General features: G+C 39.3%; 1 protein-coding gene across 1 annotated transcript; it reads left to right on the top strand.

Annotated features, from left to right (window-relative positions):
* The first annotated feature begins 19,080 nt into the window (after positions 1 to 19,080).
* MAP7D2 (MAP7 domain containing 2) lies at positions 19,081 to 54,075 on the top strand. Its single transcript, XM_019471419.1, has 16 exons — positions 19,081 to 19,114; positions 19,312 to 19,389; positions 23,189 to 23,352; positions 29,489 to 29,603; positions 32,632 to 32,742; positions 34,050 to 34,172; positions 37,174 to 37,322; positions 38,394 to 38,521; positions 46,355 to 46,587; positions 46,976 to 47,102; positions 48,717 to 48,921; positions 49,068 to 49,172; positions 50,416 to 50,469; positions 51,144 to 51,222; positions 51,970 to 52,156; positions 53,826 to 54,075. Exons 1-16 carry the CDS (start codon positions 19,081 to 19,083, stop codon positions 54,073 to 54,075), a joined length of 2,142 nt encoding a protein of 713 aa, XP_019326964.1.
* Positions 54,076 to 58,152: the final 4,077 nt, after the last annotated feature.

Genomic DNA, 58,152 nt, shown 5'->3' with positions numbered 1-58,152 from the left:
TTGGACTCGATGATCTTAGAGGTCTTTTCCAACCTTAATGATTCTATGAGAGCTCCTCTTCAACATGGAGAAGGAAACGGTTGTGGCTTCAGTCTGCTGCAGTGGCTGTTATGAGCAAGACTTCTTCGGAAGCTGTACTTTACTTTTTATTTCAAAAAAACCCTGCAGAATGTTTTCTGAAAATAACTTTTAGCACTAGCTTTGGTATTACAGTTGAAAAGAAGAATGATTTTCTTTCCCTGCTGTTGTTTTTCTCAGCTGCACTATGCAGGATATTGTCTCCCATCTGGCTAGATCTACATGGTATTAATAATTAGTTGTTTGCAAAGCAGGCTGATTTTATTTTCATCTTGAATACTTCCTATTTTCAAACTGAAACTTTTGAAACTTCCTCCTGGGTCTACCTTTATCAATTTCAGAACTTGCTGTAGTTGTGTTGCCTGTATGTATGGGGTCTTCTTGTTTTGGTTGGTGTTTTTTTTTTTTTTAAATATGTGAACCTTCTTTAACTGGGCTTTGATAGACACATCACCTCGGACTTTTTGAGCTGCAGGTTTTAGTAGGCAAGTAGCCCTGCTCTTTTAGCTGAACTGCCCTGATGGATTACATAGGGTAGGAGTCTGCCCTTCAGCAAATGTGTGAGACACCCTTCCTCCTAAGACTTGCTTTTTAAGGTGGCAAAATAAAAATACTTTGATTTCAGCACTCAAAACCTGGTGACTCTCCTTGACACTCCAACCTTTAGTCTGGGGAAATGTTCAGGAGCAGTACGTCCTAAAACTTAAGAAGAAGAGAGGTTAATATGGGGGGAGGGGGAACCCAAAACACTGCTGTGTAGGTATCTAACGTTTTCTTTCCCCTGAAGTCGTCTTTATCTGATCACTTCTCACTCGTTGTGGAGGAGCGGCTGCTGGTGTCTTGGGGTGTGCATTATAGAGCAGAACAGCTTTTCCTTCCCTTGTGTTAGCAGTTGGTGGCCCCTGTGCAGTGAGCAAATGGATGGTTTGCTGGCTTCTGGTTACTTGTGCACCAGCAGCCATTTCTGCGGCTTAACCGAATTGTTTATTTATGAACATCTTTTATGTATAAAGTATTTGGCCCATCACAGTCATAGACTTGGGTAGTGGGCATGTGTGGCTTATTATGATTGAAATAGAAGAACAACATAATACCAGTTTTGAACACTTTAATTTTTGTCAAAAGTACTTCATGCTTTATAAGCCTCTATTTAAAAAAAAAAAAAGGAAAAGTAAACATCACTACAAAGTGTGTTTTGTTGTAATCTGATTCACATAAAAGTTGGGCTTGAGGAGACATCTGTGTTTAAAAATGTCTGAAACCTGGTATGCTATTTGCTATTGACATAGCTATTATTTTACTCAGTTGTCATCTAGTGGATGGACTAGTGGGATAACACCCTATTACTGTGGCTTTTTGTTGTTGTTTTGTGTGGTGAAAAATCATCATCTTTGATGTCAGTTAGTGATTCCTGGAAGCCAGAAGTGGAAAAGAGCGTGCAGGTTTTTGTTGCAGTAAAAGCGATGAGAAATAAAAAGGAGCCTGGGAGAAAGACTGTGCTTACTCATCCTCTGCCTTTACAGGGCCATTCAGCTATCGTGTGCAGCCTGTGCCCTCCATATACAATGAAGTAGCTCCTGTGCTGCAGGTAACAGAGATGTGGAGTTAAGGACTTTGATGGTTCTCCCACGTGAAACAACAGAGTAATTCAGAGTTTTCTGTGTTGGAAATAGTGCGGTACATTGCCATGCCCTCAGCGCTGTCCTGCAGGGCTCGGGCAGGGTGGGCACAGCAGGGTGCTGGTAGTGGGGTCCATTGACGGTCCCACGCTGGCAGGGTGATCAGTTGGGTCCGGGGGTCCCAGCTGGGAAGAGCAGGAGTTGCGCTGGAGATGGGACTACCTGAGACATAGCCCAGAGCCCAGCCTGGAGCTGGGCTGCAGCCGGCCTGCAACCTCAGTTGGGATCCATTCGTATGGCATTGGTCCCTTCTCTGCCAGAGGTGTCTTCAAGGGGGCAGTGTCCTGCGTAAAACCTCTCTTAATAAATGAGTTGACTGGTGAAACAGAAAGGACAGATGGGTGCAAGGTAATTTCAGTGTTTACCCAAAACTCTCATGCTGTCCAGTAGACCTGTCACTATGTGGGCAATAAGGGTGCTTGGACCTTGGCTTCTGGGGGGAACTACCAAGGTCTTCAAGTAGTGTGTTTTGGTTTTTGTTTTGCTTGCAAATTCCTTTGGATTAACCCTTTCTGTTGTCCTGTGTCTGTGCAGTTTGTAAACAGGATACATTCTTATTAAGGGTTTTCCAAGTAATGTTTAATACCTTTAGCAGTGTTGTGGTTTAACCCCAGCCAGTAACTGAGCACCACACAGCTGCTCACTCACTTCCCCCTCATGGGAAGGAGGAGAGAATTGGAAGAGTAAAAGTGGGAAAACTCATGGGTTGAGATAAAGACAGTTTAATAGGGAAAGCAAAAGCCGCACACGCAAGCAAAGCAAAACAAGGAATTCATTCACTACTTCCCATGGGCAGGCAGATGTTCAGCCATCCCCAGGAAAGCAGGGCTCCATCACGTGGAACCGTTACTTAGGAAGACAAAATGCCATAACTCCGAACGTCCCCCCCTTCCTTCTTCTTCCCCCAGCTTTATATGCTCAGCATGATGTCATACGGTGTGGAATATCCCTTTGGTCAGTTGGGGTCAGCTGTCCCGGCTGTGTCCCCTCCCAACTCCTTGTGCACCCCCAGCCTGCTCGTTGGTGGGGTGGTGTGAGAAGCAGAAAAGGCCTTGACTCTGTGTCAGCAGTGCTCAGCAGTAATGAAAACATCCCTGTATTATCAACACAAATCCAAAACATAGCCCCATACTAGCTTCTATGAAGAAAATGAACTCTATCCCAGCCAAAACCAGCACAAGCAATTACTTATCGCTTATAATTTAGTTTATATTGCATAATTCATGGGAGAATATTTCAATCAGTCATAAGAAACTCATCCTCTGCTACAGCCCAGTCACTTTTGTGGTAGAACATAGCTTCTTCTCTTTTTCTGGTCATAGCAATAGGACATGTTTATATATATATGGTAGATCCTAAGTAACTATATTGCAAACCAAAAGAAAGGTGATGAAAAGACTAACTTGAATCTACCAATTTTATTAAAATTTATTAAAATTTTATTAAATTGGTAGATTGCTGGAAGAAAAAATTAATTCATTAATAATTTTATGGTATTTCTATAATTGTGTTGTGCAATTGTGTCAGTTTACACCTGCAGCATAGCTGAGAAGATTTTTTTTTTTAATAAAAACTTCTTTAGTTTTGTAGGATCCAGAATAGGAATTATTTAAATAATTGAAGATGCTCTTAGAATGAGGGAAGTTTTGTATCTCTCTCTACTCTGTAGCTGTAATGTAAGTTCTGGCAGCCTGTGCGAGGTGGACAGTCTGGTTGTCTCAGTAGAGACCCCAGTGAAATATTAAGGGCAAAGATAAGGAATGAATTGTAAATAGATACTCAGCTATGGAATGACTGTACAGCAAGTTTCCTTGGTACAAATGTCATAATAACTGAAGTACTATGTAAAATTAGATCTTTCTGTCTTGCTGGTTTTGTGGCACGAAAAGAAAAATAATCAAGCAGGAAAGAACATAGTTTGGGATTTAGTGTTGACATTGGGGTGGGGAAGGACAATGACACAAATGTTGTTTATAAGAATTAAAACAGAATTATTTTGCTGTCTTTTTTTGGTGCAAAGTGGATGCTAAGTTATAAGCTCTTGACTGTAAACACATTCTGATGCCAAATAAAGCTACGTTTGTTTTATTTGCAGGATCAGTCAGGTTAAATTTCCTGCCAATAAATTGTTTTATTAAAACCACAATTGTGACACATCAGAAAAGGGGGAGAGGGAGGAACAATGAACAAGAGAAAATGAAAAAGTAAACTTTAAATAGAAAATACCGCCTAACCCGTGTACAGGCTAATTGTAGACTTAAAGTGTAAGCACACATTAGAAGAAATTAAGCTAACTGGCCTTCATCTTCCAAAATGTACAATTATATTGTATTATAAGCAGATCATTTAATTGTGAAATCATCATTCAAGTGTTTTCAAAATCAAGTAGAACGAAGTATTGCATGCCAAGCATGTGGCCTTCAACTTCTTGCATTCACCATGCATTTATCTCTATTGAAGAGCTTTATTTTTATCCCAATGTACACATCCACACCACATGTTACTAGACTATGTCATAGCATTAAATCTGTATGCCAAAAAAAGTCTGGCTGCATGATTAGATTTGGTGTATTCAGTGTGGCGTCTCCCACAGAAGATTGAGAGTGTGAATTCAGCAGTCATAGTCAACCTTACTACATTTATGCCACTGTTCACGTGTGCAAATAATTATCTTTGTTTCCTTTTAGAGCTTGTTATGTTCCGTGCAAATAATTTCTTCAAGCTCGTCTGTTATCATCCATTTTTTAGCTGAACAGTGCTGTTTTGATAAACTGCTAGCACTCACAGTTTCTCATTCTGCTTTTTATAAATAACCCAAAAGAAATAACCACTGAAAATTATCCTTCCATTATCGTTGGTCAGTTTATCTTGACAGTTTAATGTGATGACAGTGGATTAAGCTTCTTTTAAAGTGCTCATTTTATATGTTGTCTCTGCCTTTCTTTAAGCCTGTCAGTTTAAATGTCAGGCAATTAATTAGATGCTCTGAAAATCAGTACAGCGTAACATCATATGGTTGTTTCCTAAAACATTTAAACTGTGTGTTTACATGTGTGTGTTTTGGCTAATCTACGTCCTCTCACTTTTTTTTAGTTGCCTTTATTCTATATGAGTTATTCAGAAAATAATGTGTAGAAGAGGTATTGATTTTTCTCTGAAATATTAGGTTATTTTTTAAAAAAAAAGACATGCAGATTTCTGTATTTGTTGTTTTTAGCAACTTCCATAATTTTTGATAGATTTTCTTAAGTTGTCATGAGGTTGTTTTTTTTCCCAAGGCCATCCTGTTGTGAGTAGCTGGGGCCTTGAAGATATAAAACCCTTAATGATATAAGGTCATCATACACTGAATATGCTGTATTTCTCAAGGCATGCAAATGAATCAGGGCTTTGATACAGGTTTTAAGTGTCTGGCTACAACTTCAAGAATTCAGTTGTCTGTATTTCTTCAAAAAGAAATGAAGCATAGAGGATCACACCTATCTGTCTGTCCATCCTTCCTTCTTCTCACCAATAATTAGCTGTTGAAGCCATCAGTCAACTATAACCAAATTTGACAGAAGTTACAGTCTAAAGGGTGCTATATTTCTGCAAAAATGGTAAAAGCAGGTGATGCCACAGAATGCAGTAAAAGCTCACCCCATATTACATGCCATAAAATTCACCACTCTCAGGACGGAGTTGATTATGAATGCCCCAACCTCCAAGAACACTTCAATAGAAACTTGCATCTTGATAGACACAAGAGAATCTGGTGTCTAGGCACAGCCGCGTAGGAAATGAGGCTTTTTAGTGCCCCATAGAGGTTTTTTTCCAAGTCACTTGTTTGAAGAATTTGAGTTACCAGAAAAATAAGATTCTGTGGGCCAGATTTCCAGCTCTGCCCTTACATATGAATGAGACCAGAAATTTGCTGTCTAAAGCGCTACAAATTCAGGTGCAAGAACTAACAGCATGTGTTGCATTCCTAGAGTTGTATACAGAGGCATAAGGTCTAAAATAATAAACAAATTTTGCCTTTGAACCAAACAAATAGCTTTTCTTATACTGTGATGGAAGACCCATACAAGCCTTTTAATAGAGGCTTGTAATTTTGGACAAATATAAACCATATTTTTTTGTTAAAACATCTAAATTCATTTCTGCTGGTTTTGTATAGTGTTTTAGAAGTGTCTGGATACTGATGTTGAATCACTAACTCTAGCACTTAACTTATGTACCAGTGTTGGACTTTGTTCTGAATCAAGTCAGTCTTCTCCAGATGGTTGAAGGATCAACAGAAATACTCCAAGAAATGTCATTCTTTAAGTATTTCTATTTTCTTAAAAAATAATGTTTTGGGCCAGTGTCTCTGGTCTCTGAAATGAATTCAGGTAACAGTCAAAAGAAAACACTGTGCCTGTAGGGTGCAAGTATATGTGCAAGTGCCTGTGTGTGTCTGAAGACTGTAAGATGATTGTGCCAAGGGGAATGCCCGCCGAGTCCCTGTAGTTCTCCCCTGGCGCCTGCAGTGCCTACCGCACACGCTCCTGCACTGGACTTCCCCTGAGCTAGGGCAGAGGCAATCTTGCCATGGCAGTGAAAACTGCACATTATTGACTTAAGTACATCTCTCAACTCCGTTCTTTTTGGGCCATGAAGGTCACAAAAGAGGGTGGGAGATACCTGTGCAAACTGGAGCCTCCCTTCATCCTGTGTAGCTTTGCTACACATCACTGCCAAAGTTTAGAGAAACTTTGACAGAAAATACTGAATACAGGACCTGATCTCTGTGCTAAGCAATACTTACCGCAAGTAAGTCACTTAGTGACCCACTATGTTTTAATTGGCTTTTTTCTGCTGGCATAGGTGTGCCGTGAATCCTGGATTCAGTGTATGTGTTCATCTTCGCATGTCATTTAAGCACTTTGCATACAAACTTAGTCACTTTGTACAGGTAGCTTTCACTTCTGTTTTATTCTTCAGTTTTATAGATTTTTGTAAATCTTCATAAAAGCTCCAAATTCTTACCCTGGAAAAACCCCAAACTTCCTCTTTTTTGAAACTTGAAAAATCAGTGGATGCACAATCCACTCATCTCTCTTGTGTAGGAAAGTGTTAGTTTGGTAAAGTATCTTACTTATTCTGCAGGTTAAGAGCTCCACATATAATGTGATTTATGTTCTGAATTTGCATAAACAAGACAACTTATAGCAGGAACTCAGTGAATAATCCTCTGAGAAATTACAGATTAAGCAAAGATTTATCTTTTGCAGTGGTAAAAAGGCAGACTTAATATTTTTAACACTTTTTTAAGTACTGAAAATCCACCTAAATACTACTTAAGAACATAGGTTCACATAACTCTTTCAAGGGATGCAGAAATGATCAGCCTTATTTGTGTATCAGTCCATCTGCATACTGTCCCTTGCCCTTGAAAAATACTTTTCCAAGTAGTAACGTAATAGATGTAATGCGTTCTGTCTGTTTCCACAGAATGCAAACGTTGTCTTTCCATCAGAACGGAGCAGGATTTAGGCAAGGTGGGCGAGACCCAACGTATCTCAATGTTACAGCTGTGACTATGTCTCATTGTCCCCTCACAGTCTTGGACTCCAACAGGCTGCACCAGCTCCATGCATAAATTAGGTTGCCTGTGTCAGTGTGAAGACAATCTCCACTTTGGAATATTTCCTAGACATCTAGAAGCTCTAAGTAATTCAGACCCTTTAACGTAGTTCAAGGGTAAGAGTTGAATGAGGTTCTTGTTTTTGGAGCCTTGTCCTGTGGGGGGGACACAACATTTTTTATGCATAGTGGCTAATGTTAAATAGTTGGATTAAGAAAAATCATTATAAATTATCATACAAAGATGCATTAATTACATACAAAAGCATGTATGCGAATATAATATTTTTGTTCTTTTTGTCTGGTGTAGAGAGGTTGCCAGCCCTTGGTCAAGTCTCAGCAGTGTCTTGAAGGTAGAATTGCATGCACTGAAAGCTTCATGCTTGGTGTTTCTTGAGAGTCAGACGCTCACAGCTGAAGGACAGGTAGAAAACTAGGCAGAAGTTGCAACAAGGACCTGTTAGGCTCTTGATGGAAGACCTAGAAGGATTAGATTCTCAGACGAGATCAAATAACTGCGTAAGCGCCAGAGGGGAAAGTTCGTGTTCTAGAATTAATATGGACAAATATTTGGATCCCACCACTAAATTATATCATTTATAAAGAATTATATCTAGGGGCCAAGACTGGGGCATCCAGAAGCAGGAGCTGTATGGAATACACTTTGATAAACTGACCAGAAACAATTAAAACTATACATAAAGCCATTAATATGAAGTACATTGGCGTAGTACACCTGCTAAAATGCAAGAAAAAAGGTGAGACAGACATCTAATTGTAAAAGCTTTTCCTCCCTATGAGGGTTTACTGTGCATGTTCCTAGAATAAATTGTTTTCAACGGATGTTCTTCCTCTCCCTTAAATAAATCCATGGGCAATAATAGTGTGAAGCACAGTAAGAGCAACACTTTAACTCTTGCTCCTAATCATAGTCAAGTCCACAGAGGATGAAGTTCACTTGATCGTGTCCACTCTGGATTTAATCAGCTTTGCTTCTTTTTTGAAGCTTTTGCCAAATCACAGGGGAAATGTGCTTTCTACATCTGGTAGCTGCTTCTATGTGGAATAATACACTTTCAGTGATGCACCAGGTAAGGGCGGGGCAGAGCAAAGTGGAGGTCATTTAGGTTAGTCCTTGATGGGGGCGTGCCATGTTAGTAAGTCATCAACACTTTTTTTTTTTAATTGAAAGATATATAAATGGAAAATTGCAAATGGATTCTTCCTTTGTTAAATGCCCTATATTCACTTTGCTCACCACAGAAAACAGAAAAGAAACACCCTAAAGCCTTCTCCAAATCTTGAGTCATCACTGACTTAATGATGGAGGACAGGGTATAGTGAGAAATGAAGGTAATGTTAAAAAGTTAATTGTACTGTCTAGGAAAAAAAAGTAGGCATATTCTGGAAATAAAGGGCAGCTGACAACACTTTTGCATCTCTGTAAGTGTTGTTAGAAGCCAAATATGTTTTCTTGATTTTCTAAAAATACCTTTTTTTACAGCTCGGAGCAAATCCCAAAGCACAGATATCTCTCTTGCAGTTTCTATTAAATTAGACTTGAAACGAAAAAATGTTAGTAAAAGGACTCTGCAGAGCCATCCCTGTACATACACCTGCAGTGGATTGTTTAAGGTCAATGCTACACTATACAAATTGTCACCTCTGGAATGCTCATTCACCAAGCCTCTGTCTCCCCGGTGTGAGCCCTTTATTTGTAGACAGTAACCTTGTTTTATCATTTTTTCAGTGATTATCCTTAAATTTTTTTTAATGACAGTTAATGAGAATATACTGACAGATCTGTGTCATCATTTTTACTCAAGGCTCCAGAATAACGCTTTCTGGCTGAAATTGGTTTAGAAGCAAGCTGTAGTTTTGCCATGTCACGCTTTTATACGGGTACTTTGACATAGAGGTTAATTAAGAGTTTGATTATAGAACTTCTTTTTATCTCTACCAATTGGCCCATCTGCAAGCAGTCGCTTTCCTGTGGAGGCCCATGGCCGTCTGCTTTGCCGTCCAGCCCTGCAGGCAGAGACCACGCAGGAAGGCAGGGTGTACAGAGACTGCTGGGGCTTCCCCCCGAAACGCTGTCCTGTGACCCCCAAGTTACCTGAAATTGGAGACTTGCAGCTGCTCTGTACCAGTATGCTTCTTTTTGGATAAAAGGAGCTCTGGCAGCAGAGTAATGGACTTCAGCAGCGCGCTTCAGTGCCTTGGATCGGGCAGCTTGAGACATGCTCCAGGCTGCTGCCACGGTGGGGAAAATCATCCCAGCTTTCCTCTTCGCCACAAAGCAGAATTTTCACAAGGGGTCCTGGCTGCTGGCGCGGTGGGCTGCAGGGATGTCTGGCCTGCGGGTGGAGGCAGTGTGACTGCCGGCTGCTGGGAGGAGTATTACTCTGTCGCAGGGCCGGTGACACTGAAGAGCCTGAGCATGAAGACAGGAGCTCTGCCCGGTATGCTCTAACTTTTCTGAGTGCTCAGGTAGGGTAAGCTGTCTGTTTTCTCCGGATAACCATCTTTGCAAATACTGGCTCCTGCACCCCTTGGTTTTAAATTACAGCATCGGAAGTTGCTGCGAAGGTTTGAGTAAGTGTTCATTGTTGTCAGCAGAGGAAAAAAATCACAGTAAAATGAGAGGGCTGGTGCACCGCGGCTGCAGGTCATCTCCTTCCCCACGTGGGGGCTGTGCAAGACTGCAGTGGCTGTAGAGACTTCCACGAAAGCTCTTGCTACCTGGATCTGGGAAAACAGTTCTGTGCTCTCCCTTCGCTTTTGCTGTCTTCATGCACTGCAGCCACCGTTTGAGAGTGCAACACAGCAGTGAAAATTGTAAAACCACCAAAGTGTAAGATGACTGTTCAGTGCCATACACCAGCAAAGCCAATTAACTTGAATAGGAAGTGGGTTTTAATGTGCATTTGGGGATTACAAGCTAGCTAGAGGTGGCAGAAATGGATACTTAGTTTCCATCTCATTTGCTGATGCTAAAAATATCAGAACCTCTCAGTGAAATGCTAGTTTTCACTGAGCTCTGGTTATCTAATACCTAATAATAAATATGTAACATCAGCAGATGTTGATACATAAATGTGTTTTGCAAGTCCAGAAACACTTTTAATGAGGAATTAAAGTGTGCTAGACTACACTCTAGACGCAAAGCTTTTGTTTCTAGTTCATTTTGGTGACAAAAGTTGTTGGAAAGAAATTGAATTTCTTTCATTTTGATGTGTATGTTCCTAAAATGAGGTTGTTCAGGTTGAATTCACTGAGATGGAGACACAAATGTGTATGATCCTAAAACATTTCCCTTAGATAATTTGGGCAAAATAACTGAGACTCGAGGCTTACTGTCTTACAGTGAGGCTTTTTCTTGCAAAGGTCATAAGGTCAAGTAAACTGGGCAAGCAGTATTTACAGTATTTATATAAATACTCTCCTTCCAACAAATGGGTTTTCCACTTATTATGATAGTACGTGAGTGATAGGATGTCTCTTCAGACTCAGGTGGGGCATGCAAAGGCTTCCTGTTCTAACAAGATATTTCCATCTTTTCTGTTTTAACAAAGTAGTTCTGCTGAAGTCAGTGAAACTAGTCTGTGCAAGTTATAAATGCATAAATCCTAAATACATGTTGGGACAATTGCTAATTCAGGAGAGATGCAGTGAGTGAACAAAAGAAGAAAAAGTTTCTGTACTGGAAAAAAAAATTGTTTCATTTGTAATGTTTATGGTTTGGGGGTTTGCTTGTTGTTTCAGTATATAATTTCCAAATTGTGCCAGCAATTATTCTTTGGTGAACCCTACTTCCATTTAGTTTCAAAGTGTTAATTGTGAGTTAGAAGCAGTATTTTTTTTGTTTATTCCTTTTTTTTATCCATTCCAGAATGCATAGTTTTTCCTTCCAGAAAGTTGCTGATTTGATTCCCACCCCCACATTCATCAGGTGTGCTGAAAGTAGCTTGTGATTGTGCACAGAATTTTAAGATTATTTACTTGCTCAGGGAGCAGGTTTGAAAAGGATGGCTTTCCTTGCACACTGTGTGTAGGATGAATCTGTTATCGAGGTAGTGTCATGAATGCATGAATTCCTTTTGTATGACACTCTTCTCCTGTTCTACTCCTCATTATAAACCTTGTGTAGTTAGGTATCTGAAGTGGGAAAGGGCTATGTTGGTTTTTTTGGTTAATATTCTTGAGGGCTTTTTCTGATAATATAATTAAAGTTGTGGCCAGATCAAATTTAAAAACAGTAATTTTCCTACATGTTAATAAGTGCATCTTCAAATTTGATTATCTCTTACACTGAGAATGTCTACGTTTACTAGAAAAAGTATTTTTTTTAAAGCAAGCTGGGGGGGGGCGACAAACCAACCAAACAAAAAAAAAGACAAACCCCAACTCCCAAAATCTCCTCAACCCCTGCAAAAAACCCAAGCCCCCCAAAAAGCCCTGCTTAGACTATTTTAAAGGATAAGTCTTAAAAATCATTCATAGTTGTGATTCTGAGGTTGTACAATATCCTTTTTTTAATAAAACATCTCTGAAATTGTCTATAAACTTAGCTCATACTGCAAATGTGTAACTCAAATCAGTTGCAATTAGGAAAATGACTAGACATTTTGGTAACAACAACTATAAATAAATGAGAATCTTCAGGCCTCTATTTTTTTGCTACTTCTCCTTTCATCTAATGTTGCAAATTTCAGAATTTTTAGTCAACTCTTGACATTTTGTAGAAACATCTTGATGCTAAATTCTGCTTCTGCTGATATTCTGAAAAAGATTAAATTCTTGAGACTTGCATGAGAGCAGGAGTGGCATGAATGTCTGGTCAGGTCCCCACCTACCAGGTTGCTTTGGAGCCAGCGCTAGAGCTGTGCCTACTTTGATCGATGGCTACTAGAGCAGTAGCTACTTTGAAGCTAGCATTAGAGCACTCAAGAACTGTTAGCTAAGGCTCTGGACATAATGTTTACATGTATGAACATTTTATGTTGTATTAAAATTTTATGAGGCCATTAACAATAGTTGCCCGTTTGTCTTCTAGCAGAGGGAATAATCTCACTGGTAACTAATTGCTGGATGAAAGATGTGTAATAAGCAAAAGGAAATGCCCTTCTTTTTTGTCTCCTTTCTCTCTCCCCCTTGTGAATCAAGAGTCTTGGAAAGTGTTATTAGTGTAGAGAAAGGGAGTGTAATATACTCCCCTGGAGTAGGATGGAGAGGCAGGTCTGTCCTTTATCCCTGTTTACTATCTGTCAGTGTCTTTGCCCAGGCTTTATTCTGCAGTATATAATACCTGATGTACTAATATCTGATGTACACATCCACCATTTAATAGTTAATTCAGCACGTGTGTATTTGCATGTACGCTACAAAGATGAACTTTTCAGAGAAGTAACACTACTTCTAGAAGTGCTTGAGAATAGTTCTTCATTTAAGCTTCATGTGAAGTTACTGAAGATGTTTTCAAGTTAGCTGCAGTCATACAATAAATACAAAAATAGTTATGAAATGGAATTTGTGTGTTCAAGTATATCAGTATCTGGTATTAAAACTACTATTCATGAACAGTAGAAGATTACAGAACACAAGTTTAAGATTAAAATTTTTATATCTACTTGAATAAAAGTCCTCTTCATGCATATTATGCATTCACATATATACAGAATTTTCTTTTTGAAGACAAAATTTTTCAATTGTGGTAAGGTTGAAAGGTTAGTTGGGATCTGTATTGACAAAGGTAGGAATACAGAGTTTTTAAAGAAACTGCTGAACTTAGGAATTATATATTTAAATTTCTGTCTTCATAAACATGAGTGATGCAGGGTTTATTCTGAAGAAACTGAAGTTAAAAAAAACCACACCATGGTTAAGTTATGGCTGAATCTCCACAATTCATCTCCCTTTTGGGCAATTTTTATAATTACCTGCAGTAAGAAGCTGAAGGGACAGGCTAGAAGGGGAGGAAGATCTTACCTATAGGTTCCAAATGGGTCTGGGATCTGGTGTAGTTTGAAAAATACAGCTATAAATGTTCGAGTGTGTTAAATCTGGGAAAGACACTGGCAAGCTCTGGTTAAGCCTCCAGACTCCTTTCTGCCTGACAGATTACAGAAGCACATGAATAAAGCAGCAAGGTAGAACACACACTGACATAGTGCTGCTGCTTTGTATGTGTTTACCATGTGGTGGGCTGTCTAGCAGGGACCTGTTCAGTAAACTAAATTATTAATCTAGTGTTATTATTTATCTGGTGTTTTCATAACTAAAAACATTCTGCTAATGTATCTTATCAGTTCCCCCAGTGATCTTGAGATGCATCTGCTGTGTCTTACTGATACTGGAGTCTCCATGGGGCACTGTTAGGGCTGCACGCACTGTTTATACATAAAGCAAGCAATCCTGTGGAGCTGATTAGGTGTCTGTGGGCTCATGCAGAATTGAAAAGATCTGGCTTTTATATTTTAGCAAGTTTTTCCTCCCTATGCAGCAATTAAGATATTTTTGTTATCATACGTGATCACCAAATGACCTATATATACTTTATGTATCATTTTCAAGTTATTTGGCCGGCATTTTGGAGTGATTTCACCTTAAACTTAAATAAACATACCAGTAGGATATGTTTTGCTACTGTAATCTTTGTGTAAGTATGGTGTACAGCTGAAGGTCTTGATTCAAACGAATAATTTGAAGATTCAGGGTGGGGATCAGGAACATAAGGTAGGTACCTAGTGACACTTTGTCCTAGCTGTTTAACCAGAGCATGCAGGTCCTTGACAGCTTCTCTGTCCTATCTGCCAGGCCACCTCTCAGACAGTTAGCCTGGGGTGTCTGAAATGTCACTGTGTTTGGCAACTGAGTTTGCCTTTAATGACTTCATCTACTTAACATCTTTATAACAACAGATACCCATCCTGATATTTTAATTAGACATAATGGAAAATGTCTCTTTTTTTCTTTTCTGGTTATATTTGAAGTCCAGCCTGACAAACATAAAAATAAAATTAAGTAGCTGAAACTGGAAAAATTCTGATTCTTTGTATTTAGATCTTTGAGTGCAATACAACAAACAGCTTTTTTTTTAATTAAAGGAAACTTTTAAAAAGACAATTATTAAAAAAGAGGACGATCCACCAAATCTTATTGAACATACTTGCAAAGCCCTTGTGGTGTTTGTTTTGACTACTTGTGTACTGCTGAGAGGCTTTCCATAACTAAAATTTAGAAAAAGTGCCTTTTGCCAATAGAGGCTGTCATCCAGGTCCAGTCACATGCGCTTTTATACCTTTTTTTCCCCTCAGAGTATAGTCAGTCACTGAAAACTTGAAGAATATAACATTTCTTCATTCAGTAGTACCCAGAGGAAAGCAGTGGCAGGTGGAAAAGTCTGTTCTTTAAGAACAGTCTCAAGGGAGAGAGAGCAGGTTTTCAGGGAGCAAAACCTTGATTTTATAGATTGAGATTATACTATTTGAAACAATGGAGTTTGCCAGCAGAATGGTGGGTGTAAGTGCAGTGGCATCTCTGTCTGGTCTGGTGTGCTTTGTAGAGCACCTCGCCACATCTGTCGCAAGGCCACCCATTGGCAGAACTGCATCCAAACCGGGAATTTCACCAATGCAGCAACGTCAGTGTAGATGACACGTACAGTGGCAAAGGTCTAAAGATGTTGGACAGTGTCGTGTAGAGTGGGCAAAGGTCTAAATGTGTTGAACATGGTCATGTAGGACAGCCAAAGGTCTAGGTATGTTGAACACTGTTACGTAGATATCTGCTATATATAAATACATTGTGAAACCAAATACCATGGGTTATTATAGAGGACAGAAGTGTATGTGGGTTCAATAACAAAGTAGGAAAAAAAAAAAAAATGAATGGATGCCCTACCTGCTGGCAGTTACTCAGGTGCAAATTTCAGGAGAGGAGGTGTCCAAGCAGCTGGTTGGTCCTTCTGAGATGTACCCTCAGCTTCCAGTAACCTGATTGTCCTGCTTGAGTACTTGTTTTCTCAACCAGAAATAGGATACGGATTTCAAAAGACAGAGCTTGCCTTGTGTCTCGTTGGGACATGACAACCTTCCTCTCTGTCTGGGCAACCACCAAGAGGCTTACACAAGCAGTATGTGGAGCAGAGCAGAGTGTGCGTGGACATGTTCTGGCACTGTTACATCAGTCTGAATAGGTTTACGTTGCCCATCAAAAAGGGTTGAAGCAGCAATTAACATGTCAGTTTTTACTTCTGTGTATATTTATTTCAAAGTAACATTAAAGTATTGAAAGAGTCCTGCAGCATTAGCTGGTATATTACTGCTGCAGGACTACTGCTGACATTTTAACCGGTTTTAAGTTATCATCTTTTTCTTTAGAAATGCTTTTGTAACAAAGTCCCAGAGGAGCAGCTGGCCCTCTTCACTCAAAAAATGAGGCACAATCTCAAGGAATTAGCGGTTAGATGCCTGCCTCTGAAAGTGGGGACTCTCTGGAAAAAGGGGCTTTTGGGGAGGCTGGGAGATGGAGTAGAAGTAGCAGCAATTTGTGTGTGTGTGCGCGCACGTGCGTGCTTCCTTACAGTAAAATCTTTGATGTCGTTACTTGGGCAGTTTCCTTATTCTTCTGCAAGTCTGGGAATAAAGGGTTATTAGATAATTTTCTGCCAGTGTCTCTTTGTATTCGTTACTCTGGTTGGCAGAAGGCACAACCGGCCTGCGTTTACGTCCTGACTCTTAAAACATGTTGTTTGCTGCTACACGCCTTTTTAACTGAGGGATCAGAGGCTTAGCTGTAAATGTGAGGAAGGCTCAGGATAAAGCTGAGTATACAGAATATTAACCTGAGGTCACTTATCACAGTGAAAGCTTTTTTGCCGTGGGGTTTTCTTTTTCATTCCAACCTTATTCTGCCCTCTGCTGGCGGTTCGTGTTATGAAACAGAGATGGCGTTATGCTGTGGTAGGGTTACCTGTGCTAGCTTGCTGTCTGCAGTCTGTTTTACCAAACAGAATTTGAATTCCTGTCATTAATCAGATTTCTCACCACAGGTAACTGTGTATTATATGAAAATGTGTAGTAAATACACTAATTTTGGTCTTAAAAAAATCATCCCAAGGTACAAGTTATTACCCAGGGAATAGTTATTCTGTCCTTCAAAGCTATATTTACTTTCTGAAGGCAAGCAAATTTCTGGGTTTTGGCAGGCATGCTGATTTGTGAAGTCAAGTACTTGAGTTAAGAAATGCTAGTACTGAGGATGCCTGTGCTATTTTAATGCTACCCTTGCTGCATGCATATGCATTCAATGCCTGTACTTACTAGATTGTGTACTATTTTCCTCCACGCAGTTTTTTTTGCACATTGGTGTGTTGCACGTGTAATGAGCAGCAACTCCATGTATTTGTTGTTGCACCTGTGACGTAGCCAAGTCTGGAGTGCTGTTCTCCACAACAGAATTCAGATTATAGTTCTGTCGACTTTCCAGTTTCAAAAAGAAATGAAGCAAGAAGCACTAATCACTTTGAACTTGGTTCACCTCTTCAGAAGGTTCATCCTATGCACTGAATAAGTGAAAGGGCCTAAAAGGAAAAAGTGCATAACATGTAAAAGGAGGCAAAATAAGGATCGTGCAGACTGCTTCAATTCTGATACTTCCTCATTTCTTAAGTATCTGGCATTACAGCCTTGATCTTCTTTTAATATTACCTGGGTGGCGTTGAGACACCCAAAGTCTTGAGAAAGCCAACCTGAAGAATTGTGCATCAACTTTGGATAGCTGTGGCAGTTGTGAGCAAGGCCGGAGCTTTTGGATCCACTTCTGCCAGTTGTATTCATGAAGCAATCGAGGTAGAGATAAGTCTGCTGTAGTTTTACTGACAAGCATAATGGGACATATTTTTGCCAGTGGGTTTCACAGATAGATGCTGAAAGCAGGAGAGTGACGAGAGTGAGCACAAGATTTTTGTGAATGTAATTCATGGGCATGGACTGTCTTGCTGTTCTTCTCCCCAGCTTATCCCCATCCTGGTTTCCATACTTCAGGTTCCACCTCTCCATCTGAGTTATATCCCTTGCCACAAAAGACCTTAGCTCCTGCCTCTGCTTGCCTCTTTCCCTTTCTCCAGCCTGCACTTCTTCCCAAGCTCATTGATACAGTCTTGATTTCACCTCCTCTGCTGCTTCTAGCCTAAATTTTAGGTTTCAAGTTGTTTTGACTGTCAAATCGCTGAGAAACTTTCCATTGGAGCTGTAATTTAACTACTCTGACAACAGGATTCCCTTTCTTGGCTACTTATTGCAGGCCCCTTCAAAGTAGTTGCAAATCTTCGCCATGGTTGCTTTACTGAGCTGCCTCCTCTCTTCCCTGCTTGTGAAACCTGACAATAAATAGCAGCCAAGCAAACAAACAAGTGGACTAGTATGGAAGTGGGATGAGTCTTCAGTAATAAATAAATATTTATTTGACCCACAGATTCTAGTTGTAGTTAACCAACTGAGAGCTATAATCACGATTTTCCAGAGGCCTGGCTGCTATCAGGTAGTCACCATCTGTGTGTGCAGAGGAGGATTAGAGATGGTGTTTGAAGGTGCTGCTTGGGGAAAAAGCAAGCTGTTACTCTAATGGGGGACAGCTGAGACCTGTGTTTTTCACCAGTCACAAGGGACCACCGAGGCTGGTTTTCAGCCTTCCTACAGAACCGTGCATTTTACAGAAAGGCACTTGGGATGCAAAATCTTTGCTCCCACAGAGAGGATGGCCTCGGAGGGGAGCCTGCAAGTGTGACTTTTCAGGAAGAGAGTCAGGGTTACAGTCCACTCGTATTTATCTGATAAAATTAACAACTGCAGTTCTTAGACCAAAAGGGAAGGGCACTTAATTATAATTCAGTAACTCCGTAGGGAGCCCAAATAATGATTGCAAAGGATGTAAACTGTGCTGTGAAACACCATGCCTGTTTGCACTGCAGCCCTGCTAAGACCCCAGGAGATCCTGAAAACAAGGAGAGAAAGGACGGCACTGGAGGCCCTGTCAGCCTCCAGTGGTACCTCCAAGGATACCGTCCTCTAGCTGGTCTATCAAGTCACTAGCTGGTGAGCTTACCCATGGTATTGCAGAAGGTCCATCTAAGGTCTGTCAGGCTGCTCATTCCAGGACGCAGGCAGCTGACCCTGAGGCACTTTGTGCGTCACGCTCTGCCTGCCTGCCTGCCTTCTTAAATTGGGCTTTTCAGTGGCTAATGCTGTACAAAGAACTGGGGTGTCTGGATCCAGGTACAAAACATCCTTAGGCAAGCTCCTCCCAAACAAGTAACCTGCTTTTAGGTACCAACTTGAGGAGGAAACAAAGTGTTTCCTACCTGGAAAAGAGGGCAGGAGGGCTGCTGCCTCCGTAGCCTCATCCAGTGCTAATTGCTAGTTGTTGAAATGAGCTGGTGCTAGTGGTTTCCTGTGGGCAGGGAAGCTGTGGGGCTGTGTCAAGACATAAATATGAAGGCTGGGACTCCACATAGCATTAGACGACGAGAGCTGCACACTGCTTTTACTGCTTTCCTGAACTACCTTTTTCTTTTTTAGCCAAAAACTTTAAAATGAGGTTATTAACAAAGATGACTACATGTTAATTGCATCCTTATGGTTTTTCCCAAGAAAGTCTTACGTTTTAAAACAAACACTAACAGCATGCTTGTTTGCTCTGAGAAGAGGAGTCAGGCATGTACACTGAAGAACTGTGCTTGGAGCTCGGCAGTAGGTAGGAGACTGTGCTCAAGATGTATCCAAATCCCAGCTTGTTAACCTGCCCGCATACAAGTGTAAAGTCATTTTTGTTGTTGGAGTTGTTAAATGCAGTAGATAAGATTTATTTTTGGTGGACTTTTTTAGTTCTTTTGGATGCTTCTTTAGTTTTACTAACACTTTTTTTTCCCCTCTCTCTCTGACTTCAGCCATTGATGGATTTCTAAAAACCGATGAAAGACAAAGACTGGCAAAGGAGAGAAGAGAAGAAAGGGAGAAATACCTTGGTAAGATTCAGGAGGTGTATGTATTATTTATGTATATGTGTTAATAGGCTTAAGTTATGACATTTTTGACATTTTTTCTGTTCTGAATTTTAAACATTGTGGTTCAGTCTGTTCCTAGTCTTTCTCACTTATATTACTACTTTTAAGCTAAATTATAAAAAATAATCTGTAGTCTTTGATTTCCGTTTGAGTATTTAATATTCTATAGTTACAAGTTGACTTTCTTCTTTGATTCATGTACTTTTGAATATAGGTTTATGTTTAAGATATTGACTGTTAGGATTCTGATTCATAAAAATACCAAATAAGCCTTGAATAATACTCAGGATAATATGTAGGATGATTTGGTGAAACAGCCTCAATTTTAGCCTATTAAGTTTTAGCCATATTAAAAGATATCATGGAGTTGTTAAGTATGGCATAAAGCAGATACCTTTCCATAGGTTTTAAAATGGTTAATCTTTCAAGAGAATGAGTAAAATTATTTTAATTGATTTCCTGAATAACATAAGCATTGATTTCAGAGTTTTTAAAATAGTCAATTGTTTTTAATCTACTAATACCTCCAGGGAAATGTTGAGGAAATGGGGAAAAAAAAGAAAAAAAAATATATATACGCACATATGGGGGGGTGTATACACAGTTAATTTTGTGTGTGTGTGTATATATATGAATGAAATTAACTGTTCAACATTGTTTTGGACTTTCTATATATACATACATATATACATATGTATATATACACACGTGTATATATATGTAAAATGTTAAACAGTTAACTTCACTTTTCCTCATTGTAATAACAAGAAAGGCCAGTAGCACTGTTCCTTAAGGCTACCTGACAATACCTATCAGAAGGAATTGTCCATGTTTTATGATTTTGTAAAATTTAAGCTAGGCATATATTTTGAGGAAATGTCAACTAAACCAGTATGGACACCTGTGAAAAGAATCATAGGAAAATACTGTTTTTCTTGCAATAAATAAACAAACAAACTGTTGACAACTTCTTGATAAAAGCTGAGGCTTGAGAACAGTGACTTGACATTTTTTAGTACCATGGGCTTGGTGAGCCAGATTCCTTTTGGTAGTTCCTGTGAAAATCTGCCGGTGTTTAGTACTTAACCTCCCCAGAGGTTCTGTCTATATGGGGCATAGAATCATAGAATCATTGAGGTTGGAAAAGACCTCTAAGATCATCGAGTCCAACCGTCAACCCAACACCACCATGTCCACTAAACCATGTCCCTAAGTGCCTCATCTACTCGTCTTTTAAATACTTCCAGGGATGGGGACTCCACCACTTCCCTGGGCAGCCTGTTCCAATGTTTCACCACTCTTTCAGTAAAGAAATTTTTCCTTACATCCAATCTAAACCTCCCCTGGCGCAACTTGAGGCCATTTCCTCTCGTCCTGTCACTAGTTACTTGGGAGAAGAGACCAACACCCACCTCGCTACAACCTCCTTTCGGGTAGTTGTAGAGAGCGATGAGGTCTCCCCTCAGCCTCCTTTTCTCCAGGCTAAACAACCCCAGTTCCCTCAGCCGCTCCTCATAAGACTTGTTCTTATGAATTCTTGTTTTTTTGTTCTTATGAATTCTTGTTCTGGCATGCACCAGCCTGAGTTGTAGCTTACATCTCTTCCAGGTATACTCAGTCCAGACTCTCTCTTCTGTCCTCTTGATTATCCCTTCTTTGCTGGTTCCCGAGAAAGTGACATGATGAGTAGATTGAAAAGGACTTGGGTGAAAAAGCAGAAGAGATGAGAGGGAAACTAAAAGCTGGAAAATCTGGGCGTGGTTGGCCCGGGGGATTTGGAAGGTGTTGGCTGCAGTTCTTGTCTCCAGACATCACACATGCCTTCTGGAAACATACTTTATTAGGGTTAAGACCATTTCCAGAATGGGGAGCTCTGGGTTTTGGTCACAGTTTCTGTGGCAAATTTCTTTTAGAAGTTCAGAAAAAAGCAGCGAGTTCCCCAGAAGGACAGATCTTCATGCAGCCAGTAGGTACTTTGCAGCAATATGGACTAACCTTTTCACCAAAGCCAAAACTCATTAATTAGTGGTTTAGTATCCCTAAATTAAGGAACAAGAATTGTATGTATGTCCATGATGACAGAATGGTTTTCTTCTCTGTCCAGAATCAGTCCCAGGTTTCACCTACTTACTCAGAAGGTAATCTTAGCACAGTCTCTGGACACCTCACTTTATTTTTGGTTTTTTATCAACTCCAGCATGCTGTTTTCACCTGCTCTACCTGATGTGGCTAGTAGTCATTAACAGTTAGCAACTGGTCACTTGTCTTCCACTGTCTCTGAGGTAACTCTTTATCTGTTGACAAGTCTGATTCTTCATGCGTACAAGTCCAGGCTCGCCTGCAGCGCTGACACCCCTCTCATACTGCTGCCCTATCCTGGGTGGGGAGGAATAGTGAATTCTCATAAGGCAAAAGGGAAAGACAACATCGACTGTATTTCTAACAAGAATAAGGTAGAAGGTGTTCTGTAAAGCAGGTTGGATATGAGGAAGAAGTATTTTAGGAGGATCCAGTATTCAAGGGAAAGAAATGCAACTGTTGGAAAAGGATCTGGTGTTGCAGGGACTCTGGCTTTAAACCAAGGGCTTTTGAGGGTGGAGTGGGGCTAAGAGGGACTGAAGGTCATGGCTGTGGTTAAAGAGCTTGGGGGCAGGAGCTGAGAGGAAGCTGATCTGAGAAGAGGGAATTGAGATGGCTGGGCAAGAGCCTAGGACTGATGGGAAGATACTGAGGGAGAGCTGGAAGGGCAAAAATTTGCTGTACAAGGAAACAGGAACTGAAAAAGCAGACTGAGGCTGAATAGGTGAGCAGGATGAAGGACTAGGTCTTATATAAACAGTGTTAATTCTGGCTTTCCCTAACTTTCAAGTTCTTAGCCTGGCAACTGTGAGAATATTCCTTCTTTGATATCAGCTGTATGTGTGTTGGTATGTGACATTACAGGCTTGCGTGTATGTAGGCATGCTTACTGAATTCCTCTTTCCTGCCTTTTTATGGAATACACTTGCATGAGAAGTGGATTTTTGCTCATGATTTGTCACGTTAACTTCTACTACTTGTTCTCCTATGTAAACCTGAAGCAACAGTCCTATATGTAATGTTGCAGTCTGAATTTCTGTAACAACAAGTTAATGTCTCAAGAAGACGATGACTCTAGTTGGAATAAACAACTGGGCAAACCCTCAATAACAGAAGTAATTTTTTTTTGTCATGCAAAGAGGCAGAAGTGGATAACGATGTAGCACCAAATTATGAACAGAATGGTGTATTTTCAAAGCTTCATAGAATATTTAGCGTATGTTGTTTTCCTGCATTTATTTTGAAGGCAGCCCCATAATGAGAAGCACAGTTTTAAAGAAATTCCGAGGGCTTTTGCTTCAACATGTATTGTTTCACTGATTCACTTTAAAACCTACCGGGAACATTGGTTATGGCTGAAAAATTAATTTGGCTTTAAGCTACAGAAGGATTTGAAACATAAGCAAAAAAGACTTGTTAACTATTCCGTGCACTGTTTTTACATAGGTAAGGGGCACAAACTCACCCTGTGTACAAAGGGCTTCCCTATTTATTTATTGAGCACATCACTTAGATTTAGTAATCATTCCAGCACTTCTGTGTGCTATGTTTTTGATTTTAGTGGACTAAAACCCTGTGTACTTGTATTTGTTGTTTTACACTATTGTGTCATGTTAATCAAATAATTTTAAAGCAGAAGAACATTTGCATAAAGTGAAATGCACCTTTTTCTCTGCCTAAGCTGCTAGGGAACAGCAGATTCTGGAGAAGGAGAGAAGAGCAAAACTTCAATATGAAAAGCAAATGGAGGAGCGATGGAGAAGACTGGAGGAACAGAGGCAGAGAGAGGAGCAGAAGAGAGCAGCTGTTGAAGAAAAACGGAGACAAAAGCTTAAGGAGGAGGAGGTAAGGTCCACTGGGAGATGTACGGCAGAGTGACTCTGTATGGTGGCATTAAACGTAGCTGAATATTGACACGCGTTAAATGCTGATCTCTCTCTTTTTTGGCCCAGAGACATGTGGGCATTACTTCGGGAACTGCAAACGCACATCACCACAGCTATAAGTACTCTACTACTGCTTGTACATCAAAAACACTTGCCAAAGCTTTTTTTTGTCTCTTGATTTTTGTCTGATCTCACAGAATAGTCATCTACTTATGCTAACATATCTGGGACTCTGACTGTCAGACAATAAAGCACCAGCTTTCCACAAGGTAGTTTTTAAAGATGAGTGTTTCCATAAAAGGGAAAGATTTTTCTTCCTGTTTTGTTTACTGTCCGTGAAACTGAAATAATGTTTATGAAAACGTTGTTTCATTTTTCCTCAGTGACATAAAATCAGAAATTCTTACTGAAAGCAGTGAAGAATCTAGACTAGTTTAAAATTCTAGCACAGAACAGAATTATATCTTTTGAAGCATCTTCATACCCTTCCTCTCTTCTACTCTGCCTGTTGAGATCGTTTAAGGTTCTTTTTTGCTCTAGTGAGTCCAATTTCTGATGCAGATCTCTGAATGCAGTGTGTGTGTGTCTCCGAATGACATTCTGTAGAAAACACTAGCACTGCTACTGCAACTGATAAAGAATTAATGACTTTAGGAAAAGGGGGCAGTGTTGTTTGTTTTGGGTTTTTTTGTTTTTTTTAAAAAGGCCAAAACCCGGTATTTCCCTGTTCCTAGATACCTGCAGACTTCTAGAGCCTTTTTATTACCCTTCCTTTTTTTCTGCCCCCCATCTTTTGATCAAAATATCTTTGCATGGTGGTTTTAAAGTCTGTGGTGATGGGAATGGAGGTGTTCTGGCAGAGTTCTCTTCTGGGGCAGCTGGAGCTTGTTGCAGAGCACAGTGGAAGTGTGTCCAATTCCTCGGACAGGAACTGAATAAATGTGTCTGAAAACTGTCCTGTCTACATTGACTGCACCTTTCTTATCTTCAGAGGTCTTCAGTAGCACCGCCCTTCTCTCCATATTACTTTTAAAGCTGCCCACTTCCTTTAATAAAAGCAGTCCCTGAGCCTTGAGGAAAGAAGCATGTTGTTCAACAGAAGCCATGGAAGAGTTGCTTTTAACAGTAAGAAGCCAGCGGCTTTGGGACTGGATAAAAGCAAAGCTAGTCCTGGTTCAGTTAAAATAATTTTTTCCCTATCTTGAACTTCCATGTGACTTGGAAATACCTTGCAAAAACAATGTCTAGCTGTACACAGGGTATTGGGAAGTCTCCCTAGAAGCTGTGTTCTTCTACTGCTCTTGTATTCCATAAGACAATATGAACATCACTTGTATGGGCCATGTCAAGGATGCTAGTGCAAATAAGAGCAATAACATCCATCTAGTCAAAGATCCATTTTTAATAGAACCATCAGATTTTGTTAAAAAGGAAATTGATAAAATTAGTACTGATCCTACCAATATACTAATGTTTAAATGAACTGCTACTGGTAGACAGCATCAAATCTAATCCAGCACTCAGACTTGAAAGATTGATGTAACAACTGCTAAATGGAAAAGAATATCCTGCAGCATTGGAGAGATTGTTTTGGTGCACATGCGCTATTTTTTACATTTGTAAAACATATGCACTTAAACACAAGAGAGTGAAAAACTCTCAAGATGTTATAGTATTAATTACTTACTATATTATAATTCAAAGTTAATTACTTTTTGAATTATATGGAAAAAATAACCGCTTTCCAAACAGCTTTTGGCAATTCATATACTGAGTGGAATTCAGTTGCACAAGTACTACAAAAATTTTGCTGCAAACTGTTTGAGATTGCTGTGCAAGCAGTCTCTCAATTTGCTGTGCGGTGGACGTGAGGAGAAGAGTTTAGTCCTCCATTACAACACCAGCCGCCCTCTGCTCCCCCCTTGCCATTACTTGCTGCTGCAGCTCCCCATGTACCTTAAGGCAGAGCCTTCATTTGCCCCATGTTGTTCTTTGATGCGCACACTCTTAATAAATTTTCCCTTTCTACACACCCGTAACTGTAATTGGTTGAGAGTAGAAATGAATTCTGTTCAGAAGGGTAGTTAAATTTAAAAACGCTGTATTGCTTTTTAATGCATTCTTTAAAGAGAAAATAACAGAGCTCTTTTGTTGCTTGTGGAAGAGCCAGTCAAAAGATGAAGCCAACTGATAATATCAGGAAACAGTGAGCTACTTACGTACAGTGCTGATGAATATATAAAGTGAAGAAGAAGAGATTTTTTGGGGCTCTTTTAGATGTTTGTATTGTAGGTATAAGGCAGATTATTTTAAATTGTTTGCACAAATTATTTTAAGTCATAATACTTGTAAAATTAATTTTTTCCTTGTTTTCACATCTGTGTCATCTTTTACATAGAGAAAAGGAAAGTGCTTCAGTCAAATTACCTGTATTCTCGCTACTGGTTTTTGGGTTTGTTTGGTGTTTTGGGGTTTTTTGTTTGTGGTTTTTGGCTTTGTTTGGGTTTTTTGGTTTTTTTTTTTTAAATCAGTGCAAATGTTTGTTCTGTTGCTTAGTCTGAGGAAAACCTGGATGAATAACTATGGATTTTGGAAAGTAACATGTATAATTTAGATACTAGCAGTAGGTGGCTCTCTCTTTATGGTTTTACTCATTCTTAACTTAACCTACATGCAAAGCTTGTACATTATAGTTTTTTTGTGGAAGCTCACTATATCTTTAGTGCAGAGATTATTTCCTCTATCTATAGCTGTTAGAGTTCCCAAATGAGGGCCACATGGATAGTTTGGTATGTTTTTTAAGAAGGAACTTCATCTATAACATAGACAGGAAGGGGTTTGCGCGTTGTTTGCTGGTGAAGGAATGCTTTGTCTTGTTTAGTTTTCGTCACAGACCAAACTATTAATGTATGAGTTGTTTATGTTACGCTTCACTGTGTCTTACTGTTTTCTTTTGGCTTTTTAGTTTTGTGCTAACTTAAAATGTTTCTTAAAAAACTATCCTTCCTTTGTGAAAAATGGCCTTCATATTCTTTATCTAAGCTATATCTGCAGGGTTTCATGAGGTTTAATAATTATGTTCTATAGTGCTTTAATGAAAGGCTCTTTGCAAATGAAAATGAATGATCCTCTCCACATCACGTAATTGAAGATTTCAACCTCAGATTGTAGGTAGCATGGGCTTTCAAATGTGTATGAAAAATAATTTCATTTCTTTAATCTATTTCATCATGCGTTTTATTCTTAAAGCAGCGCTTTCATAGTAGGTGGTATAAGTGTATTCTGTGGTTTGCCAACTACAGAATATTGCTGGTCCTTGCTCCAAGCAGCATTAAAAAAAAAAAAACCAACCCACAAACCATAAATCACCCGGATAATTGAAATTGAAACTTGCCTGCTTTCATCTTATCTTTTTTGATTAATGTATAACAATATTCATTAGATATGGAAAGAAAGTGTATGCTTTAATGAGAAAGAAATGGGAGGGTCATTTTCCTTTGTAAAGAGTGTGGGTAGAAAGGTATATTGGGGCAAAATGCATAGTAAAAGAAAGTAATGAAAAGCAGACTGCATAGAAGAACTGGTGATGAAATAGGAGGTGAGGTTTAGAAAGAGTAAGTACAGAAAAGGGACTCAAACAGAATTAAATTAATGTTGGGAGGTGGGAAGTTAAAGGCAAAAAGTGTGAACTTGAAACGCAAAGCCAGCACACACAGGTTTTAAATGTGAACATTGCATCATCAAGTAGTAAGAGCAGAAAGAAAGACTGTAGCAAGCTAAATCAGAGGGAGTGACTTTGGATTCCAGAGACTGGAAGATTGCTTTCTTTTCACACCCAAAGTACGGACAAGAAGTGACAGGGTATTCAAAACTGTGGGGTTTCTCTGTGCTGCTGCAGAAGAGGCTGTGCTTGTGCTTTGTGATGCTGCTTGCGTTTGCTCTGTACGGAGAAAAAGGAGGAGGAAAGAGGCAGAGCATCCGCCTGGACACTGATGACACGGACTGGACAGAAGGGGGGAAAAAAAGGGGGGGAGGGCGGGCAAGCAGCTGCCTGCTTTCAGTGGTCTTTGCATGCTATTACCTGATAGACCGTGAGCTAAAGACATAGAAGGGAGACAAAACTGAAGTGAGAGCTCAAAACACGTGACCGAAAGATCGTCTTCCTGGAGATGGCAGCAGAAATTGTAACAGCAGGATGGGTCACCTGGCCGAAAGGTAACAGGGACAGGAGAGCTGAGAATGATAGAAAGGGTATGCAAGAATTGCCTTTTTTTCCACTCTTTGTATAGAGGGTAATATAATGGAATTCTCTATGGTACAAGTGATTTGTAATAAAATTAAGAGAAGAGAACTTAAAGACAAAAGGTTGTGGCATGCTGTTGAAATTGATGGATAATTGGTAGCAGGGTTGGATGAGGTGGAAAAAATGAGGTCAGAAATAAATTACTGGAAGTCATGGTAGTAGAAGAAATTCTTCAAAGACGTGGAAGAGACAAAAGTATATTGCAGATAAGTAGGAGAGGTAACAGTAGGAAGGTAACACAAAGTTTACAGGTACATACATAAAAGTTCCAGGCATTGGTAGTTACTGGAGGTGCCTGATGTTAGGGTCTGGTCTGCTGAAGGAGCTCCATCAGAGACAACAGGCTCAACATCAGTGCAGAGACTGAAGGAGATATGCTTGAACAAAGACTGAAATTTTGTGGTAAAATATCTCAGGGAAGGGGAATAGGAAACCTAGACCAAAGTCATGAATCAGTGAGAGAAGGTAATCTGGGCAAGAGATACAGGAGAGGTTTTCCGTGCAGTTGATCTGAGCTACCAAAAGATATTGGAGACAGAGCAGGGGATTGATAGAAATCGACGGGGTTATGATGTAATCACAGAAGCCTGCAGGATCAAGAGTTTGAAGTGGAGAGAGTAGGAGTTTTGTACTAGACCAGAAGGACGTAGCAAAGGCAGTAAGTAATAGGACCGAAAATACTAATAGGATCAAAGGGCTAAAAACTATTGAGACAGGAGTTGGAGGCAGCAAGAGTAGACTCATCATTCACAGTAGGGGTTGGGCTGCTGAAATGTGAGGGTGAAGAGGTTGCCAGATGTGAATGAGGTGTTGGGAGGAGGAAAGGAAGAGGGTGGTAGGTTATGGAACATTGGGTGGGGAAGAACCAGGTTTTATCTGCTTGAAAGGAGGAAAAGAAAAGGTGCAGAGATCATTGCCACAACAATAAACCACTGAGAAACTAGCAGAGGGAGGAGGTGGGAACAAAACTGAGTGGAGGTCTTTGAGTGAGAGTTAGGAGGTAGTGGAGAGGGAATAAGGCGACCATACGTAGCTGTAAGTTAAAGGTAGGGCAGGATTTGGGGAGGGAAAGAAATCTCCTCCTTGTTCTTCCCCATCTGAAAATCCTAACTCATCAAGCCATCGAGAAGAACGTGGGGGTGGAGGGGAAAAAAAAATAAATCCCAGAACAGCATGATCTGGGCATGCACTAAAAAAAACACACAGGGGGGGTGGAAATCAGAAGCTCTTAAATGCCTAGACTGTAAAGAACATAGTGGAAGAAAGGAGGGAGTTTTTGTAAAAATAAATAAATAAATTGGGCATCCTGCGAAGTAACCTACTTTGGGTTTGAAATGATCATTTATCTGCGTGGCTAGGAGGAGCCACTGGCATTGCAGCAATTTAGCTGTGCTCAGAAAGGGATGGAAAAAAAATCTCGAGGTCTGCATAGACAAGAAGGAGTTAATGCTTGTCGAGCATTATTCTTATACAAATTAAGTCCTGAGCACAGCAGCAGCCTCACCAGCAGGAGCAGATGCTAGGCAGTGATGCAACCTGTGTTATTTACTTAGGCCTCTGTAGTGACCTTAGTGGCTTACAGACAAAGGATACACATATCTGGAGGTAGGTAGCATGCTGATAACCTTCTTTATTCAGTCCTTTTTCTTTTATTGCAAACAAGATCCTGTAATCATCTTGCGTGGAGCAACAGGAGAACTGTGTATTTTTAGCATGGTTTCAGAAGGAGGAAAAAAAAGCCCCCAAAGAACTGATTCAGATTTGCTTTCTGGTTTTGTACCAATATAACCAGGAACGTTTAGAAGCCATGATGCGTCGGTCCCTTGAACGCAGCCAGCAGCTGGAACAGAAGCAGAAGCGATGGTCGTGGGGAGGAGCACTGGCTGCAGGCTCAGGAGGGAGAGACGGTAAGTGAAACAGGCTGCCTGCATTGCAGATCTTGAAGTGCAGAATGCATGAGGTTGTGGAGATGGTAAGGATGATGCATTTTATAGTTAGGGTGGTACTGTAGGAGCTACTGCCTTGGGGCGTGAATAAATGCTTTGTAATTGCTTGCCAGGCTTCCTTTCTCTAATACCTTCTGGGGAGAAAGGTCACTCCTAACTTTAGGAATGCAGACCATTTTAATAGAGTAACCAGAATCTGTTTTGGAGGATGCTAAATGCTAAAATTAAAATTTATGCGCTCTCTCCCTTATTCTCTTCCCCCGCATTGTCTTCTCACGCACACAGTTAGCAAATTTAATATTCGCCAAAGGACTGAGTGCTGTCTAAGCCTTGCAAAAGATGATCTGTTTTTTGTTTGGTACTTCTAAAAACCTGACGGGAATTTCTAGATGACTATGCAGCATGTGCAGTTTAAAATAGTTTGTTTTTTTCCCCCACATACTTTTTGTTGCTGCTCTTTTTGATTTGGCTTCAGAACAAATTCTTTTTGTTACATAATCAGTCATGTACTGCTTTTATATTTCAAAAAGATGCATGTTTTCTGTTTTAAATCATATAATTTATTTAAATTTGTCAGGCTTGAATAAACTGATGTTATGGGGAAAAATATCCACGTTTGGGTGATGATGAAATATGACAGTTACTCTCTTTTAAACAGTGTGTAAAAATACATAACTCTAAGAAGGCAAACTCTGTTTCACATCATAGTTTTCACAGTATGCCATCCAAAAAAGCCAGGAAATTGAATATATATGATAATAAAAGAAGTCTTTTATACTTCGAGAAAGAAACCAGTTTGTCTTTGTGATGCAGTTTATGCTTAATTCCAGCTCCCCCAACTTATTCAGTAATTTTTTTCACCTCTTTTTGCTCTGATTTCTCTGCTGTGTAGGTGAATCAGAAAATACCCCACCCCCTGTTCTAGGTTTAGCTGCCAACACCCTTCCTCCAGACCCTGTGACCTCTACTGCTCCTGCTGATTCCTTCAATGGTATTTCAGAGAATCACAGTACCATCGTGTCTCGTTTATAACTGTTCTAATCACTGTAATCCATCCACTGATCTTGTCCTTCCTAACCACTGTTTTCTTATTATTTCAGTCTGGTACTCTACGGCATTACCCTTAGCGATGTGGACCAAATGTCTTTTTAATTTCCTTTTAATTTTGCCATGGTGGAGCAGTGCATGCCTCGCATTCCAGCACAGTAGAGGCATTTCATGGTTTTCTCACTAACTGTAGACTTCTACCGCTCAGATTCTCATCTCTGTTAATTCTGTGGGTGCTCTGTGTTTGTATGTGTGTGTAAATAAAACTACCCGTATATTTGACAGTTCTAATGGACATGCACAGGTGCAGGTGGTGTTGAAAAAAAAAAAATTCAGTTGCACAGTAAGAGAAAATGTGTTATGGAGACCATGTTTCATCAAAACAGTCCTCTTTTTCCATCTCAAGGGCCTTTTTCTGCAGTATTTCACAAAGAAGCAAATTTGGTATAAACAGCCAATGCTGTATTTTCAGCCTCCTGAAGTGGATTTTGGCCAAGCTGCCATTTGTAACAAACTCAAGTAGTTGATGTTGTTTAGGCAATCGCATTTTGTTTTCTTTTGTTTTCTTCAGTTATCTTTTTTTAATTTTTATTATAAAAGGACTTTATTTTTTATTATAAAAGGACTTTTTTATTATAAAGGGACTGTGAAGTAGATGAGTGCTCCAAAATTAAGAATGGATTGCATACAGGATTTCTAATTTTGATTGCAGATGTACTTGGCATTTTGAAGACGTAACGCAGCCTGTGCTTTTAAGAACTAGGTTCCTTCTCTCCCCCCAAAGGAGGAGCTAGGCTTGAATATTACTCCCGCAGAATGCACAGTAAATGTCCTGCCCATGCTCTCACAGAACTATTATTTCTATGCAAACAGATTCAAATTTTTGTACTAATTGCTGTTAATGTACAGAGAGATTTGGATGTGCAACTGATGCTTTGTAGCATACCAGCATGGTACCTGCTTTTTTAAAAACGCAAATGTAGAGAATTGTGTTGTTTACTGTAGTAGATGGAGGCAAATGTTGCAGACCCCACTGAGGCAACGTTTCAATGGATGTAATAGGGGATGCAGTAACTTAAGGGTTGCAGAATCAGGGCCACATATAAGTCTTTAGCTGAAAGTATTTTTGGTTTTGAAAGAAAGAAAATTCAAATTTAAGGGACAAAGCATTTATACCTTTAGCTTCTGAGCATCATGCAGTGATCGTCATATAGTAGTACATTGTAGTAATATGTGAATAACATTTTTCTGTCATTCTGTTGAATAAATGGCAAGGTAGGAAATAGATATTTGTTCAAACAGACTTTGTCAAACAGTATTTTGGAAGAAATAACAGAAACAAAAATGAAACCACTTGAGGTAGTACCAAGAAGCTTTTTTCTTTAAAAAAAAAAAAAAAATTCTAACGCAAAAAGATAAAGCTAAATGGCTGGTGCCAGATCAGTCATTAAAACAGTTCTCATCATGCAAATGCACAAATGTTGATTCTTGTAATTTCATTTTTGTATTAGAGTAATACCTGAGGTCTACCCCAGCTCTTCCAGACTGAAAGTAGAGGGGAGGGGGAATGGAGGGGAGGAGTTCAGAGTTGCCATATGTGCAGTTCATTTTCTTTAGGCAACTTTCTGCTTGTGCTGGTATTTGAATATCTTGTATCAGAATGGCTTCACTCATTCAGACCTGATATATAATTATTTGCCTGTGGCAGTATAAAAGATAGGCTACTGTAAAACTGAAATGTTGAATTCACAAGCAGAAAAGTTGCATCCCAAATCACGTCTTATAAAATGCTGGTCCTCCAGCAGTCAGAAAGAACTTACCTCATGCCTTATTCAGTGCTATGATCAGTGGCAAGGGCCAGGAGTACAAACACGAGGTTAATTTTGGGAGTTTATCAACACTGTGATGTGAATACAAATATCTTCAATGCGTCTCTCTGCAGCATGTGACAAACTTTCAGCTTCTACAATGAATCTGCCAAAGCAAATGGAATCGCCAATCAGTAAGCGCCTCTCCTCCTCCACAGCGGCAATAACGCATTCCCCCGACAGAGGCAAGTGAATATGCTGGTCTCCTACCAGCATAAACTCCTTCTGCTTAAAGCACTTCTTGTCCATATAGCTATGTAACTCGCTTATGTCCGTTCTTCAAAAGAACTCAAACATTTGAGGGGTTGTAAGTTAATACAATGAAATAGTTCTGCAGCCTGTCTGTCCCAAGACTGTGCTGCCGTGCTGGAGAGCCTAGGCCAGCAATGAACGCTGTGGGGTTTTTTTACTGATTCTTTTTCAATTTTTGATACTCCAGCAAACAGGATTGTGAGCACATGCTGCGGCTGCAGCAATTTCCCGTAAGTGTACAGCTTGTGATCTTCTAGCCAAATAATGAAAAACAAGCAAACCAAACATGTGGCTCGACAATAGACATGGGTTGTGCCGTGGGCAGAAGTACGTCCCATGAGCCACCTGGGAGACTTCAATCTGGTGACCAGAGTTGTAGAGCCCTTTAATTTGATTTGAAACCCTGATCCATCAGAGGCTCAGGAAAAGATGATCATCTTGCAAGATTAATGGTTACTAAACACTACAGAGAGGACTGAAGGGTTTACCCCACTGTGAACCCTTTGGATTTTTTCGGTTGGTTCTGTGTGTCTTTCTTCCTTTTTCCCCTCTTTTTTTTAAACTCTAACAAAAAAAAAATTTGAAATAAGTGACAATGAAGGCTTATTTCTAGAATGAAAAGAAGGTAAATTTACTTTCATTTCTGAATTGCTTAATGAAAACTCATCAATAGCTTTGAGGTTATTATGATAGGTGGCTCTATGTTTATGCGTGTAATAGGAACATCTATAAATACCTTTCTTATATGGTTGACGCTTATATTTATGGAGTACGAAAGAATGCAGGCATATTGTATAAATAAGACTTATATAATGTGGTGAGACTGCAAATTTTAAATGCAGTCCCGGTATGGCTGGCACACTAGTGAGTAGCTGCGCTGTTATACCAAACATTTCACCTATTCTACTGGGGAAAAAGGCAAACCTTTTTCATGCTGAGTCATGAAAGCAACCATTTTGCAGAAGGGAACATGCCTCTGTGTAAGAACAAAATGCAGCACGGTCTTAACCTTACTATATTTATTGTACATGTGGGAAAATAATTTAAAATTATGGAGAAACTAGAAACCTTTTTTTCAGAGGTAATTAAAATTATCTTTAAATATTTTAAATCTCAAGAACTTCAAGATTTTTTTTTCATTTCACTTAATCATTTCATCATTTTGTTTCAGTTATTTTAATGTAACATTGTTTTATTTCTTTGCATTTTAAATTTTACTTTATTTGCTCCCATCCTTCAGCTCACCGCATGCATCTTAGTCCAATGGAAAACTTTATTGTTTCTCGACTGCTGACTCCCACACAGTCATCTCTAGCCAGAAGCAGAAGTACATTAATGCTTTCTGAGCAGTACAGTAATCCAGGTAAAAATGTGAATTGCTCACTTTGAAACCGTTAAGGTATGTTTTTGGTTGCATTTGAGTAGTTGCTGAAAGAAATGGAGTATTATGAACCAAATGACAATTTACATGATAGTACAAAATCAACGATGAACTAAGTTGTTCATGATAGCAGTGTATTTAAAGGCTTGAAAAAACACATCATCTTGTCTGTCTTGTTCTGGATGTCTTTTTTTAAAAAGAACATAGCTTTAAAAAGAACAAAAAATTGAATTGACAAAATCACTAAAACCTAAGCCAATGGAAAACTGAATATATTCATTTAAGAAATAGTTTTTTGGACCAGTGTGTGACACCTCTCAGCGGCTTTGTTTGATATATTGTCATCCCCTTTCATACCCAAATAGTATGTAGGACAAAAATCCCAGTGCACCATTTGAGCCTTAATTATTTTTACTAGGGTTCCAGTTCTTTGCTGTTAAATTACTTCTTGCCTTTAACTGAGTGACTGTACGTGTATTTTGATATATATATATGTGTGTGTGTGTACAGATACAAAATGATACTTAGACAGAGCCACTGACAGGAAGGTGTCAGTTCCAGAAATTATTGATCTTCAAGAAACTAAAAATTAGGGTTGATAGTTACTGTTCCTATCTGTAAATGGCAGTCTAATAAAACCCTTATTTTGCAAACATCTACAAAACTAATGTTTCCAGTCCTGCTAATACTTAGGCATGCCTGACTTCCAGAGTAGTTCCTACTTATAAAGCTCTACCTGGTCATAGTGTTTGCCGAAACAAGGACAAAAGTTTAACAGCTGTTTTTACTTTTATTAAAAACAAAAAACCCCCCACCCCAAACCCCCCACCCAAATGCCTGTCTGCAAAAGGAAACGTATTATCAGGATAAAACTAGTTAGACGGTAAAAGACTGATCATGTTTATGATCAGTATTTTCATACACCATGGTTGAAATAGGCTCAGGTCCTGCATCTGTGCTTTTAATACAAAGCTATTTAAAAATGAATTGCAAAGTAAGCCTACTTTCCTTTGTGTGTTACTACTTTGTTACAGTGCATAGGGACATTGATATTGAATGGCTCTAAAATTACTTCCTTGTTTCTACATTAAAAGCAGCATCTGTTGGAAGCAGAAATGTTGTCATACAGTACTTGACCCATGAGAAAATTCCCAGTTTACTTACTGTTCAGGGATCAACTACTGCTAAGACTGAACAAAAGCCAACTCGAGATTAGATGAGTATATTCTGCTTAAAATTTTGAGGTGAATTGCTGGGGCCACCTACAGATGTTGTTTTCCGTGCTGTATTTGATATTGGAGAAATCAGTAGGGACTTTCTTTGTCCTTCCCCACTCGTTTTGTTTGTAAACTCCCAGCTTTATCTCTCCATCGCAGGATCTTTAAGGTAGCATGCTGGCATGTCTGACAAGGATACAATTTGGCCTGCAAACTGCTTTTTCCCTGAGCTGAAACAGGAGTGCTGATTCTGGGAACAGTTCTCTGAACCAGCATCCTCTTGTCACTTCCTCGCAAGGCAGTCAGGCTGTAGCACAGGTTGCAAATGGCATCAATAGTCAGAGTGGCCATTGACGGTTTTGTCAGTAGTTGCCAGCAAAAGGGTTGAGGGAGATCTCCCATTTGTCATGTACTTTTCTCCGTAGAAGTAGCTTCCTGAACAGGGAAGAGAGTTCTTCCTTTTGAGGAGCTCATACTGTGCCTCATGTCATTATATTTGGGTCAAAATTCCTCTGCTCCTGCATTTTCTGTAAGCTTAGAAATGAGGAGTCTCAATTTAAGACTCTTTCTCTAGGGCAATGCATTATTAATGTCACTCTGAGTCAAGACATTCAGGCAAACAGTTGTTATTGGACACTTATAATTAAATTTTTTTTACAGTTGAAGTAAAAATACTTATCTTAAGCAGCATTTAAGTTTCTGAACATTTTTCTTAATATTCAGTGAACTTTTGCCAACTTGCTGGAAAGCCAGTCAAAGAATACACATAACCAGTTAAACTTACAAGCATACAAAAAGGCTTCATAAGAAATTTTATAGGAATGCCCCCAATAAAAAAAATACTGCAAATGTGAATTCCTTCACATTTGAGCATAATTACTGCTTTTCCAAAGTCAATATCCTTCCTGACTTCAGTTGAGTAAGATTGGAAACACGCTGTCACATGGATGGCTACAATTAGTGTCTGTCTTATTAATAAAGCATATACTCTGTTGATTGTTCTATATGTATGTGAAAGTTTCATCTTAGAAGGCAATATGAACAAAAACGGGAGTAAAATATCCCATTTAAAAAAACCCTGTTCATACTGCAAATAAAGAAAAAACCACCCAGAAGGAGTTGCCCTGTAAGTTGTAATGCATGTGTTGCACCCAAATTGATGTCTACCACAACTAACAATAACTGAAATACCTACAGCACCATTTAGTTTAGGTTTGGTTTTGGGGTTTTTTGGTTGTTTTGTTTTGTTTTTTTTTTTTTTAAATTAAGTAATATTTTGAAAAGCAATTAAGGTATTTAGGAGCCTTTGCCATGTTTAGGCTTTAAAAAAAAAAAAAAAAATTAAATTCCCTACTCTTCTGTCACCTTTCCTGTTTTGCAGTATTTGTTCAAAAGTCACCCAGCTAGAATTGTTTGATTACTCCTTTTTATCCTATGCAAAGGAAGCTGGACTTTTCAGAAGGAAAAAGAATCCTGGTCATAGTCAGGTCATTCAAAAGGTATATGAGTAAGAGAGCAATATTTTAGACATGATTTTAAAAAAATAAAAGACCTATAAAAATGTTACTTTCAGTTGAGGCATTTTTAGTAAACGTGGGACCATGCTGAATGTGTATATAATGACATCTTTTGAAGCACTTTTAAAAAAAAAAACTTTGAAAACTACCTTTGAACATCATAACATAAAAGTATGCTGTTTTCTCCTCTCCTTTACTTCCTCTGTCTGTGCTCCCTTTTGCTCTTGCTATTGTACTATAACTCTTTAGTATTCCATATCTGTCCTCGTGTAGCACCAGCTAGTCCTCTTAAATCTCCCTACAAGCCTTCCCCCAGCCGAAGCACTGACAGAAAGAAGGCAACTTCACCCTCCACTTCCGATGCCATGAAAGGGGCGGCTGCAGCTGAAGTTACTCAGGTGGGTTTGCAATGGTTTTGATTTCACTTCTGGGTAAACTGATGCGGCTTCTGGTTGTTGTCTTTCCCTTTATGTTCATAAAAATAATGTTTCTGTTGTAAGAAACAGCAGTAAGAAAGTAAGCCTTGCATGCATCTGTTGCTTTCCTGCTCCTATTTAGCAGCATTTTAGTATCTTCCTCCTCCTGGGAATCAATGTTGAGCACTGGTATTTGGAACAGCAACACCTTTATTTTCAGGGAACTGAAATTTCTGGCACTGGTGTATGTTTCTGGACTTGCCTGTAACTTCTGGGAATGGGGATGACAAACAGGGATCTCTCTGAGTATGACTATCCAGTCTTGCTGGTTAATTAGCAAGCTTCACATATTTTGGAAACTTGCCAAGTGTATTGACAATGCCTCTGTTTTATACCAATTGCTTAACTCTTTCTGTGGACATTTTTAATGCTGTTTGCTTAAAAGATGCATTATTGACCCACTGTAGTTTCCAGAAAAGCAAAGGCAAGTCATTCACCTTCACTGAGTCTACACAATATAAGGCATGTTTTAAAAAATTTATGCTAGGGCTGTAAAATTCACGTAAGGTGCTGTGTCTGGCAATAGTTAATAGTAGGGGGATTCATGCCATCTAAATTAGACGCAAGTGAGAGGACCAAAGCTGGGAGCTAAAGATTTGTGTAGTGTCTTTCTTAGGTATGATTCACAGTGTTAGATCCAGCAGCATTGCTGCGAGATGCCGTGTCTTAAGAGGCATTGCAGGAGCATATAGATGATTTTGAAAACTCCATCCAGTGCCACTGCCCCTCCCAAGAACTCTTGGAGAGGCTCTGATGTGGTGTTACTTATCTGCAACTTGTATGCTATGTCCATGCAAGAAGACATGGTTGGGTTTTTTTGTGTCTATGTAAAATAAAAAACTATGCACCTCAGTTGTGAGCTGGTGTTTAAAAACCTTTTATCTTAAATATGTTACACAAATCTGTTTTATGCCATCTTGTTAATAAAACTATCGAATACATCTTTGATGTGTTGGTCCTAATTATGGAAACTAAAATGAACTGTGTTTCTAGACTGAGAAGATAAAGAAAGAGAAGCGACCCGCAACACCTGGTTCATCATCTGGTATGGGATCTCCTCTAAGAAGGTCTGATTCTCCTGCTGCCATGTCCAGAAGATCTGCATCACCTGCAACGCCTAAGTATGCCTTTCTTATTAGTGGTCTAATAAGCTGTGAGCCTCTTGTTACCTATAAAGGAGGCATAGATTCTTGAGGAACTTCCTTTGAAGAGTTGTGTAAAATGTAGTTAATTTTAGTTATACATACACACATATACAGATGGAGAGAGAGGGGGATGTAGATGAACAGATATAATATATGTAAAATTATGTTAGTGGTCACTAGAGACACTTCTCTGCCTTTTCTCAGTCTTCTGAAATTATCACGGTGCATTTCATAATTCTTGTGAAATTTTATTTAACATTTCTTTTTAAACATGCTTTTGTTTTATTTGGTTTTGAGGAAACTGCCTAATGTGAAGAAATGCACAGAACATGAGTACTAACTAGAAATTCCAGCATTTAATATGCATTTCCTATTGCTGGCATGGCCATCTGGTTCCATAAATATACTTAACTATGCGTCATCTAAACCATGGGGTTTAATCTTTGCTTATTTGCAGACCTCTGTGGGTTTGTTGCTTTTTGTTGTTGGGCTTTTTTTCATGCAGAGTTGTCCTACAGCATATCTGGGCTTACTACCAATTGAGTTGCTTTTCTTAGTTGTCTTTTGCAGACACTCAAAACTGTAGTCCGTGTACCACAGCTTGCAACTCACTAAGCAACCATGTCTTCAGCTTTCTTAGAACAGGATATTAAGTCTGGCTCAAAAGGAGAAGTATGCTGAAGTAGTCATGGTCTACAGTAGTTGTCTGATTTTTTTGGATTTTTTGTGGGGTTTTTTTTCCCCCTAGACCCTGTTCATGGGTCCTGCTTCTGTCTTGAAAGTTATTACCTTTTGTCTGATTTTTTTTTTTTTTTTTTTAATCTGAACCTGGCCATATTCTGAACCAGTCTTGGTGATCCCCTTCCTGATAAATTTCTTCTGCTTCAAAAACTAGCTGGTGTTCCTTTTCTGTTTCAGTTCTGAGTGCATAGCCCTTTAACGGAGGATGATTTTGTGTGTGAATCTGGTGTTAGACAAAATACAGGAAACCATCTGACTCTGGGCATTCTTTCTGTTTTAGACATCCCCTTGCATGCAACTGAGAAGTTGGAATTCTTGATTTGTATTACAGGGCTACAAATTCTCAAATTTACAACACTATATATATATAATGTTGTCAGATTCTGAACTACGTAAATTTTGTGAAGAATGGAATGATACGAAATGTTAATGACAATCAGCTTTTTTTGGTTATCAGCTTTTTGTGGTTATAATTTTGAGCAGATCACTGACTAGTGGCACTCCAAAATGTACAGAGGGAAGTTTGAGCTATAAAAATGTATATTATTCTGTAAGTATTGATATTCCCTGTTCAGAATGCGTCTTTCAGTTTACTCAGCCAGTATAAAAGACATACCAAGAGATATATTTAGTTAAGCAAAATGATTGGTGGGAAATGGATTGCTGAGAGTGAAGCACTTCTTGATGGGCAGACATTGCAAAGGTTGGTATAGCTCATCATAGAGACATCGGGGAGGGGGAGGGGGAAAATTTTTGTGAAACGAACAGACGTTTAGTGCTTCATGAAAAAAGTATGCCCTGTCTTAATTTGTAGCACTAATTTCCATAAAAGGCTAGGCAAAGATGGAGACTTTTTTCCCAGAGGTGCAAATTATGAGAACCTTTTTACAGTAAAATGTTTTCATGCCTGTAAGGAATGTGAACTACTGTTTTTAGAGGGAGAAGCAGATGATGTAGGGAGGAATTAAGAAGCCTACTGGTGGGTTTCTCTGTGATTGTGAGCCACAGCAGTTATCCTCTTTTTTTTCTTTTTTCCTCCCTCACTTCCTCAAGAGAATCTGATTCTGACTACTGCTAGAAAGGTATTACTGAGCATTTAATCTTAACGTGGCCCAAGTAGAACGCCCTCCTTGACCTTACGAGAGATACAGTAAACAGAGTTTAAATCCATGTTTATTACTGACTGCAGAAAGACAGTTCTGCTTCAGCACTCTCGAAACTTCCCCTCAGAAATTTAAAATAAAATAAAAAAGGCGTCCCAATCACCGTATTATATTATTATATGAAGATATGCATTTCTTCATACAACTCAAATGCCAGATAACGATCTGGCTGGTCAGTGGATTTAAATATAGGTAGTCAGGCTTTTGGAACCTTCCTTTAGATTGTATAATCTTACCTTTTCATTTAAAATTAACTGTGGAACTTAAGTATGATTTTAACGTGACTAAATATGTAGACAAATACTCATTCTCCTTGCAAACCTGACAATCTTTTACAAGTTTAATCTTTCTCCTTCCAGCACACCATATGGCCAAAAAAATACCCTGGAAGAAATAAGAATACATATTGTACAGCATTAGTAGTTAGTGATACTGCACAGCACCTTAACTTCGAAAGCTGTTGAGGAAAGAATCAAGTATGGCCAGTGATTTAGATGATAATTAGCTGTATGCATTTTTCTTCTTAAAAGTATGTGACTTGACATTCAAGTTTTCTTGGTATGTACTAGTTATAGTTCTTCACAGTCATCATCTTGTTTTGTGAGTGGTAGTTGCTTGTCGTCTTTGTATGTTATTTCATTATTTACTAATTAAAAAGCTCTTTTTATCATGGTAAAGTAACTGAAACAGGCTCAAACAAGACAATAAAACTTCAACCTAAAGAGAGACAGTGATTGATGGCAGAATAGGTTTGCAATAATTACGTAAATAAAATACAAATGTTTGAAGGTACAAATTTTACTGAGAAAGTAGAAAAGATCAGCCCAAAACATAATGTCCAAGACAAAATGAGTGAACAAATACGGACCTGAAAAGGGGAAAAAAATAAAAATGTTGAGCAATAATTAAAAGCAAGGAAGGTATTCAAAGCTTGAAGATATTTGAAAAAGTAAATATATCAAGAAATGTCACACAAGAAAGAAGCCCAAAACTATTGCTTTGAATCCAGTGTGGATCAGTTGACAAAGATGAAAGTTAATGGATTAGAGAGCTGGGATAGTTGAGAAATTATCTGTTATTTTTACAATTGCTATTGGATACTGATTGCGTAAAGTGCTCCTGTTCTTCAGATCTTTCACAAGATCAATAATACCAGGTTTTTTGGTAAATTTTTTTTGATGCTTCTTCTTCAAAGATCTATACATTAATTGGTTTATTCTTGCAGTATCCCTCAGAGAATAAGTAAGCGTCCTATTTTATAGATTGGCAAAGCAATAAAGCCTGCGTCCTTCACACGTCTTTGGGTAAATAGTCCCTTTGAAATCAATGGGACCTGACTGAATCAAGGAAGTAGGATTTAGTTTTAAGTGTCTTCAGATAAGCCATAGTATAAGCCAGTGGATAAAAATGGAAGGCTCTGACAAGCCTCTATGTTACATTATTTTGCCAAAGCATTACCTCATATGAGAAGGAGAAAGGGGCGGGGGGGGAAGGGAGAATGGACTGCAGCGCTGCTGGTGGGTGGTGGTTCTCGGTTCATTTCCAGTTGCCGGTCTGTGTCACTGTCCTTTGCTCACAGTTTCACTAACTGAACCCCTAACTTGGTGGGTTTTTTGGGTGACATTCCACTGCAGCCATTGGGACACACTTTGACGTCAGAAATGCACATGCTCAGTCAAATTACAGAATACCGATGAAATACGAACCTAAAGTTGTACAAAAATCCCAAACTTTTAAAGTTTTAAAAATGACCCACTAGAAAGGTGTCTGCACGTGGTAAATTCCTCACAGAAGTAGCTTCTATGTCCTGCAGTGACCTAGTTTTAGGTTTTATTTGATATGTGCTACATTTACTACTTTTGATCTTTGTTTTGTCTTGGAAAGATGAAAACAATGGGTAGAATGTTGGATCAAGACTATTTTGAGGTTTTTTCAGCCGCTAGCTAGAGAATGGTCCAATTCAGGATTTTGAAAACATCTGTAATAATGCAGCTATCAGAATAACTTTTCTGTAGACCTGTGCTGAGTTTGTGCTCTTTTAAGAACTGTAAAAGAGAAATTAATCTGTCTCTGGCTAGAATAGATCAAAACTAAGAGTGAAAGAAAACTGCTTTTGAGGAAAATATCACAGATAGCAGAGCAAAAATGTCAGAATCCAGGAATAGCTTGTGATCAGAGCAATCTCAGAAAGCAGGCTTGAGAACATGCAAGTCCTTGGTGTGGTTTCAGCAGAGCTTTTGTTGAATTAATAGGGAGATAGGGGGAAAAAAACAATGCAGCTCTGGCATTGCTGCAGATTTCTGATTTAAAGTCAGCCTTCTGAACCGCTGTAACCGATGACCTGTCACATACCTGACTTTGCAAGAAAGCATGCTGTTCTCTCCCTTGCTGTTTATGGACAAAATTGGGTGTGACCTCTGACTTATATGTGCTACATGCACTTTATTTTCTATGCTTAGCAAAAGTAAGCTCAGAACCCCTCTTACGCTCTTCCTGAGACATTCTTCTGCAGTATGGACTATCCCTCTTTTAATTAAATAAGAGCCATTGTAATTTAAGGACCAGTGGATTCTCAGACCTGATAGAGGTTCTTGCGGTGCACGTAGGGGCTCATGATGGGAATGGCTTCTTAGAAGCTGCTGCCCCCATGTCAACACAGGGTGGTTAGGTGAGAAAACTAAGACCTCCTGGAAGGGAGGAAGATGCTTCCTGTACTTCTGTATTCCCCTGTAAAATCTAGTGACTGAGATGAGCGAACTTTCAGACAACTAACATGCTACCACTTCTTAGATTTTGGGGAGTTGTCGCCTTAATTCTCTGATCCTCATCAGGCACACTTCTGTGTTCCCACGTTCTTACCAGGGTTTCAATACATCCCTTTCCTTTTCTTTCAAGGCTAAAATAAAACACTTTTTAAGCCTAAGCAGACCCCTATGCAAGCGTTTATACATTTTCCCTTAATAATCCCATTTTTCTATCTTCACAGTCAAGTTTGGCCCTTTCTGGTATAAAGTAGCATAATTTAAATAGTATTAGAAGGAGTGGGCTTTTTCCAGTAACAATTCTGCCTGTGTCTAGGAATGTTAAAGATGCTAAGTTGACAATATGTTTTAAATACAAGGGGGAAAACAGTGTTCATTTAATACTTTCTACTGGCATCCAATAAATGATTTAAACTTTCTGAAAAAGTATTCTTATTTCTGATGGGCTTTCTCAGTTTTTCACTCCTCGCACTACACTGTTGTCGTCCTTGCAGTTATCAGTCTTTTATATGCTTCTCCCTTTTAGTTGCTTTAAAACAAGCAAAGCCATACTTGTTTTTTCTGGCGGAAGAGCCAGTAAGAAAAAATTTCTGTAGGTCTAAAAGTTCAAAGATGCATTACTTAAATAATAGATTCAGCACATGTTTCTAGTCCAACAAGTAAGTTGTGTAGCCTGTCTGCTCTAATTCCCATGCAGTGCAAGATACATAGCTGTCATGACTAGACTTCTTCCTACCAACCTTTTTAATTTGATTGTCATGTCTTTATTAGAGAACAATTACTTCTGTGCTAATACTGAAAATGACTCAGCCTTGGTTATGTGACTGTTTTGCTCCTCCTGTCACAACAAGTTAAATAAAAAGTATTGCAAGGAATGTGTGGTAAAGTTGGAAATGTAAACCAAAGACAGCAAGAAGGGACTATGCTTTGAAGAAGTGTCTGATTAGCAAGAAGCATCCTCTGTGCTGCAGAGAAGCATAAGAAAGGTTGTTTGCTTTTTCTTTACACATTATATTTTTATGAGATGCAGTTGGAAATGACTGTAATGGTGAGGCACATACGAGATGTACATATGTAGGTGGGGCCTTGAAATCTCTGCCTTTGTCTTTAGGAGGACCTGGGAATCCATCTATATCCTAAAGAGAAAACTAAAGACAATGCTAAAACCAGATCTGGTCAATACCAACCAATCTCATTGGCTTCTCCCATTGCTGGTTTTTTACAAGCAATGGAATTTTTTTACAAGACCTGGAAACAGACTTGCCTGTCCACGTCTTCCAAAGCCTGTTTCTGTCAGGGAGCAGCAGGAGCAGGTTGCCCTGCAAGGCAGGGTGAGCCAGGAGCCGTGGGTGGCAGCAGGGCAGGCAAGGACAGGGACCTCACCCACAGGACCCCATCCCACAAAAGACAAAAGAAGTGACCAGGGCAGGTCTGGCGATGGTGACCAGGGTCAGCCAAGAGTCCAGTGATAGCCAGCAAAGGCCTTAATGAGGCAGGTCGAAGGACAAGCCAGGACATCAGGGCAGGATCAGCAGGTTAGGAGGCCGGGTACCGGCGTACCTACAGCTTAGTTCAGGCAAGGACCAAGAGTGAGGACCTGAGCTGACAGGGAGCTCTTGGGCCTGCGGGCAGAGGGTACCTGAGCTGAACTTCAAATTTAGCTGGGTGCTACTGTTCCACCAGCCCAAGGGCTTTTTGGAGTCTGTGATGGCTCTTCAGTGGGAGTAAGAGAGTACGGGTGGTGCAATACTCTGCAGTCTTTTCTTCCCCACAAACTGGGCAGCTCTGAATGAGCTCCCTGTATTCTGGTGTCTCAACCTCTTTCACATGCAGCATAATATGTTAGAAAAGAACTCTTTCTTCTTCTGAATTCTTGAATTGGGGAGGAGTTGAAAGACGTTTAATTTTTGTCTCTCTGTAGTGCAAATGCTGTTCTGGTTATAATAGTCTCTGGCCACACAATATTGTAGCTACATCTATACAAATCTTTCCACTCTAGTCCATTAATTTTCAGCCACTGTCCATGTTTTTCATGCTTGTGGTCTGCCAGAATGAGTGTATAGTCCAGAAAACATGTTGTAGTATATGAAACTCTTATCGTGTAGATGAAAACAGTGGTGTGGGATAATACATTTCTATCATAATTGCATATCCATGAGGAAGGTTAAAACTACATGTGTAATGTTCACTTTAATGTAGCATTATTTCTTCTAATGGGACTCACATAAATCATTATTTTAAGATTGTAATCTCTTTAATTCCGTACCACTTAGTCACACAGCCCAGCCTTTCTTGATGTTACAAGTATTTAGTGCTAGTTACTGGTGTTACGGTGTTTGTGTGTGGTTTTATGTTTCCTTGTATTCTGTTCTCTTCAATGTGCACATATTTTCAGTGAATATCTAGTATCTTTTTCCCTTCTGCTTTCCCAGAGGTGACTTCAGGGTTATCATTTCACCTAAAGTATGCAACAGCCAAATGAGCCATCAGCTGCATTGCTGCTGTGCATTGCCATCACCACAGGTGCAGCCATGTAAAAGGTTGCAGGGGCTGAGTTTTGAGCCTTGAGTCTGTTGTGTTGGTGCTGATTAAAGCGCTAACTGAAACGGTGGAGCTGACTGTACAATGGTTTGGTCAGTTCTGTCTCTTTTTGTGGTGCCCAGCTTTACCTTGGTATATAGTAATATTTGGTGCTATTTTAAAAATCAGATACTGTTACAAAAAGACCGTGTTTGGGAAGGCTGTATTCAGATGAAAGCAGCACATTGCAACTCATGATAATTGCTGCAGAGAGAAAGCAGCCATAGCTTTGCTTTAAATGTTGAGACGGACTACTGAATACAGTAATGTTGACAAAACTGTGATGAAATGACCATTATGAAAATCACTGGGTTTAGGTAGTACATGATGTCATATCTCTTTCCAACAACTTGGACAGTATTATTGGTCTTTTTAAATGAGAATTTTCTGTAATCATTTGCACTTGCATGGCAATTCACTGCATTTCAGCAGGGATAACTGCTGAAAACAACTGATATTGCTATGTAGCCAGAGACAAGAAAGAATGATATACGTAAAGACAGAGCTTGATTCCAAGTGGCATAATGAATGGCCTGGTTTTGATTTTTGTTTTCCCTCATCAGGACAGTTGCAAAGACTTATCCTCAGTCTCCTAAAAACGCCAAACAATATCCAGCTTCTCCTGTGAAGCATCGTGCTACTTCTAATCTCAACCAGGAAACTCCTAAAAAGAAAGCAGACAAGGAGAAAGAAAACGTCAGTCATCAGAAATCCCCAGGAGCACGCACTGATGAGGCAGGCCAGGTGGCTTCTGAGAAGCATGTGCCTTCTGCAGGAAAGACTGAAAATAGTGAAGGTGAGTCTTACTGCAAGAATAAATTGCAAGGTATCATGGGTCCGTGAGGCTTTTAAACAGTGATGAACTGTTCTTTTTATGAAGCTGCTCAGTCATGGGTTTATGAGAATGTGTAAAGGTACATACTAGAACCAGTAAATGTATAGTTTTCACCAGGGTTACCCAAGTATGAAAAACACTTGTTAATGAGGATGTGAAAATGTTGAAATCCAGGGATGCCCTTACCTATCCCATACTCTATCTGCTGAAAATGCTGATGTATGCTTTTGAGAAGCAAAGGTGTCATACCAGCGTGAACCAGGCCCATTTTAGCCTCTGTTTGAGTGTGGAAGTGCTGGGCGCTCTCAGTTCCCTGCCTAACTTTCCACCCATGGTCGTCTTCTCCCAGGGAAGATCACGGCAGGAACAACTGATGCAGAAGAAGCCTCAAAAATTCTAGCTGAAAAAAGACGACAGGCCCGCCTGCAAAAAGAACAAGAAGAAAGGGAGAGACAGGAAAGAGAAGAACGGGAGAGGTATCTCTGTTGATTTGTGAAAATTATTACCTAATAATTTAACCCGTATCACTGAAGATGCTTGAAACTGTGGTGGTTTTAGAATCAAGGCGGGGGCTTACATGTAAGTGTTAATTTCTTTCAATTTGGACCCGTAGTTCATTATTATCTTTTGCAGTCTTTATGACTAGTGAAGTTAAAAAATAATAATTTGGCCTCTTTAAGAAGCCTGAAGAAACTTATTACTCATACAAATACTTCAGGTATGTCCACACTGCAGTGGATACCTGAAGTATCTTATTTTGTAAAAAAATATTTGAGGCAGTTTTAAATGAGCTAGTTCACGTAGAAGAAACAGTCTTGCAGTAGTAATGTATGCCTTAAATGGCAAGGCTTGTATCCTTCAACAAATTAACCTGAAGCTTATCTCCCTGCCCAGCTCTGTTGTAGGCAGTTGAGGGCTTTAAAAGCATGGGCATGATGAAGGTTGCTGTGTCTAAGCGGTGAAATTCTGGCTCTGTTCTGGGAGCAAGCTTTTAGGTCGTTCTCCACATTGGATGCTGGTTGCAAGTGTCAACAAATCATGCCCTTCGTTCAAGCTCCTAATATTGAATCACTAAGTCTGCATGTCTAAATTCAACTTTGTCTGTTCTTATTGAAAACATGGGGGGGAGTGGAAATTTGGAAGCATGTCCTGGATCCCTGATATGCGAGGATGAGAATGATCAGTTGTCAAAGCAGCTCTTGAATGTGGTGACAAAGGAGCATGATGTCCCTGAGTGGGCTGGGGAATAACACGGGTGGAATTTAGACCCACTCTTTCTAGTGTACCACTGTGTTTTGTGGACTTTGTTTGCTGCTACTTATCCAATCAGTTTATCTTTGGCTGAAACGAAGGAAAAAAGTACTTGCTTGTTTGTAGATACCAGCATTCTGGGTGTGAAGTACAGGAGAAGAGGGATGTTTTTATTATTGAAGCTCTAATTGAAATTAGAATGGAAATGTTCTCTTTTCTTTGACACCTTTTTTTTCAAGGGAAATTATAATTTCTAGGAAATATTTTAGGCAGTGAAAATAAGATTGGAATAAAAGTTTGATAGCAACCTGAATTCTGGGCATATGCTCAACCTCTCTGCTGTATCTTGTCGTTTTTCATGAAACTGTGCGCTGATGCATATATTGTCAATTACTGCTGATTGCGTGCCATACATACAGTAGGATTCATGTTAAACAAGATGAAACCTTTTAAACATACTGTTATATTTTTGCAGGCTTGAAAGAGAAGAACAGAAAAGAAAGGTAGAAGAAGAAAGAGAGAAGAGGGATGTTTTTATTATTGAAGCTCTAATTGAAATTAGAATGGAAATGTTCTCTTTTCTTTGACACCTTTTTTTTCAAGGGAAATTATAATTTCTAGGAAATATTTTAGGCAGTGAAATTGGAATTGGAATAAAAGTTTGATAGCAACCTGAATTCTGGGCATATCCTCTCTGCTTCTGCTGTATCTTGTCGTTTTTCATGAAACTGTGCGCTGATGCATATATTGTCAATTACTGCTGATTGCGTGCCATACATACAGTAGGATTCATGTTAAACAAGATGAAACCTTTTAAACATACTGTTATATTTTTGCAGGCTTGAAAGAGAAGAACAGAAAAGAAAGGTAGAAGAAGAAAGACTTCGTCTAGAGGAAGAAGCTCGTAAGAAGGAGGAGGAAAGAAAACGTGAAGAAGCAGCAGCTAAAAAAAAGGCAGAAGAGGAAGCCAGGGAAAGAGCCGAGGAAGAACAAATGCTAAAAGAAAAGCAAGAAAAAGAGCTCCAAGCCAAACTTGAGAAACAGGTACCATCTCAAACATGAATGTGAAACTTTACATACATATATATGTATACATATATTTATATATACATATAAATAAGTACTCTGTAGTATCTGGTAATCTGCCTGAAATAAATAATGGCCCTATCATATTTTGCACTTTTGATTAGAGGGAAGAAGCAGAAATCAAAGCCCGTGAGGCAGCTGAACAACTTCGTCTTGAAAGGGAACAAATCATGCAGCAAATTGAGCAAGAAAGGCTGGAGCGGAAGAAGGTAGATATTTGCATCTCATTTAAGAGAATTATCTCATTTCTTGTTTAAATGCATAACCCAGGAAGTACACAATAGTATCTAGAAATAATAATCTGGAGGGATTACAGATTGATGTTTATGCCTAACTTAGTATTTGCTACCTGCATGTTAGGGGAAAGCGGGCATTAAAATTTGTAACAAAGTGGAATTGCCTAAGGCAAACGACTTTCTACTAGGCACTGAACAAACATAGAATTAGCTTCTGCCCACAAAGTTAAATGCCCGAGACAAACAGGGAACGGCATGCCAAGACAAATGTCGAATGCCGCCCAACCCAGGACATCACAGACTATTGAGGAACATGAGTGACTTTGTTTTAAAATGTACACAACAAAAGCTCCATGTCATTAATTGAGAAGGTTAATGTGATTAACAAACAGGTTTTCTCCCACCTGGCTTGTCTCTGGTTGCATTACGCAGAGGCAGCAGGGCTGCCTGGCCATTACCGCACAAGGAAATGGCTGGAGCTGCATAACTTAGCTTTGTCTGCAGCTCTGTGGCAGGAAAGAGAGAACAACTGCAGAGCTGCAGAACCTCTGTCTGGTTATAAAAGGCCGTCTTTCCATATATGTTGTTCCAGTATGTTATTTTTAACTGTTCACCACTGAGCTGGAGGCATGTTGCAGCTGCAGATTAGAGTACCAAGTCAAAGCGTCTTTAAATTCGAAATAGTTTCCTTTCACACACTAGTGCAAAGAGAGGAGGTTTGTTGGGAGGGTTTTTTTTTTAATGAACAGAGGAAAACAGAAGTATTTTAGGGTAATGCCTTACACATTTCCAGCAAGAATAACTTCAGATATTTCATTTTACTCTTCCATTCCAAAAAGCCTAACTGTTTTTAAAGGAACTATTTGGAAATAGTTGGAAAAGCAACTAGATGAAAATAATGGCTGTTGGTTTTAAATAAACGTCTTGTTCCAGAGCTGAGCACAACTCATAACTGCAAATACCTGGTATTAAAATGTTTGTCTCTAAATTGTATCTACTGAGAAAGTCATGTTCTGTGAGACTGATATGTGAAAGCCAGCTCCCAGGTGTTTTCTGTCTTTTGTTTTCTTTGTTTCTTATTTATTCTCCCTTTTTCAGGACAGGCAGGGTCATGACAGTAAAGAAGTTTTTCTTTTTGTCTTTTTTCTCCTTTAGCAGTCTCTTTTGTTAAATATCCTGTCTGCCTTCTCATCCTCCCATTTATTTTGATTTCTAGAGAATAGATGAAATAATGAAGAGAACAAGGAGGAGCGAAACACCAGAAATAAAGGTATGAAACAGTGTGTGGTTGCAGGGTTTTTTGTTTTGTTTTATAACACATATGTGAAAATTAAACTCTAGAGTAGTTCCATGTTAGTAGGTATACTTAGGTACACTCTATACCTAAATTGTAGTTGCATTTCGAACTGAGAATGACTGTTGCTGTGTCACGGTTACCACGTGCTGCTGCTGCTACAGAGACGGTTTTATGCAACTGTTGCAGACTTACCTCCCTCACTATCTAGCAAGGTGGCAAGAGCCTGTTCCTGGATGCTGGAGCTGTAATGTTTGCTGCTGTGATGTATCTTCTCCTGCTTTGTACCAGCCAGTGAAGTAGTTACTGAGCTCTCCGTGTTAAGCCTGCCAGGAATGTAGGATTGAGAATAAGGCAGTTGTGTCCGGCTAGGAAGCGACAGAGAGTCAAGTTTTCACTTGTATTCTAAGTTTTCTACTAAGGAGACTGTTTCTTCAGTTGCTTTCAGAGAATGTTTTCTTTTTGAAGTAAAAAACCAAAAAAATCCTATACCTGATTAAAAAGGGGAAGGAAAAAAAAAATCCTCTCTTGCCGTCGATGACCTTTGACCACCCGGTGGCCCTGGGCAGTCTCTCAAGTTTCTAGTCCAGTCAGTTCCATGAAGGTTACAGTCCTTTGTCTAATACAGTTGACTCATTACTTGATTACAGAAGGAAGAGCCAAAACTGGAGGTACCATCAACTTTGAATGTGGAAAAGCAACCAAAGACCCTTATTCTCAACCAGCCAGGTAAAAATCACCTTATTTTTTCTGACCTGTTTCCACAGTTAGTTCTTTTCAGAGTTTTGTAATCTCAGACAGAGCACTGTGTATTATCACAGGTTCCTTGCTTTCATCTCTACAGCTACACTTGCGTCAGTGACAAATGTAAGAAATTGGAGACTCAGCTTTGTTTTGCCATGTAAGCAGAAGCAGAAGAAAGTTTCTCCTCCATTTTTAGTACCTGACATAGCATTTCTGTAAATGAGAAGTTCCAGTCTGCCAGTAGGTTTGGTTGCTGCAATCTACCTTCAAATTTTGTAGGTAGAAAATTTTTGCACACAACCAAGCTTGCAAGCTTTTCATAGCATTGCTCCAAATCTTAATTTAATTTTATTGCATTGCTCCAAATCTTAATTTAATTTGACTTGATGAAAAAAGCACATGTATTTAAAGAATTATTAAAGAAAATATACATATCTGGCGCTTATCTATATTTTGTTTACTTCCCCAGGCTAAGGCTTTTAGTACGTGACATAAAAGATAATACCTTCTCTTCCTGTTTCCTCAATTTTAAAAGATGGAGCATAAAGAGCAATTTTAGAGTGAAAAAGAGGATTGACAGTATAGTATGATGAGTTGTAAATGAAACTGAGTCCTACTGCATTGTCAGTCTTCCTTTCTACTCGATCTATAACTTAAAAGCATTTGTGATTCTTTTAAAACTATTTAAAGAAAGAAGTTGCTACTGGCATAATTTCTAACCTTCTTTTGTAGAGATCAATGGATTGGCAACCTGCCTGAAAAATAAAAGCTTAGAAAGTGCTGCCTCTGTAATCCCTTCCCAAGATGTAGTTGCTAATGGACTAAAGTCAGTTCCAGGACTTACTCAGCTGGAAGCCGTTGATGGGAAATCCAACAGCATGGAAGATTCAACAGATGAGGTTCAGTCCATGGATGTGAGGTACAGACCGTATCTACCGATAGAAATTGTGGAGTTCATATTAGACACGCAATAAGTTTTCTGTTTCACTTGTTAATGCTTTGCTGCTTTACTTCTCACCTACCCCGCAATGTGGCAGTCAGGTGTCTACTGTGGTGTACTCCACTCCTGTCAACATGCAGATTGGTTGTTTCAGACAAGAGTCAACAGAACCTCATCTCACTCTCATGTATTTGGCGGGGGGGGGGAGGACTCTGAAATCCTTCTACAGTCCTTACTTATGGATTCCATACAAGTTTGCCCAAACCTTTCAGATTGTTCTGTGAAAGTAGCTACTACAAGATATTGTCAGATGTCACCATTTTTTTTTTTGTGTCAAGACTGCGTAGCTATGATGCGTGAGCTTTTCTCCTTCCATACAAACAGAATAAAGAAAATAATTAATTTAGAATTTGAAGTACTTAACTGGAACAAATGTATGGAAATCAGTAGATAACTTCGTGTGTATTCAATACGGTTGGAATTTGATGGAAGGACTTGCAGGAAAGAAGGAAGTTGATAATTTAAGGCTGCTATGAGAAAGCTAGCTCTGAATTTTAAACATGGAATTTTTATACGGTGCTTCCTTAATCAGCAAGCCAACTTAACCTCTCATACCGTTTCAGTGTTTCCAGTAAATCTGCATAAATACGTAAGAAATGCCCTACTGGGACAGACCAGAAGTCCATCTAGCCCATTACTTGGTCTCAGAGAGAATCAGTAAGACAAACTAGTTAGGGAGAGCACCTGAGCCCACCACTTTCTGCAATCCAAGACCGTGCAGAAGTGTTACATTAGGGATGTTAGAGGGTACAACTCTGCCTTGCCCTTTGAAATATCCACCGATGGGCCTGTTGCCCATGAGTTTATCCAACTCCTTTTTTCAACCTGCTGATAATGTTGGCATCCAGGACCTCATCTGGCAGCAAGCTCCACAGCACAGTCCTACTAGGTAAATTATATTCTCTGATCTGTGTTAAACCCAGTCTCTTACTAGTGTCATTGGGCACCCCCTAGGTTTTGTGTTGCAGGATCTGATGCGCAACAGTTTTGCCCTCAACTTAGCCACCATTCCTTCATGGTTTTAGGAATCTTTGCGAAATCCTTCCTCTGCCTTCTCTTCTCCAAACTGAAATGCACTAGCCTTACTAGTCTTGGCAAAGCGTCAGCTGGTAGCAGCACTTCTTAAATTAAATTCTAGGATATTTAATGTCTGAAGTATATCATAAGGTCGTAAGAAATAACTTTTTAGTTAAGTTGCGAAGTGTGAGTGCTTTAGGTAAATGTTTGCAGGGTCAGGACAATAATTTGCAAGATGCAATAAACATTTAAGTAAGGGAATGGTGCAGGGACGGAAATAATGAGTTCACAGTAAACTACCAGAAATGTGTTTTTAGGAGGCGAGTGTTCACATCACACAGCTACCACAAACCTTCATCTTTAAGTAATATAGATTAAGTATGACCTTCCATCCTGAACAGGGTAACCTGTTTTTGTTTGGATGGGGACATATTCTAGGTAAAGGCTTGCTGCAGCTGGCCTTAAGACAAGTAATAGTTTTTGGACAGTCAGAAGATTAATTTGGTTGTTGCTAAATGAAAAGCTACACACCTCTTATTCTGCATCTTCCTTTTGTTTATCTTTTGTATAGCCCGGTTTCAAAAGAAGAACTTATCTCTATCCCTGAATATTCACCCATGAATGAACTCATGCCTGGTGTTTCTTTGGACCAAAATGGGACAAGTAATGCCAAGGCTCTTGAAGATCTCTTGGATTTCACAGGCCAAGCTACATACTCCAAGATGTCCAGCGATACCATTAGCCTAGATGACTGTAACAAAAACTTGATTGAGGGATTTAACAGTCCAGGACAGGAAAATACACTTAATTCTATCTGTTGACAGCCTCGCTTTTCAGCAGAACAGATAAAGGTACAGTATTGTGATAAACATAATAGATATGATAAATTGCTGTGATTACTTACGAGCTTCCCAGAAAAATATAGCAGTTGTAAACGGCATATGTGGAGAGAGGAAGAAAGCTGGTCTCCAGATATTTAAATTCAGCATAATCTTTCATATTTGCAGCTCTTTGTAAATTGGCATCATATGCAAACTGAGTGTATCGTAGCAACCAAAAGTATCCGGTAAATGGAAACATTTCCTTTATCCAGAATATATCAGAATATAGTGAGAAGAGTTGCTTTTTTTTTTCCCTTCATTGCTACAATACCTTTCCTATAAGTCTTGAGAGCCTGTTTGCATGAAGAAAACAGTTAAAAGTGGGGCCAGCCTGGAAAATGGTAGTTACTGTTGCTGCTTACTCTTTTCTGCTGCTGTAAGTACTTGCAGCACGGTGTAGAATCACTTATCCTGGAAAGCCAGCAAGCAATATGAAAAAAGCGTAGTAGGCTTCAGTGACAGTTTCGAAGTACAATGCCACAATCAATTGTTTTGAAAGAGCGTATTCTAAATTACAAAACTGAGGTCATCTAACTTGCATAGCTGACTTGATATTCTTCTCTCTCTTTTTTTTTAATTGACAGAGGTAGCAATTTGTGGAGGATATATATCCCTGTGATGCTACTGGCAGTAAAATATGAGCTTGTCACTTGAAAAAGCTTCTGCAGTCCTTGAACACTGGATTTCAAATAATCAGAGCTGAATATAACTTTGTCTTCCCAGGGAATGTGTTGAATAACTGGCTGCTTTTGGTAGAAACCAATGAACTAGAGCCTGGATGGTTTCAGGGAAGACTGAGCGTGCGTTAGAATTTGAGCTTTAGCTGCTAATAAAGCACTTATTTCTTCTCTTAATTTAAAATTCATCTCAACACTTCACTGTGATTTTTACCTGTGCATTTTATTGTGAAATAATTCTTCCTTAAGCTTTGTCATACATCCGTTTAGACATCTTTTTCTTGTAAATAATGATGAGGTTTGCCCACAGTGCATTGAAATGAAATAATATACTGTACTTCAGTTTTGTGCCTATCTTTTTTTTGTCTTTAATAAGGAGTTACTGGCAACTTTTATGCAGGTGTATAATTCAAAAGTATAGCTGAAGAGGCTTGAAAAATATACAACTGCTGGAATCAAAAGAGCCTTCCTACTGACTGTGGAGTGTGGGAGCTATCCCCTTATGGTTATGTTGACACTTTTAGTCACTAGTGGCACTTACTGGTTAATATTAATTAGTCTGGGAGCAACTATCAACTATGTGTTTAAAAACATACTTGTGTAACACCTGTAAACAAAGTAGGCAAAATGCCTGGTGTAATCCCTTAATATATATATAGTGTAGCTGTAGTAGATCCAAGTGAGAGGTCAGGGGGGTGAGATAACATGTTAATCTTTGAAGATGCAGTCACGTGGTTAATACCAGCAGGCTTTCTATCATGTGGAGAAGTATTTTGTCTTTCTGTAGGCTCAACAAAACAAGATTTAGTCAGCAGCAAAACAATATGCGAACGTTGCAGCAGAAATGCAAAGGCTGAGACGCTCCCAAGGAACGCTGCTAGCCCCCTTAACGTTCTGTAAGCATCTGTATGAAAGAATTCACATCAAGATGTGTGAATCAAGATCTAGATTCACATCAAGATCTAGACATTATGTGCCATACAGTGTGAACTTTATTTCTGTTGGTGAACTATGACAACTTCACGCTAGATCATGTGCTGCTTTGAGGACGCTTTTGTCCAGTTCCTTATAAGAATAAATTATAAATATGACCCTCTTTGGACACTTAACACAAAAGAAGTGAAAACTTGGGGGGGGAGGGTGTGTTTGCTTTTCTGTTTGTTTTTTTTTCACGTGTTAAGGGAGTTCACAGCATAGCTTGAGCTCAGTTGTAGCCCTGTTCTTGTGCTCTTTAAAGCCAGCAACGGGAAAGTAACCAATGACATTATGTGCGATGTATGAAGAAATCATACCTACAACAATCCAGCTCTGTTTATGTTAGTGTACTTCAGAGAAATACTTTCTTTTGACTGTGCAGTAAGCTGTAGCATGGTACTGTGTCTTCCAAATTAGTCCTTCATTTATTTCCTAAATAATAAACAAACAAAACCAGTTTGTTTTGCTGTGATACATTGTGTTTGACAAATGTCACATTATATTTTATTATGGTGTCATTGTATAACCTGTAGATTTCTGTATTTGCATGACCTGTATAGCATGTATAAAGGTGAAATACATTTTCATTTATGAATACAACTTGTTTCTTAGCTTTTTTTACTCCCAGCACAAATATGACTAATTTAAAAATACAGGTATGTTAATTTGTTCTGATGTTTTCTGAAGGAGGGTGTAATACTGACCAAAGGAGCGGTGGTCGGCGCCTCAGAATATTTCACCATTGTTTCCTTTGCCATACACTAACTTGCTTTCTGAGGTCTTGCCAATACACAGAGGAAATGCAGACTGGTGGCAGAAGAGCCTTAAGGTGAGGGCTTCCGAACTGTGGCATCCAGGGTGCTAGTGACAGTATACAAGCCAGTTTGCAGCCCCATCTTCTGCTCTCTGGGGTATTACTTGGCAAAGAAAACAAGGAAAAGAAAACTTGGGAGCTGTGGCCGGTAGTCACTGTTCTGTTGGGTGTGCAGGAGCTGTTCTGTAAGGGTACCCGTAACATAAATGCTGAACTTCTCTTCAAACTACATCCACGTACTGCTGCTTAGAAAGAGGCCAGCCTGGAGCTGCTGTTAGTTTTCTAGTGAAACGCTGGGGGGAAATGTTCTACAATTACAAGGAAAAGAAAACTTGGGAGCTGTGGCCGGTAGTCACTGTTCTGTTGGGTGTGCAGGAGCTGTTCTGTAAGGGTACCCGTAACATAAATGCTGAACTTCTCTTCAAACTACATCCACGTACTGCTGCTTAGAAAGAGGCCAGCCTGGAGCTGCTGTTAGTTTTCTAGTGAAACGCTGGGGGGAAATGTTCTACAATTATTTTTTTTTAAATGATAACTTCAATCAAAATTAAAAATTAATCTACTTTTATTATGAAGTATATTAATATTTTCCATGGTGACGGTTCATCTCATTCTTATTAACTCTTGACTCATTCATGTGGTTTGTCCACTCAATTATTTACTAAGATTAAAGGAAGCATGATAAGTGAGTATTCATGAAGAAAGATACTGCATATTTTCCTTTATATTTGCTTTCAAATGTAACTTTGCAAATTTGGCTGAATATCTGGAGCAAGTATTGTTAGCTGAGCGGTTAAATCTCTTCTACTTTTTGCTTTTGATGTTGTAACTTCTTCGTACTGATTCCATACCAGTGTTTGCTGCTGTGATTCAAGTCTGCAGTGAGCTTTGCTTTTAATTTGTCGGTGGTCTTGAAACTGTGGTGAAGGATCACTGGTGATTCACACAAGTCCTTGGTAGAGCTTTTCTGCTGTAAAGCACTTGAGAATCAAACTGTGAGAAGAAGCAAGAAAAAAAAGAGTAGAGCAGTGATCCTTAAATGGATTTTTCTAAATGGATTTGTAAACGGATGAATGGATTTTTTTTCAGATTACTTTTATAAAGTGATCTGCAAAACAGGATTGTACACACCAAGAAGAATCAGACACTGCTACTGTCCTTTCCCAGATTTATTTTCAATAGCTAGTGTTAACTACTAGTAAGTTTCCAATACATAAATAAATAATACCTGAGATAATTGGGCATCACAGTAGCTCTCTGATTTAGGTTCAGCACCTTCTGTGGTGTTGCCCTGGGAAATGATACCCAAAGCTTGCCTCAGCGAAGGCCCCGAGCAGAGACCTCCTGGCTCCCCAGCGAGGGCATTTCAGAACAAAATGGCATCAGTGAGGGGTGGATCTGGACCCCCGGGCTGCATTTTCATCTAGTGAGGAAGGGCTAGAAGGGGAGGAAAATCATCCTCTCTCCTGTAATTGTACAAATTGTACCTGCGGAGGAAGCAAAGAAATAGCACAGAGTGCTACTCCGGCTGGCAGGGTGGGGATCTTCCCC

Source organism: Aptenodytes forsteri, unplaced genomic scaffold (assembly GCF_000699145.1).
Source record: "Aptenodytes forsteri isolate BGI_AS27 unplaced genomic scaffold, ASM69914v1 Scaffold273, whole genome shotgun sequence".
In the NCBI taxonomy this organism is placed as follows: Eukaryota; Metazoa; Chordata; class Aves; order Sphenisciformes; family Spheniscidae; genus Aptenodytes; species Aptenodytes forsteri.
Note: the sequence above shows the minus strand (reverse complement) of the source record. Positions and strands in the feature narration are given on the sequence as shown.

Excerpts from the sequence above, each read along its gene's own strand:
- MAP7D2 (XM_019471419.1), top strand. The coding sequence starts at position 19,081 with ATGTACACTGAAGAACTGTGCTTGGAGCTCGGCA. Across the intron at positions 29,604-32,631 it reads AGGCTCAGGAGGGAGAGACG|CATGTGACAAACTTTCAGCT; the intron begins GTAAGTGAAACA and ends GTCTCTCTGCAG. Across the intron at positions 32,743-34,049 it reads AACGCATTCCCCCGACAGAG|CTCACCGCATGCATCTTAGT; the intron begins GCAAGTGAATAT and ends CCCATCCTTCAG.